Here is a 72,089-nt window from a genome sequence, read left to right on the forward strand (position 1 = left end):
GCTGCTGTTGTATATATTTTCTACCTATAAGTATTTTATTTGATTTTTAAGCATATCTTTTTTAACTTCATGCATGCCCTTATTTGTATTTGTATTTATTCAGTGTGTTTTATGTTTTATGTTGCACTTTATCACCAAAATAAGTTCCTAGTTTGTGAACTGTGTTCACAAACGATGGCAATAAAAGGATTCTGATTCTGATCTTTCTCTCTCTGTCTCCATTTCCCTCTCTCTCACCTCTCTTTTTTCTCACTCTCCTTCTCCTTCTCTCCCATCTCTCTTTTTTCTCTCTCCCTCCCTCTCTCATCTCTCTCTCTCCATCTCTTTCTCATTTCTCGCTCCCTCTGTCTCCCTCTCATCTCTCTTTTCTCTCCCTCCCTCTCTGCCATCTCTTTTCCCTTCTTCTCTCCCTCCCTCCTTCTCTCATCTCTCTTTTCTCTCCCTCCCTCTCTCATCTCTCTTTCAAGCTTTTATGTGTACAGACAGACTCTCTACTGGCCTCTAGTGGGTGGGAAAAGTACTTCAGTCATAACTCAGCTAGTGTCATTGAGTCATTACAGAGAAACAAACAGCAAGGTTGAGTTGTGAGGTGTGGAGAGTGTATGTGTTACAGGAGCCTGCACACTTAGGGCCACATTTGCTCAACTTTGTGCAAAACATGTGCAAAACAGACATGTGCAAAACAGATATGTGAAAAAAGTGGCATAACGGATATGTGCAAAACATGTACAAAACCCAGTAGCGAGCCGTGCATTTCACTCATGACCCTTCAGTGATGTCCCACTTACACATTACAGCATCACCTCAATATAGGCTAGTCATGCAACACTTAATTTCAGGAGCATTTAAAACCAATAAGTGTGCATTGCATTCACAAATAAGAGTAGGAACCTAAGTTCTCAGATACTGTCAAAAATAAAAAATAAAAATGTGATTTAAAGATGTTACACAAAATGCCACCATGCCATGTGAGCTGTGCATATGACTCAAAGGTTTTTATTATGCGCTCTTGTGTTTTAAAGTTAATTTTATGATTATTAGTTGTGATTATTTAAGTTTTGATTTGTGTGATTTTAATGTAACAGCAACAGGCACTGGGGGGGTTTGCAGGTGAGTGAGAATCAGCTCCTCCAAATCCGAGGTCATGTTTCTCGACCGGAAAAAGGTGGCTTGCCCTTTTTGAGAGGGTGGGGAGCCTTTGCCTCAAGTGGAGGAGTTGAAGTATCTCTGGGTCTTGTTCACAACTGAGGGAAGGATGGAGCGTGAGATTGACAGGCGGATTGGTGCAGCGTCCGCAGTGATGCAGGCACTGTATCAGACCTTTGTGGTAAAGAAGAAGCTGAGTCAAAAGGCAAAGCTCTCGATTAACCGGTCAATCTATGTTCCTACATTCACTATGGTCATGAGCTCTGGGTAATGACTGAAAGGACAAGATCGCTGATATGAACAGCTGAAATGGGCCTCCTCTGCAGGGTGGCTGGGCGCTCCCTTAGAGATAGGGTGAGGAGCTGAGTCACACGGGAGGAGCTCAGAGTAGAGCCACTGCTCCTACACGTCGAGAGGAGCTAGCTGAGGTGGCTCAGGCAACTGGTCAGGATGCCTCCTTCCAGGAATGTCCCACTGGGAGGAGGCCCCGTGGAAGACCCAGGACACACTGGAGGGACAATGTCAGGGTGTTGCATTGCAACACCCTGGGGCCCACCGGAGGAGCTGGAGGATGTGTCTGGGGTGAGGAGTGTCTGGGAGTCCCTGCTTAGACTGCTGCTCTCGCGACCTGATTCCGGATAAGCAGAAGAAAATGGATGGATGGACTTTGAATGACTTTGTGTATGATTTGTGCTATACAAGTAAACCTGCCTTGCCTTAAACAGTCCGTCCAATAAACTGCGCAATGTCGCCGTTTCATATAAGACACCAAACAGTCTACAACAAAACAAATTAAAACTGCACGCAGTGATAAAGGCCCTCGCCACCCATTGCGACCACGGGGTACATGCCACCACTAAATTCGCGCCTCTGTCATGATCCGCACTGTCCGCTCCTGGTTTTCCTCCCTGTGTGCTCTTCCCCCTCCCTCACCTGCCTGTACCTGGAGCTGGGCGGAGCTCTCGGCTCCTCCCGCGCGCACCTGCTCTCCATCTGGCTAATCACCACACCTGCCATGGATAAGAGGAGATGGGGGAAGACACTCGTCTGTTTGTACTCACCCTGTCTGTGCTGTGTTTGTCGGTTTCACTTGTTCCTGTCGTCCTCACTTGTTCCTGTCGTGCCTGCGTTCCTGTCATGCTCCAGCCCTGGATGTCTCCTGCCCGCTCTGCCCTACGCCCGTCTGGTCTGCCTGTCGTCCTGTGGTCCCTTCATGTCCTCGGTTCCTGTGTTCCTGTGTTCCTGCTCACCTGCTCACCTCAGGATCACCCTCTGTTTGTACTTGTCCCATTTCAACAATAAATCCTGTAAATATTCCCCGAGTCTGCATCCTTTGGTCCGCTACACTCACCCGTTACGTCAGCTTCTCGTCCCCGCTTACATTGCTCCTCCCCCCAAAATCAGCGTTTATCTAATACTACTCCATTCATTCCAATGAAACATTTATGACATTTTTTTCTCCTGCATGGTTGGAAATAGAGGTATGTCTTCATTGACTTTTTTGTTCAGTATGATGTGTGAAATATGTGGAATAAATTTCAATGGTCTGTGAGAAACAAATTTTTATTTATTTTTTATCCCAATTAACCAAAACCCATGTATTTCTACAACAAATGTTGGATGTTGCCACGGCAGATGTATGCTCTCATCAGCTTTTTGGTTCAGTATGGTAATACAGTACAGATATCCATCCCAAATTTGATATATTTTTGACAAAGTAATTTTTTGGGTCCCATTCAAAATTTCAAGGGGGTGCTGTAGAGCTGTTTTATATCATAGCTATACAACTTGTACATCGCTGCATTCAAGTTGTCAATGTACACAAATGTTTCATTGAAACCAATTAAATTCAACATCAACATTTCAAAATTCCCACTGATTTGGTTTGGTTGGTTTTCCCAATTTTCAAGCATCTTGAAATAAATTCCAAGGTGGAGATATGAAAAGTAAGTGCAATTTTGGCCAACTTCCTGTTGGTTTTAGGATGGTCCTAATAGAGTTTTTTATTTGACATGACATGGGATATTTTCAAGCTAAGTTTCATCTTTGTATGTTGATGAAGGTTTGGAGTACCCGGAGGAAACCCATCCAGACACGGGGAGAAACATGCAAAACTCCACACAGAAAGGCCTGGGCGACCCGGGGATCAAACCAAACCTTCTTGCTGTGAGGCATGAGTGTAGCCACCGTGCTGTCTACACACAAAAACAAACAACAAACAAACAACAGGAAAAATCTGACAAAACAAGAAAAATCGGCCAGGCGAGGAGGAGGGAGGGGGGCGGAGGAGGGCCAGGCGAGGAAGAGGAAGACCAGGCGAGGAGAAGGAGAGCCGGGCGAGAAGGAGGAGAGCCAGGCGAGGAGGAGGAGAGCCAGGCGAGGAGGAGGGAGGGGGGCGGAGGAGGGCCAGGCGAGGAGGAGGAAGACCAGGCGAGGAGAAGAAGAGCCGGGCGAGGAGGAGGAGAGCCGGGCGAGGAGGAGAGGGAGGCGGGTGGAGGAGGGCCAGGTGGGGAGGAGGAGAGGGTCTAGCTGTCATCGGGGCATCTGAAAGAGTTACACTCCACAGGGGGAGTGGGACAGGGGACAACATGTGAATAGCATTGCTGATGAGAAAATAGGACAAAGCAGAGGATAGTGCTCAGGTTGCCATACTTCCCCCAGCTAGTTTTCTCCTACTGCAGCCTGTCTTATCCTGGGTTTTAATGTCACTCCCTAACTCCCTCACTATGTAACCTGGTCATAAGCTATACCGAAGAGGAAGGTTTTAAGCCTGGTCTTAAATACAGAGACTGTGGGGGCCTGTTTAACATCAGCAGGGAGTTGATTCCATAGCACAGGAGCTTGGTAACTGAATGCTCTCCCTCCCACTGTACTTTTGGACACTCTAGGAACCATTAATAGTCCTGCATTCTGAGAGCGGAGTGCTCTGTTTGGCTGGTACGGGACAATAGCATCTTGCAGATAGGATGGGGCCATACCGTTTAGGGTTTTGTATGTCAGGAGGAGGACTTTGAATTTGATTCTAAGCTCGACAGGAAGCCAGTGCAGATATTTTAGTACAGGACTGATGTGGTCTCTTCTTTTAGTTCCTGTTAGGACTCTGGCTGCTGCATTTTGGACCAGCTGGAGGCTCTTTATAGTACTTTTGGGGCAGGCGGCGAGCAGAGAATTACAGTAATCAAGTCTGGAAGTAACAAATGCATGGATGAGTTTTTCAGCATCGTTTTTAGGTAAAATATTTCTAATTTTAGTTATATTTCGCAGGTGAAAGTATGCGGTTTTACAAGCTAGGTTTATATGGGCTGTGAATGAGAGATTTTGATCAAATAGGACTCCAAGATTTTTTACAGTAGGGCTAGAATCTATATTCACATTGTCGAGTGAGATTATCTGGTCCAACAGAGAATCTCTTTGACCTTTGGGACCAATGACAATGACCTCTGTTTTTTCAGGATTTAAGAGCAGATAATTCAAGGTCATCCGGGTTTTGATGTCCTTCACACAGACACTGAGTTTATCTATTTGATCAGTCTGATTTGGTTTCATTGATAAGTACAGCTGAGTGTCATCAGCATAGCAGTGAAAATTAATGCCATGTTTTCTGATAATGTTACCCAATGGCAACATATACAGAGTAAAAAGGATTGGACCAAGCACAGATCCTTGAGGAACACCACAGGCTACTTTAGAACAGGGAGAGGTGCTCTGGTTTATACTAACAAACTGGTACCTATCTGATAGATAGGATTTAAACCATTTGAGGGCGGTCCCTCTGATTCCAATGTCACATTCTAACCTCTGCAGTAAAATGTTGTGATCAATGGTGTCAAACGCTGCACTGAGGTCCAGTAGGACCAGGACTGAAGCCAGCCCGTTATCAGCAGCTAGTAGTAAATCAATTGTTACTTTAAGCAGTGCAGTCTCTGTGCTGTGGTGAGCACTGAATCCAGATTTAAATTTTTCAAATATATTATTGTCCTGCAGGTGGCGGCAGAGCTGTTTCACCACCACTCGTTCTAGAATTTTTGAGAGGAAGGAAAGATTAGAGATAGGTCTATAGTTGGCTAGTTCATCAGGATTTAGGTTAGGTTTGTTCAGGTTTAGTCCTGACTCTGGGCACCAGCAGGAGGCCTGTCTCTGAAGTCCTCAGAGTGGGAAATGGTTCATATAGCACTAACATGTAGGAGATGTACTTTGGTGCTAGGCCATGGAGAGACTTGTACACAAACAGAGCTGCTTTAAAGTCTATTCTTTGAGCCCTTTGAAGAGGGAGTGACTGGAAGTGACTTAGTGTGGAGAGCAAATTGAATAAATAGAGTGGAAAGAATCATGAAGAATCATTTTCTCTGAATGCACATGGCTGTTTAACATGACTCATATGAGGATGTTCTGAATAAGCTGTAAAATACATAAATGCAGAGCTCACGAGGGTCTGAGGTACAGATTTACAAAGCACTTAGGCCGCTCCTGGGAAGTTCTATTCTCTCAGATGATCACATTCCTACAGCATATACCCGGCTATGGAAAACTCTTCACTAATGTATTCCAGGGTTATTAAACTTCATGGCTCCACCAACAGCATATAAGATTCATTTTAAGAGAGGGTCTTCTGTAAAATCAACTCTTTGGAGCTTTCTCCCATGTTATAATGTTGTTCCTTCATCAAAAAGCTGTCTGAAGAGATGTCATCCAAGCATGTTTTAGTAATTTAGCGATTTTTCCTGGGCCCTATTCAAACCCTCCTCACGATTAGCAGTATGAGCCTGTACAAGGCTCCGTCCACAAGCCTATGTCACCCATGCTGCCACACAACAATTGTCCATAAATATATAAAAACAAGACACAAAACTGTACACAGCAACTTTATAAACCTGATGTGATGTGCAATAGTTTCATTTGTGGGACGCAGGCTTGTGGGCGGAGCCTTGGACAGAATCTTGCTGCTAACCGTAAGGAGGGTTAGCTGTAACATAAACAACATGGTAGAAAGCTCCAAAAAGTCAATTTTCCATAATATTCTCATCCATCCATCCATTTTCTTCCGCTTATCCGGGGCCGGGTCACGGGGGCAGCAGTCTAAGCAGGGACTCCCAGACTTCCCTCACCCCGGACACATCCTCCAGCTCCTCCGGTGGGACCCCAAGGCGTTCCCAGGCCAGCCGAGAGACATAGTCCCTCCAGCGTGTCCTGGGTCTTCCCCGGGGCCTCCTCCCGGTGGGACATGCCCAGAACACCTCCCTAGGGAAGCGTCCAGGAGGCATCCTGAGCAGATGCCCGAGCCACCTCAACTGGTTCCTCTCAATGTGTAGGAGCAGCGGCTCTACTCCGAGCTCCTCCCGTGTGACCGAGCTCCTCACCCTATCCCTAAAGATGCGCCCGGCCACCCTGCGGAGGAAACCCATTTCAGCCGCTTGTATCTGCGACCTTGTCCTTTTGGTCATTACCCAGAGCTCATGACCATAGGTGAGGGTAGGAACGTAGATTGACCGGTAAATCGAGAGCTTTGCCTTTGGGCTCAGCTCCTTCTTTACCACAACGGACCGATACAGCGACCGCATCACTGCAGACGCTGCACCAATCCACCTGTCAATCTCACACTCCATCCTTCCCTCACTCGTGAACAAGACCCCGAGATACTTGAACTCCTCCACTTGAGGCAGAGACTCACCACCCACCCAGAGAGGGCAAACCACCTTTTTCCGGTCGAGAACCATTGCCTCGGATTTGGAGGAGCTGATTCTCATCCCATCCGCTTCACACTCGGCTGCAAACCGCCCCAGTGCCTGCTGCAGGTCCTGGCTCGAAGAAGCCATCAGGACAACATAATCTGCAAACAGCAGAGATTAAATCCTGTGGTTCCCAAACCAGATCCCCTCCGGCCCCTGGCTGCGCCTAGAAATTCTGTCCATAAATATAATGAACAGAACCGGTGACAAAGGGCAGCCTTGGCGGAGTCCAACATGCACCGGGAACAGGTCTGACTTACTGCGGCAATGCGAACACAGCTCCTGCTCCGGTCATACAGGGACCGAACAGCCCTTAGCAAAGAGCCCCGGACCCCATACTCCCAGAGCACCCCCCAAAGGACACCGCGAGGGACACGGTCAAATGCTTTCTCCAGATCATAATATTAATAATATTAATCATAATATTCCCTTAATCATCATAAGTATAAATCAAATGTTATGTCCCGACAGTTACTCGTTATGTTAGTCTTACTTGAGTACTATTTTTCCTAAATACTTTTGCACTCTTAGTTGAGTTATTTCGTGGAGTAGTACTTTGTACTTCTACTTGAGAAATATTATTTGGAAGTAACGTTACTCTTACTTGAGAACAGTGTTTGGCTGCTCTACCTCCTCTGCACATTATCAGCTGGGCCTTGCAGTTTCAAATACTTTATGAGATGATTATATTACCATATCAAGTATTAAAATTAAATAAATAAATGGTTTCTAAAATCTACAGGCTACACAAAGGCATTAAGGCTGTAAAATTTGAGAAGGTGCACATCAATAAAACCCATTCAGTACATATGACCACAGAGCTGCTAGAGGAGAATGAGATCTTTACTGTTGGTTTGGGATACTTCACATTTCCAGCTGTAGCCTTTAGACCTGTGCTTTTCCAAACAGCTTTCCAGATCACACTTCTGACAGGAGCAAAGGTTCTACTCCTTAAAGGGCCCATATCAGGCTATTTTCTGATCTCTGTTCTAATGTTGTTTCCTCGTCGCAAACATACCTGGAGTTGTGTTTTGTTTCATTCACACATGTTTAACACACAAATCCTGCATATTTAGGCTGAGTTCTTCTCTCAAACTGAAAACACTCTGTTCCACGTTGTGATGTCATGTAGTAATACAGGAAGTGCTCCATTGTCTTGAAAACTTCCACTTCATGACATCACAAGCTGGAACAGAGCATTTTGAGCTTTGGAGATGTAGACAGACTAATAATAAAGGGTTACTCATGAACACATGAACACCCTTTTCTCTATGTATTTAAGCAAAATTGCCCCAGTACAGATATATTCTATAAACCGCTCTTGAGGTCAAAATAAGTCCACTGTATCCATTGTATGTAATAAAGCTTTTTATTGGCAGAAAATCAGGAAGTGTGTGTTAGCATTCTAGTTTTTGTTAGCTTTACCATGATGTCAAAACTCTACTCTGGTCTCTGAAAGTTGTGAAAAGTGCTTATAAACCCATTATGGCAAATACCGAATGCATCAGGTAAGTGAGGACGAACTTTGGACCCGTGCAAACGTGGTGTGAAATAGGTCCACATTGAACATGTGGACAAGGTGGTGATGTCCCTCTGTCCCTGCCTCTGTCTCTGTCCCTGTGTCCCTCCCTGTCTCCGGTTGGACGTCTCGACTGGCTAATTCAGAAATGTCACACACCACAGACACCAGAGTGTGCCTCTCCTCCCCGCACCCTGCACAGAAAGGGCTATTCTGGGCCGGCCCCAACGCTGTCCCGGGGTCAGACTGCTGTGATGTTACTCTCTGGAGGTCAGCATCAGATCTATTGATAACCTGTTAAACTGTTAAAGAAGACACATGCTATTTCAGATATTTAGTGTTAAACTGCAGGCATATTAAAAAAACAAACAAATAGCCATGGAAGAATTTTTATTGTTGAAAAATGGCTACATTACAATTACTGAAAGTACAGAGTAGAGGGCAGACATAGCAGATAGGTGAAAACTGAAATTTTCTAAGCACTCAAGCCTCAAATGTAGAATAAAATGGGTTTACTGAAACTGGCATTATTAAATAATAATAATAATAATAATAAAATATATATATATATATATATATATATATATATATATATATATATATATATATATATATATATATATAATATATATATATATATATATATATATATATATATATATATATATATATATATATATATATAAATAATAATAAGAAGAACACCATTAAAAGCTGTAATGTCTCTGTATGTTAGATGCCCTCCCTGTGTGTCAGATGCCTGTGTATCCTATGTATCCATGGGGTCTTATTCTGTGTAAGATCTGCTAACCCTCTAGTTTTGACCTCTACAATCATGTTCCAAAATGCATGAGATTCCTGGATTCATCATCTCCAGAGGTGGAAAGAACTTAATTACATTCTCAATATTATCATCATGATGACTTGTAATTGAGTAATTTTTAGCCATGTACCAATAGTACTTTTACTGGAGTAGGTTATGTATTTTCAGCACTATTTCCACCATTGGCCATCTAAGGCTAATTTTCCTGGATTTTGAGTGCATCAATAAAACCCATTCATTTCCATCTGAGCTCAGAGCTGTTGGGAGAGAATGAGCTCTTTACTGTTGGTCTGGGACACTTCACATTTCCAGCTGTAGGCAGCAGACCTGTGCTTTTCCAAACAGCTTTCCAGATTGGAGTTCGCCCCAACAAATATAACATGCACTATGGTCTTTTGATCCCTTTAAAGACTATTGTGAGGATATTATGTATGGTTGATTTCTACAATTATTTGTTGTAATCTTTCTTGTTCTTACGTATAAATGATGAGGGTGAATTCATAAAACGGTGTCAGGGCTCCCTCTTGTGGCAAATGTGTGCACAATCCCTTAGGTTCAGCGGTGGAAGGTAGCAAAGTAAAGTAGTAAAGTACTGTACTTGAGTAGATTTTTTTAAGTATCTGCACTTTACTCAAGTAAAATTTAAAGTGGGTACTTTAACTTTCGTATACTAATATATATATATGACCGGTGGACGTCTGCGTTGTGTTGTAAGGGTGCTATGGAGCCACAAGACTTTTGAATCGCCTTTAATCTGTTTCATAAAAAGTATAAAACTTTATCAACACGTGCCGCTACACATCGGTCCAGCACACACTATACAACAAAAGACAAAAGAGAATATCAACATCTTCCCGCACTTGCTCACATGAACAAACAAAAACAACGAAACAACACAGTAGATCAATATTAACTTAAATACAAATAAAATATAACCACAGATGTAAACAAAGATAAAGACAATTAAAAGAGGACACTTGGGATTACAATGAATGACTGACCTCTTCCCAATACCGGTTTGCAAAGGGAAGAGGCGGGAGTCAAACCCCGAATTTATACCAGGAGCAAGGCGAGGGACACATGAAGAAGAAAGAAAAACAAAGAAGAAGCGGCTGGAGGACCAAGGCTGCACATAAAATCAAAACACCAGGTATGGACAAAACTGTGACAAACAAAAGCAGCATTTTGTGTAATTATACATTAATTATACATATATATGAACTATATATATATATATATATATATATATATATATATATATATATATATATATATATATATATATATATATATATATATATATATATATATATATATATATATATATATATAGTATCACTGTTTAGGTTAACTCCTATAATCAAAAATATCAAACGTATTTTACAATTTAACACCCTACATTTATACATTTATAAACACATTGTTTGCCTTGTTAAATTATTGTTGTAGTTTTATAATCACATTTTATGTAAGAAGTAACATTTTTATAGGACATTTTTTAAAAACGCAGTAGTTCTTCTGAAAAGTCTGATTACGTTGTTGCTTCAGAGCGGCGACGTCATCTAAGCGCGACTGTAGTTGTTTTGCTTCTTTCGCGGCGCATGAGTTCCCAACGTGGCTGCAACAAAAAACGTCTTATTCTAAAAAAATAATTTCATATTTGTAAATAGTAAAGACAGAATTTGGTTTGTTGGTTAGAAATATTTGATTCACTGATCAAACCCTTGTTGACGCATTTGTGTAGTTTGCAGACACGGGTAAGACAACCTATTAACGCTAGATTTTCAGTAATTTATAAATATATTCTAATGGTAAGCTTCTGCAGAGATGTTTCTTGAAGATGAGGACTGGAATGATGGCAAAGCAGACGTCCTGAGTCCTGCTGTCCCCAAAGCAAACGAGCCCAGCAGCCCCAGTGTGAAGGTAACGCTTAAAGACTTAAGTAATGGTATCGTTATTTCGGGACGTAACTGAATACATCAAATGAACATACATATTCAGAATACACTTTTTGAGTAACTGCATTCAGGTACAGTTATTCTTTCATTTGATGTTTTTCAGAATACAGTGAATACCTGCATTAAAATGTATTTTGTAATGTATTCTGTTACTTGATCCATTAAGAGTAGGAAGTACAAAGTAGTGGTTCATAAAATTACTTAAGGGTAAAAAATAGTTTAATATTAAGTTAATGATGTATAGAAGGACATGAAATCATGATTTGATATCTTGAATCAAGAGATCAAGAACGTCAGAAATTACAACTCATAATTGAAGGAGCAGTTCCAGTCATTACATTTTGTCAACATAAAGATTATGTCTTGGCCTACTGACTGACTGGTAGGGAGTTTAAAGACTTGTGTTGTGTCTTTATAATTGTTTCTTGTCCTGTTGTGTTCCCCAATCTCATTATTTGACTCTCCTTTTAACAGAGGTTTAAAAAAAACAAAAAACATCCAGAATGTATTATAGCCAGTTTGAATGAATACATTTACATGAATACGTGAATACCTTTCAAATTTTCTGCTGTTAAAAACTTTTAGTATGATTTATATATGGCTGTCTATTCTAGTTGCACACATCCTTTTCGGCAGGGTCGAGTCTCGTGCCGATCAGGTAATTATGTTTTGATAAATCATCAGGTCAGCTCCCTCTTTCACTTCTCTTGTCTGCTGTTGTTCCATAGAAATCCTAAATGCATAAAATGCTTAGTTGACAAATTAGGTTTAGGTAGTGACCATTCAGATCAGAGACAGTCCCAAACCAACTGAACTTCAGCATTATGTGAGGCTCATTCTGCTTTCTGATTGGATAATCGTGTTAAACCAAAACACCAAATTTTAACATAAAGAACTTGTCCATCATGTTTTTGTCATTAAGAATAAATCAGCATTACAAAAGTTATTAGTAAAAGTTATATTTGATTTGAATATGCTTACCTCGTATCTGGGGTCGCAGAGAGGTCATGTTTATGGAATTTAAAATCCAAATTTTACATACATTTCCTTAAGTGTACCATACTGCAATATTTACAGTTTGCTTTGACCTTTTCGTATAATCCAGAATAAAGTGGTGGGAAAGAAAAGTCTGCTGCGCACTCTGCAGACACTGGGATCTGTGCCAGAGTGGAGGAGCCAGGATCCACAGGGGAGCAGTGACAGTGAGGATGAAACTCTAACAACAGAACACGCCAAGAAGAAGAGGAAGAAGAAGAGGAGGAGGAAGAGGAAGAATGGAGACACAGTGGAGAAGGGAGAGGAGAGGGAAGAGGGAGGTGGCACGGAGCTCAGTCAGGTCACCCCAGTCAAGAAGAAGAGGAAGAACGACTTAGAAGGTGAGTCATATGGCTGCCAGAGTAATCGTAATTGAGCTGAAAATGCAATTTAAACAGGCGCTTTTAGCAAATCAGAAAGACTGCAATTTTACTAGGTAGTGGGGGTGTCGGACAGGTGAGTCAGTGTATTGTAGGAATGTTTCAGTACTTTTATTATGAGCTGTTCTAATTCATGGTATTGATTCTGCTTTAAAAGAAACTGCAGCTATCTCTCTGTTACTCCATCTCTTCATCTTTCCATCTCCATCTCTCCATCTCTTGATTAACACCCCATCCCTCTCATGGTATGTCATGTCATGTTATGTTATGTTTTGTTTTTACAGTCATCTTGGGTTTGTTTTTAACCAAACACGGCTAAACTCTCAAAATGATTAATACAATAATTTTTTGTTACAATCTTTCTTATTAACCTTCATAATATATTTCACTTTTTTCAAGGAAAGAAACTGATCTCTTCAACCACAGACAAGCCAAAGGACCAAGACACATCTAAACCTGCCGACGGTTCTGATGTCAAGCTCAGCCGAAAGCAGTGGAGGAACCGAATGAAAAACAAGCGAAAGAGCAAAAATAAGTTTAAACCTCATGAAGCTTCAAAAGACGGGGAGAGGAAGGAGATTGATACGAACGCCAATATTACCACAAATATGGACACTCAGGCTGTGCAAGTCAAGAAAAAGGGTAAAATGCCAAAAGGCAAAATGAACGGAGGATCAACAGAAACGCAAAGTGAAAAAGTGGAGATTAAAAAGAAAAAGAAGGCCGACACAGATAATGCAGTTCTGAAACCAGCAAATTTTGAACTGAACAAAAAAGCCCAACTGAAGAAGGCGAAGCTACGCAGACTTCTCCAGAGCCAGGAGACCAAGGCGGAGGAGGCCCAACCCCTGGAGGTAGGCCTATAACCATTATATGTTTATTTAAAACACGTTTAGCAAGACTTCAAACAACATCTTCACAAGAACCTCTTACATACATTCTGTCAGTCCACATTTCAACAATAGCTCCGCCTCCTAAAAATTACAGCTCTTAAGTTCATCGCTATGAATTTAAAATACAGCCAGATCTGCTTGTCAAAGATCTCTTCGTACTTGGATGGGAGACTGCTGGGAATACAAGGGGAGCAATGGCAAAAATGTTATGTCCTTAGGCAAGACACTTCACCCACATTGCCTTGTATGATAGTGGTGTGTTCAGGGGCAGATGACACAGATTGGTACCCTCACTGTTGTCATTCTACCCCAGGGCAGCTGTGGCGACAGTAGTATGTTGTCACTGCAGAGTGTGGTATGAATGAATAATGCCCTGTAAAAACCTGTGGGTATATAAATCCAATTACTATTAAAATGGTCAAAATTCCATGAAGGGGGTTGTTTTGGGCACATATAACATTTTTAAAATGATAAAAGATAATATGGTAATCCAAATATGTTATGTGTTAGCAGTTAATACCCCATAGAAGAAAAATACCCCAGTAGTATACCCATATTTAATACCCCATAGAAGTGCCATGGCAAAGCCTGCACTTTTTGAAGAACCACTATTTCCTCCACAAACAACAAAATATCTCATCTTATTCTACAAAAACGATGTTATCAAAATTTGGTATTGTGACAGGCCTGTGTGGAGCAAGCAGAACCAGAGGCAGAGGGGCCCACAGCGGAGACCCTAGCCGAGCCCCTGGTAGAGCCCCTGGACCCCTCGGCCTCTCTCCGATCACGAATGGAGCAGCGGCTGGAGTCGGCCCGGTTCCGCTACATAAACGAGGTGCTGTACAGCTCCAGCAGCAGGGAGGCGCGCCGCATGTTCACCCAGGATAAGGAGGCTTTCTGGGTGTACCATCGAGGATACAGCGCCCAGGTGCAGAGGTGGCCTGATAACCCTGTGGATCAGATCATTCAGTTCATCAAGCAAAAGTAAGACTGTTCTTCAAGCAAAAGGATGTAAATTAGGACATTTCACAAAAACAGCTGATATTAAAGCCACAGCATGTAACTTTTTAGTAGAGATAGACTTAGTGTGTCAGCTATCGGGCTTAAATCTACAGCAGAAGCCGATGGTTTGTTTTGGTCAATCTGTTGCCTAAAGAATACACAAAACTAGCTCAAAATGTGACTACACAGCTCTCTTAAAGGTTTGTGGTAAAATGTAAATTAAAATGACAGAAATTGGAGACAAAATCAATCCTAAATATCAGTCCAAAATATCGGCAGATCTTATCAGCTATAGGTTTCTCTGGACTTTAAACAGTTGGTATTGGCATCGGCGATGAAAAACCCCATTTCTGTCGAGTTCTACTTTTTAGTAGGTTTCCATGGAAATGTTGTTCCTTAGCTTATGCCATACTGTGGTATATTATAGCCAGTCTATCTATGTATGTTTATAAGCACTGTCTGTTGAATGACACAGGTAATGTGCCACCTCCAAAAAGTTGCATACTGTGCCTTTTAATGGACACAAATCATTACATCACTTTAGAAATCCAGAGGTCTCCTGTGCAGCTTTAAATCCACAAATCATAGGCAGACTCACTGTGAGCATTTCTCAGATTGTGTTCATTTTTCCAACTGCATGCTTATATTTGCATGTCAGTAATGCTGTGTATGCACTGCCTGCCCCCCCAAAAAGTCACCACCAAAAATAAAATGTCACACACTCTTAATATTTCATTAAGTCACCTTTAGCTTTGATTACGACATGCATTCGCTGTGGCATTTTTTTCGATAAGCTTCTGCAATGTCACAACCAATGTTCCCTGTAATTTTTCGCGAGCCTGAGCAAACACACAAACTCCCTGAGCGGTCCCATGGACCACTGTGAGCAACATCAGACGTGCGCACTGTGGTCATGCTGCATCGCATCCATCCAAGTTAAATGTTTTTTTTTAAATAATCAAATTACCACATTTGCATTTCTGTTATAAGACTTTTAATTAAGTGCTTTAGCCCACTTATACAATGAAAATGACAAAAATCTTGCTCATGACCTGTGTCATATGTTAATGCTATTGGAAGTATAAATATTTAATTTTAACTATGGAAAAACATGAGCTTCCAACCAAACCAAGCCAACTGTAAACTCCAATGTTGAAAACACACTTAACATTTTTATCATAAAGCTCTGACTTGTATTATGAGTATAAGCCATTGTGTGAAGCTTTTGCTGTGCATTGAATGAGATTGTCCTACTGTGGTCTGGGAGACAGTCCGTTAACTCTTTTTCAGTATATGACACGATCATTTGATTTTTACAACTCATAAACTAGTGACAGTATTCAATGACCAATACACACTGAGAGGAATCTGTATCTGCACACCCAGCTGCTCTATTACTGTACATTTACATACCATATCAAAACACAATATATAATGTGTATTTGTATATAATATATATTCAAAACAAGTGGTATGGGTCAAAATAAATATATATTTACAAACCACACACTGCAAACAGTGAACAAACACACACTTCAAAATGTAAACAAACACACACTGGAAACTAAAAATACACTGTACATGTGACAGTGTGACACTCATTCTGTGACAGTGCCTTAGAGGTTGGAGGATCGTGTCCCGCTCGGACCAATTTCTGTCATTGTGTCCTTAGGCAAGACACTTCACCCAAGTGGTGTGTGCGTGATGCTTGGTGCTGGTCGGGGGGCTCAGATTGGCATTAGCTAATGCTACTAATTACACATAATACACATTTGACCCACAATTAAGGCAATAGCAGAATAAACCACGCTTACCGATCAGGAACTTCATCCAATCCATCAAATCATAAGGTCCTCTGCTCCTGAGTCCACCATGAGATCTTCACTCAGTTCCACGAACCGCTCCGGGTCCGAGATGCCTCTAGTTTAACTTGTACAAACATCCACAGTGTCCTCGGTCGCGTACTTCCTTTGTTTTGTCCGTTTCGTCATGTTTAAAACACAAAACTGCTGCAAAATAGTGCGTAACAGTGCGCCCGAGGGCGGGCCGTCGGAACGTTAAGGGGTTAAACAGCACTTAGCATCATTAGCAAGTCTTCAGTCCACATCGGCCACATCGGCTAAAACTCTGGTAGTGGCGCATGAGGACGCCTGTCAATGACGTTGATAAGCTGCGCAAATGCATATGTGAATCACACAGGCTGTGTCTCAATTCACCAAATGCACCTTTTGAAGGGTCCCTTTGAAGTACTCTTCAAAGTGTAGTTTGAAGGTTCAGGTCGAGAATCTGCCCTGCTCAGTGTAGCCACCATCTTGCTGAAGTGGGACAGGTCTACACCACGGACCGCACTTGTACCGCTGTCTTTGAGCGTACGATACGTACATTACGTACGTTATTTTTTAACGATGTATTATTTAATAGAGGAAAAGTCAAGATGTCGTCGTCACAGCCGTTTCTTTTTTTTTTTTAGATTGAATATCAATAGGCAATTATAACATTCAAGGTGATTTTTTTCTCATTTGTAGCTACTTCATAACTTTAAAGGGTTAACAAAATATACCTTGTGAAAACATAATAACAGAGACAGAGGTAAAAATATCATTTTCACATTCATAGTCTATAAACCAGAGAACACTGATCAGTTGTACATAAAGTGGGATATTGCAGTTTAACAATTCGGTATTTTGGCCAGTGTCTACACCACTTTAATAACAGTAGAGGGCGCTGTTTCCCTTCTATGCCGTGCCAGTTCTTTCCATATTATTATTGTGAGGGATTTTCTAGCAGTGCAGCGCTACATCAAACTAGTATCTTGATTTATTAACACAAAGGTAAATGACACATGCCCACCATGGGGTGCAGACCTATGGAATGTACTGGAACACATGAAGATTTTGTGCACGTCTCAGGACCATTGCTTTATTGTTCACATTACCTGTGTGGATCATTAAACTCTTCTGACTTTATGTTTCTCTTGGTCTTTGACGCTTACAATAGAAACGAACATTCTTACATTATTCTTATTGCAGTAATAATTTCTAATGATAATAATGTCTTCTTATTGTCTAGCAATAACTGCACATTCCTTTATTCCATATAACTCCCTTCCTTTTTAATCATCACACACACAGCCTGTACAGATCTTTATTCAGATTTAACAGTTTCATGTCGCTCTGTTGTAGATGAGGTAAACCAATACGAACATTTGAACGTATATTGCGCAGCGAACTCCATTTTATTCTGTTTCATGCGTTGTGGTGCATGATGGGATATAGAAGTGCGTGAAGTGTGCACGCATGCACGCTTCAGTTACGTCTGATCTCCATGGAAACGGTGGAAAGGGAAGGGCAGGTTTGTCGGGCGCATTCAGTAGGGTGCGTTGAAATGGGACAGCCCTTGTCACTCCGGAAATTACGTAACTACCCTTCGATGCACACTTCAAATGGTGATCCTAAGGCCAGTTTGGCGAATTGGGACACAGCCATAATTGGCTGGAGCAGCTAATCATCGGTCACACTCACTGACTCACATTGAAAATTAGCGCAGAATGACTTGTTGTGTGTTTATTTTCAATTCCGGCTCGATTTTTTTGTGCGCAGCACAGATTTTCTGTGTGCGGAGACCGTGTCAGCAGTGCGCAATTGCGCACGCGTGCAGCTTAGAGGGAACAGTGGTCACAACATTTATTTGCATCCAGTATTGCGTTAATTTCTCACCAAGATCTTGTGTTGATGATGGTAGACTCTGGGATGTCCTGGAGAAGGCTTTGCGCAGCGGTCAAACATTCTCAATGGGGTTACGGTCTGGACTCTGTAGTGGCCAATCCATGCGCGAAAATGATGTCTCATGCTCCCTGAACCACTCTTTTACATTTGAGCCCGCTGAATCCTGACATTGTTATCTTGGAATATGCCCATTCCATCAGGGAAGAAAATAATCCATTGATGGAATAATCGGGTCATTCAGTATATTCAGGTAGTCAGCTGATCTCATTCTTTGAGCTGTAAGAAATGTTCGTTTCTGATGCAAGCGTCAAAGAGGACTAAGAGACTAAAGTATAAGTCAGAAGGGTTTAATGAGTTCATCACAGGTAAAGTTAACAATGAAGCACCGGACTCTCAGGAAAGGATAGGAAGAGAGTCCTGAGATGTTTGTGTTTCCAGCTTTTATAGGCCTCCCAGTGCGTGTGTGTGAGGCGGGACTTCTTCTCGGCAACATGTGGTTACACATTAAAAACCTTTTGGCAAAATCCCACAATGTGTGTTTTTAAGTCAATCAATCTCATTGTTTTATGACCCTCTCAGCGTGGGGGTCACTCAGTCCTTGGTGAACAGGGCTACAGATAAGAAGTGGCCCTGATCATAGGTGTTATCTTCTTGGCCCCAGTGCTCGCAGATTGCTTTATGACCCTCTCAGGGTGGGGGTCTTTGGTGAGTAGGGCTACAGGCATCTGGGGTAGTATTACATTGTTAAAAAATACCTTACAGAGCACATACTGTTACTGAACCTAGACCTGACCAACTGCAAGAGGCTTGTACCTATTTGCTTAGTTAAATCCAGGTGGTGACTTTTTTGGCCAGGGAGTGTATGATTCTCAATGTTTTTATGTGTGTTATTTATGTTAGCTTTTAGTTAATTATTTTTTTCTTCCAAGTCTATTCATCACTATTAGACTTTTTCATTCAAATATTTCTGACATCCTTTACAGTCTCAAACTGGAATCTTGTATGTTAATGAGATTTGTAAACGTACTCAAACTATTACTCCTGCTCCTGTCCCCTGCAGACCGACCTCTCTGGTGGTGGCAGACTTCGGTTGTGGAGACTGTAAAATCGCCAAGAACGTCAAAAACAAAGTCCATAGCTTCGACCTGGTGGCCACGTGTGAGATGGTGACGGCCTGCGACATGGCCAACGTGTGTGCAGTTTCAAATCAGAGAGGCTTTATATATCAGGGCTGAACATCTGAAAAATAGCTATTTGAAAATTTTCTAACAAGCATTCCAATAAGATTAAATTTGAGATTTATATTTTAATAGAATTCTGTTCAAACTTTTAACATAACATTTTAAACACAAAAAGACTGAAAGATGAAGTGACAAAAAAATACAAGAATCAACACTTTTCAGGACATGTTAAAAAAGTGAAAACAGAACTAGTTAATTTTAAGCAGTTTGCAGTGGTCCAAAGTTATTCCTCAATTACCTTATGCATTCAGAATATCCTAATTATTCACCACGTTTATAAGCACTTTTCACTACTCTTAGAGACCAGAGCAGAGTTTTGCCATCATGGTAAAGCTAACAACAACTAGCATACTAACAGACACTTCTTGGCTAATCGGACAATAAAACACTTCATAATTAGATGCAGGCAGCATAGCGGACTTATTTGACCTCAACATCTGCGTACTGGGACAAGACACATTTTGCTTAAATACAATGGGGAAAATTAGGTAAGTGATGAATAATTTTGGACCACTGCGAGCATTTAAAATAAACTAGTTCTAAAAATTTGCTAAGTTTATTGTACCATGCTGCAGTGTAGGTATGACTAACATCAGTGGGTGTGATTACATGTGCTCTCAAAATCAGATTATCACCAGATTTTTGGAGTTAAAAGATTAATGAAATGAAACAGCAACGTCAAGTGATTTCTTTCTTTAAAGGGCCCAAATAACTCTGATCTCTCTTCTAATGCTGTTTCCTCATCACAAACATACCTGGAGTGGTCTTTTGTTTCATTCACACATTTAACACACAAACCCTGCATATGTAGAGTTTTTCTCTCAAACTGATGATCCGTTCTACCTTGTGATGTCATGTGGTAATACAGGAAGTGCTCCACTGTGTTTTTAAACTCCATACACTTTCACTATAATCATTTGGATGACAAAAGATAAAAGGAAAACTTTAAAACTACCACTTCATGACATCACAATGTGGAAAAGAGCATTTTGAGCTTTGAGATGTACACAGCCTAATATTGCAGGATTACTCAAACATGTATGAATGATACAAAACATAACTCCAGGTTTATTTTTGAGGAGGTAACAGCATTATAACTTGGACTCTCACAAGAGTTAATTTTGTGTAATATAGGACCTTTAAGAAATCAGATAATTACCAGATTTTGGTGTGCACTTGAACTTAGCCACTGTGTTTACTATCTTGTGCCTTTCCTGCAGGTCCCTTTAAAAGACAGCTCTGTGGACATCGTTGTCTTCTGTCTCTCTCTCATGGGAACTAACCTTGCTGATTTTTTAAAAGAAGCTAACCGTGTTCTAAAAAGGGGGTGAGTTATGTTTGTTTTGAATATAAAAAGTCATTCAGAAGACTCATAGTTTTGTGCTTGTTTGCAGGGGTTTTCTCAAGATAGCTGAGGTCTCGAGCAGATTTGAGAATGTGCGGAGCTTCATCACTGCACTGGCAAGTTTAGGATTCAAACTGGTGTCCAAGGTGAGAATGCGCTATCAGGCCAAGTTTAATCTGTATGTCACATCTCTTGTATGAATAGTTCTTTTCAGGCAAAGCCAGTCTGATCAACATTGGATGATCCACAAGGGACCAAGAGACCTGTCACCATTTTAAAACAATATATTTAATATTAGTTTCTGTTATTGTAGCATGCTTTTTGTAACTACAGCTTCTCAAAACATGTAACTTCACAAAATGACATTACATTTGGACTTTCTTTGTCCAAATGTAAAAACATGGGGGGGAAAAATCTCACAAGGTAATTTTCTTCATATCTTGTGCCAATTTTCACAAGATCATCACAAGATCCTGTGGCACGAGGTCATATCTCATACCTAACCATTACATTTGAGAGTCGTGTTTTAGAAAATTAAACTATAAATATCCATTACGTTAGCTATGAGCTCCAAAGAAGACACTTGATACAGGTAAACATAGGGTCTGTTGAAGACAGGATGGAGACCATGTGGTTTTGGCATGAAATACATTTACACAGAGACAGAAATCCTTTTATGGCCATATGTTTGTATCACAGGCCATACATAAAGTTTAGAATGAACTTTGTCTTTTGTCAAGTTATCGTTTTTTTTTAGATAAAGTGATCAAAAAGACTTATCTCAACATTTATACGCTTTATTGTCTTTGAGCAGAATTTAAACCATTCTTTTTAACCTACTAAGCCTATAATTAGCAATTTGCACTTGTCTAAAGTTATTCTTATGCCTATTCTTAGTTTTCTGTTTTTCATTCTTTTACTGTAAAAATCAGGTACAGTTCCTTAAATGGCACAAACATATTTCTCTTCTTGTCTAATACTTTTGTCCTTGTGTCTTTTTCCTTCAGGACACAGAGAACAGTCACTTTTATTCCTTCGACTTTGTGAAGACTGGACCAGCACCTGAAAATGTGAAGAAGTTTGGACTGCAGCTAAAGCCTTGTGTTTATAAGAAGAGATGAGAGACTTCATTTAAAGCCATTTACTGATCTGGTTCAAATATCAAGACTCGTTTTGCAACTGTTCATATGTTGAAGTGCTATAAATCTTTACTTTATACCTAACTATTGTCAAATGTATTCTTTAACTTTGTCTATATGTAGCTCCACAGTGACTGCCCATCACCTGGTCATGGAATTACATTTCCCATTGTTTTTTCCCATAGAATTTTTTTTTTAAAGTATTATATTTATCTTCATTCAGTCATTCATTCATTCGCCCAACCATATTTATATCATAAACACCTATTTTCACCATAGAATACTGACCTGTCCTCCAACTTAGTTGAAACTATTGGCACTTTGCTGCTGATGTCATCAACATTCCCTGGGGTTGTGATGCTACAATCAATCACATTAAAAATGTACTTTTTACACCAATTTTGGATTTCTCGAGTTTTCAGACAATTTAAAAAGTTTTTGGCAGTGTTTGCTATTGTGTACATTATGTCATCATGGCAACTGCTGAACATTCTGACATAGACATACATGTAAGACACCTCCAGCATGGTGTCACCTCTCAAAAGAAATTATTTCTAGAACGTAGTGATGTCACCTGAAGCCAAGCTATTTTGAATACTTTTCACCATTCAGAAGACAGGATATTATATATTGTTTTAAATTGTTAATTACTATGGCAATGTACCTTTCTAATGAACTTTTCGTCATTTTGAAGCCCATAACTTTTACATGATTGGTTACTCTTGAGTTTTTTGTTTTTGTTGTTCTTGTTTTTGTAGGGTTTTGTTTTTTGTTAATTTGTTTTTTTCGTCAGTGCCGTTGAAAAATGAATTAGCCAGCACTCATTATATCAAATAATTTACACTATAAAAACATTTGAGATATTGTTTGGTTTTTTTTTTTTTTCTATTTTTTTCTCACATTGTTCCATCTTATTTGTGTCAGCTGTTGTGAAGGTGAATTGGTTTAAAGGCTGTAAAAGCACACATTATCTAAATAAGTGTAATATTAAAAATCATAGCCGGGGGCAATGTTTTTTTTAACATTCACTGCGCCGTTCCTGCTCTAGGTGGAGTCCGCACGCCGCCGCGCCTGTCTCTCAGCGTCCACCGATTCCCTCCCCGGTCCTCCCCCTGGTCCCTCCCCGGCCCGTGTGCGCTCTGCTACGCACTGTTCTCCTCTGGACAGCGACCAGCGAGGGTGTGGACAGAGCTCAGACCCCCAATACCACCCAGAAACATCCGGGCTCCGGGTTACCTCTATGACTGACCTTTTGCAGCGTTTATGAGGAATATGCGCGGTATGTTTGCAGTCAGTTTGCATGATTTGTATTCTTTTGCAGCGGAATAGAAACGACACCACTGTCCGGGCGCCGCGTCACTAAAGTTAGCTGTTAGCTTGTTAGCCACAGATACCCCAGAGATCGCTAACAAGCTCAAGCGTTTTCCTAATGGTTTATGCGGAATAAATGTAGTTCAGACGTGGCTGAATGTTAAACAAGTTGAAGATATTTTAAGCGGGACTAACTTAATTTTGTTTGTAATTTGTGAAAGTAAAAGGAGGAAAAAAAGATGTAAGACGCTAAGTGCTAACTGGAGCCTGTTGCAGTCATTGCAGAGTTGCCTGCAAACTGCTATAGACAGATATTGTAGTTTGAGGAAGTATTGCATCTAAACTCCTATTATTTCAATGCTACAGTTATTTATTACTATATTACAAGAGCGTAATTACTAGTTGCAATAAAGGTATTTGCAATTCTTTGCCGTATCGAACTGGACCTCTCAAAATGTAGATGTTGCAATGTATTTTCCAATCATTTTTGAGTTGTGGCACACTTTTTGTTTAAAAACCCTTCACCAGAACGTTATCAAATTATACCCCATCTCTTTTTGACTGGGATTTTATAGTGGTCAGGGCACTTCTAAATATCTAAATATTACATTAAAGGTACTATGCCATGTCAGAATGTTTTTATTTCAAAAACATACCTGGAGCTATGTTTTGTTTTATTCGCATATTTGAGTAATTGTTTATTATTAGTTTGTCCACATCTCCAAAGCTCAAAATGTTCAGTTCCATCTTGTGATGTCACGAAGTGGTAGTTTTCAAGATAACAGCTCCTTTTACTTTTAGTTCAGTAGAGATGGGCAATTCCAGGGCTGAAATCCAAATGATTCTAATGAAGGTGTATGGAGTTTCAAAACACAATAGAGCACTTCCTGTATTACCACATGACATCACAACGTAGAACAGAGTGTTTTCTGTTTGAGAGAACCCAGACTAAATATGTAGACTTTGTGTGTTAAACATGTGTGCATGAAACAAAGCACAATTCCTGGTATTTTTCTGATGAGGAAACATAACAGAGATCAGTAAATAGTGTAATATGGGCCTTTTAATTAGCTTAGTGAATTGGTTCATTCAAATGTGTTACATGATGTTTTATAATGAGTGAAAATGTTGAAGTATATGTATGACAACGTTCAGTGCTCCTAGTGCTTGTTTACTGGGGTTAAAAGTCTATTGTTGTGCAGTAGTGTTTCTGTGTATGTTAATGATTTAATTTTGATTGCAGTACTGTTGGTGTAGAAAGCCTACTTTACCAAAGGGTTGGTATCAGATACTAATCCATACTAAAACTAGTATCAAAACTAAATACTCATGTGAGCAGGTATTGATGCTAAAAATGTCCCAGTCACAGGACAGAAATTAACCTTTCCTGAATAGCATTTAATGTGGAAAATAACATTCTATTGTTCATAGAATGAGTGTTTTTATTATCATTGTGTTATCGGAATCAGTATTGAGTATCGAGTCTATTCCCTAGTATTGATATCAATACTTTGAAATTTTAGTATCGTGAAAACATTACTTTACCACATCAAATTAATAAAGAAAAGACATCTTTTGACCTGATATATTTGCATTGCCTGGGTTGTTGCGGTCCTCCTAAAAGGTCATTTTCTATTCATTAAAATATTGTAAACACAGCTGTCACAAAGGAAGTAGATTCTTGTTACTCACTGTGAGTCACTGTTCCCTCCCTTTACTGATTATTCTGTTGACACGATTACTCAATTCTGCACTTCCCATTTCTAGTGAAACAAAGATGAAAACATCTCTCTAGAATAAATGTAAGCCATGTTTTTTTGATGATATCCACAGTTGTATAGAAAATAAACCCAAGAGCAGATTTAAACCACAAAATCTATTCTAAATCTACAGTATTGTTAAAATGAAAGTTTAGTATTAGCATCTGTAGTGAGTCATAGAAGTTATTAATTCAACTTTTTTGGTTTGAATCTTATCATTTAACCAAAAAATGTCCAAGAAAAAGTACATTGATCCCAAAAACACTGATCCCAAAAAATATACCGGTAGTTCCAGGTTTTCATATATTGAACGATAAGTGGATATAGTGATCATCATGACAAGCCTAATTTATGGTTCATTCATCTTTAGTTTGATACTTGCACCCCAACAGGCACACTCTGAAATAAAGGCATTGTAGGCTTACCTGATTTTTACTGTCTTAAAATGTAAAAAACAGAACTATTTCATTTTAAACAGCTTACAGAAGTTAGTCCTCCCTTACCTTATGCATTCAGAGCATCCAAATTATTCACCACAATGAGTTTGTAAGTGCTTTTCACTGCTCTTAGTTTTTAATGACAACTAACAAGCTAACATGCACACCCTGATTATCACACAATAAAATGCTTTATAATTGGATGCAGAAAGTATGTACCTGACTTATTTTGACCTCAAGAGCTGCTTACACAGTATATCTGTACTGGGATAATTTTGCTCAAACATATGAGAAAACATTGGTTTCAGGGCCTTTAATTGTAAAAAATATTTTTTTTTGTTATTATTGCCCACTAATTTTCCACTTTTCTTTTCTGTTTCACAGTGGGCCTGAGTGATGACCAGATGAGGGGCTGATGTGTGATTATTAGTTCTGCCCTCACACCCAAAACTACTCAAACCTGTTAGAGGGGGGACAGAGGGGACAGAGGAGGAGATATGGACGACATCTTTACCCAGTGTCGGGAGGGGAACGCTGTGGCTGTGCGTCTGTGGCTGGACAACACAGAGAACGACCTCAACCAGGGGTAAGCTCCTGCTCTTCTTCTATAGTTTGGTCAAATGAATGTGGTTTGTGGTTTGCATCAGATTATTAGGGCTGTTTTCAAATGAAGAAATTTCCAGATGATCGATTAGTCAACTAAAAGGGGGTGTGACAAAAGCTCTCAAAACTATACGCATCTCTATGTATCTTACCCAAACTGCACTCACAAGACTACACCTGCATGAGGAGTTTATGCAAAAACTACAATTTATGCAGAAAAAAGTATTATAGAAAACAAATGATTTATAAAAGGACAGATTAAACTTGTGGATAAATACCAAAATATACCAAATCTTCAGCAAACTCATTCAATCACTAACTTCTCATGTCTTCTGTTGTCCCATATAAATCCTTATAACCTAAAAAAAATAAGTCTACTAATGCAGACATTGGTTGACTAAGACACAACTGACCATTTGAATGACTAAAGGCGTACAACATTCTTACTAATGCAATTCACTTTTTAAAATCAAGGGTTGAGTTCTCAGTGCTAATTTGAACCATGTGTAGAAACGTTAACATTTGTGACTGGAAAATTAACTGCTAAATCGGTAGAAGAATCCCATGTGTTTTTAGAGGTCAAAACTACACGAGTGGCAATTCCTTCTCCACAAAAAGACAGTATTTTTGTTATCTTAATAATTGTGGTCAGTTGATTAGACAAATGCAATTCATTCAAATTGCGATAAATTACTGTCCTATTTTAAATACATTTTTGAAATCTAAAACTAAGTGATGCACAAAGTGGTTACATAAGTGGCCACAGGAATGCAATATGAAAATGAATTCGCTAGTGTAACTCCCATCACTGGTTCATATACCAGATAGATAGATAGATAGATAGATAGATAGATAGATAGATAGATAAAAAAAAAAAAAAAAAAATGAGGCCAGCTGCACACTAGAGGATCTTAAAATCTCATATTCGCGTGAACAACGGCAACACAACCAACACAGCACTCCAAGCAGAAGCCAGACACAGTAATTACTGAACTTATTGTTCAATATATGATAGAACTATAGTCTGTCTAATAGGTAGTACCTGTATTTTTGGGGTTCAATATCTATTGTGTGTGCATTTTCTTTGCAGTTTTAGGTGCTTTACTTTAGACTGTAAATATATAATTGCATAATTTGTTTTGAGTTATTTTGAATGTGAGTTATTGTTTGATTTTATTCACTGTTCTTTTGTCATGTTTAAATGACAGGTGTTGGTCCATACTTAAAAATACTTAAAAAAATTGGACGACTATGTTTTTTTTTTTTTTCCAAACTTGCATACATCTGTGTCTGTGTCCATGCCAGGCTTTTGAGAAAAACAAACTAACTGACTTGAAAATATTTAAGTGATTTTAGTAGCTAGTTTGTTACCTCTGAAATAGCAGATGGCAGGTCCTGTACAGCTTGGTGTTTGTTTTTGAAGTAAAGATGCAAAACAGCATTGTCTTTGTACATCCTACAGACTACATTAGACGGAAAAATTTGGGGCAAGTCGTTAATGTACATGTGCTGCATTGGGCCCAGGATTGAGCCCTGGGGCACACCAGACGTTGGAGATTTATATTATTATAACTTGAGACATATGAGCATGGGGCAGTGGGGCACGGAGGGTTAGATGGTAAGCAGACCTTCTGACCGGGGGTTAGCCAGTTCAGATCTCACCCACAAGATTTCATCGGCTCCCTGTGTAGAGCACTTCACTCCCATTTCCTACACTCAATTAGTGACATGCTTCACTGACTGTGGCATGTGTGGGATGGACATGTGTCAAACCATCATGTAATTGATTTGGTGAGTTTTTGCAAAGAAGTGAGCTGTTGAATCAAAGTCTCTGCATGTACTGATGATATTTTTTGTACATATGAGAAAATGAAAATTTCAGCCATTACATACCGTATTTTCCGCACTATAAGGCGCACCTAAAAGCCTTTAATTTTCTCAAAAACCCACAGTGCGCTTTATAATCCAATGCGCCTTATATATGGATCAATAATGGTCAATTATGACACCCGTAGTCAGGAGGCGTCGCCTAAGTAATAGCGGTAATAACCCTTTAAAGACTGAGCACACTATGGGCCAGTATAGCTCACCTAGACCTAGACTTTTATTCTTTTTTAGCCATAAAAATCATGTTTAACGAAGTATCAGAATTTACTGCATTTTTTCACACGACTACTTCTATTTTACACATCCATCCGTATTTTTTTCTTTTACACATCGAATAAATGACTGGGAAAATCCCCGCAGCCTTGCGCTCTCATTCGTCACCTTCGAGGGACAACAGAAGCAGATTACCGTAATGATGGTAAAATATTTAGATAGCCCCATGTCTCCGCTTTGAGACGCCGTTTGAATTTACATAAGAGCACGACTGGGCGCGGAGTTACGCTGCTGGAAAGTCCGCAACCCGCTTTATCGGCGAAGATAGGATCCGACGCTATAGGGATAACGGGGAGACAGCGCCGGGCGACATACGCCACAATCTGCCAATGGATTGTGGATGCCTGGGCTGATACATCAGTCTGAACTGTGGTCCGAGCTTTCACGAAGGAGCAACACAACAGCAGCGACACGGATAATGGCGATTTTGACGAGACGGAATCGGGCACTTTGAATGAGCTCGCCCAACTGTTCAAGTCAGACACTGAAGAGGAAGAATTCGAGGGATTCGAGAATGAGGAATGAACTGAAAAAGTGAGCTTTACGTGTTTCTTTCACTAAACAAGGCTGGGAGATATTGTTAATATGGACATTAACGTTTGAACAACGTTGAGTTATTGTTATTGCTTTGCACTATTTCGAGAGTTACTATATTGTGAATGCATTAACTTGTTTTGTGAGTGAACAAAGTTTTTTTTTTTATTCTATTAATAAAGTTTGACTGACTGACTTATCTGTTTTGTTGACATTCCCTTTAGCGCAGCTCCATCTCGTGGATGCGTAACACAACCCCAGCTACTACAGTAGTTTATATTCTGTGCACCTTATAATGCCCTATATATGAAATTTGTTTTAAAATAGGCCATTCATTGAAGGTGCGCCTTATATTCCAGTGCGCCTTATAGTGCGGAAAATACGGTACTCAAACCTGTGTTGATTGACAAATATAATGTAAAAATGCAAACATAATATGCAGCCTTTTCTTCTTGGCACACTGGCATATTTTTAACTATTTCAAATGTAGTTCTAAAATTGCTCCTCTGGTCCCATGAGATCGTAGTAGCCCTATGGTGAACCCACTTCCTTGTGTATGTTTCCGTTCACAAAGCCCAACAGAACACATTACCCTGCGCAGGAAGGTAGTAAACTACAGCCACAGTCATTCACAGGCACACAGCAGACATTAAGGGCCTAAATCCACACATCTCTGTATCTTAAAATGACTTTGTCCGGAGATGAGGCTGCTCTGTGGAGCTTCTCCTAAACCTGTGGGTCTTATTTAAGCTCAGTATTTTTAGAAAAAGCTAAAAGGGAATTATTCACTCACTGTCAATATTTAGCCAGGCCAGGTCAACATGAGCAGAATGGAGTCCATGAGGCGAGATGATCATTCACATTCTCACGTTTGTACTTAATACGTTTTCGTGCACTTTTCGTTTCTTATTCTTACATATTTTTATCGTAATGAATTCACCATTAGTTTTGGGCAGTTTCAGTAAAAGCACTGAATCTAAAATCCTGATTGTTTCACCTGTCTCATGAATTATCAGAACATTAGCTGCACAATGATGGCTAATAAAATGAATTCTTTTACAAGTTAATAGTAGTGAATTGTTCAAATGCAAGGTATTTTCTGTCTAGTTTTAAAACTTAAATTCCCAACTTTTTTCTCATAGATGCGTAAATTTGGTTTTCTGCCAGAAAATGTAAGGTAAAAGCAGAATTTTGTGACAAAAATCAGACACGTACAGAGAACATTTTATTTCATATGAGCCATGAATTATGGTGAGTCACCTCACCATATGACATTTTGGGATGATAGGTGATTGGCCAAGGATGGTCCACCTTGCTTCACTTTTCTGTCTGAAAAAGCTGTTCTAAATCTGCTAGTGGCCAAATAATTCTTGCGTGTGAATGTCAATGATATGCCAAGTGGTTTGTGAGAGCAAGATAGATTGAAATACATCCTTAAATTATTCACAGTTTGAATATCGGGTACCCTGGCTCTAAAAATCTTTTTTTTTTTTTTTTTTGGTAACTAGTGTACGATGTCTGTATAATACGTCAGCCATCTAGGTATGAGCCATAATAAAAGAACATTTGAATTCCTTCAACTGTACAAAAGGTTTTAGAGTGAAGACGTTTTGCTGCTCATCCAAATGTCTTCTTCAGTTCTGGTCAGAGTGCTTCTGGACACTGCCTTATATATATTATATAAGGCAGTATATATATATTTGAAGGGAGTAGCTAACTACACTGAAACTAAAACACCAACAACACAGGAACAAAGCTGCTTGGACGAGCACCAAAACATCTTCACTCTAAAACTTTAGTCCAGTTGACAGAATAGAATTTTTTTAGTTATATAGTAAGTCTATTATGGCTCTAGTAGCTTAAATTGAACTTAAATGTATTCATGCAAGATATTCTAAAGCTTCTCCTTCATGTGTAAATTCAGCTAAACTTAGAGGATATTTAGAAGAAAAGCAGTTTTTACAATAAATGGTGTTCCATATGTAGACCAGCGCTGTCTTCATCCCACATGTGACTGGCCCATTAGCTAATTGCACATCACACTCCCCTTCGCTCTTGATATATTCTCCCCAGTTGCGTAACTCATTTACTCCCACCCTTTAAGCCCCTTTCAGTAAGATCTTCAGACAATAGCGTATGAAGTTCCTCAACTGTATTAATGAATCAGCGAAATAAATAATAAAAGCCATCACCACACTATATGTGTACTCCTCTGACTCTGTTTACATGATCTAACCCCAGACAAACAATGTTAAATGTCCTTCGAAGGAATAGCACCTCCAAAATAAGTGTGGGGGATAAGTAGAAGTGGGGGAGGCCAATGATTATCCCACTAGCAGCCAGGAGGAAGCAGACAGACTATCTTTGTGTGTGTGCTACTTTTAAAGGTGGAATGAAAAGCGCTAATTCTGCACATCACTTCCCGGATGCTTTTCCCAGAGCGCTTAGGTACTCCTGTTTGGGTAATGCTTTTAAAGAGATAATGGCAAAGTTCACTCAAGTTTATAGACCCTTCAAGACAAGCGGTGTATAAAAAGGTTGTGCACGAAATCCCACACCAATGCAGTGGATTTTCTGGTCCACAAATACAATACTATTATGGTAATTTGACATTTGAGTTGACCAAAAAATAAATAAATAATTAAAATTTTAAAATCTACTAAAATGCATTAAATTCACGTCTGTGTAATCCCTCAGTCGTCCAGGTTTGATCCATAGCTAAAGCCACAGTTAAATCTGTCAACTGGACAAAACGTTGTAGGAGCAAAGACGTTTCGCTGTTCATCCAAGCCACTTCGTCAGTCCTGGTCAGATTGCTTTGTTTGCTTTGGGTCTGAGGATGGAATTATAGGTTGGTGAGAGAATATGTCTCAGGCCCCCATTCCTGTTTAAGGAAGGATTATCTTTCCTAACAAAAATAGCATCTTTAACTCCCCTCTCAAACCATCTACCAACACTGTTGCAAGAGCTGCGCTGGACCCCAGTCCGCCGTAGATCTCCATCTCAAAGCCACTAACCACTCCTTTGAAGATAGTGAGGTACAGATCTTAGCCAGAGAAAAGAAATGGTTTGAGTGGACACCAGGACCTTGTAGAGAAAAAAAATTGTATTGTGGCCTAGACCACCCAAAATGTATTGTCCACATATGTGGACACCAGGTCCAAGGAAGTTATAGGTATTCATATTAATTAAGGATTGGTGTAAAACCATGCTAACCTAGTGATAGCAAAGTTGATACAAACACGGATTCATACAAATCCAAAAAAAGACAAACTACATTCAATTTCACATGGTATGTTACTTACGATGGATATTTTCGGCTCAAGTTTGTCAAACAGTGCAGGATGGTTGTCTCGTAAATGTGCATTTAAGTTGCAATTTTGTTTTTTCTCAAAAAAATAACTAAAACATGGATCCCTGCTTACATTTAAAAAAAATTACAGTATACTTCCTTATTTTATTTATTTTATTGACCTCACAGTAATACTAATCCTTGTGACAACTTACTGAACAAAACATTCAGTCATTCACTTATAATCAGCTCCACAGGGATTTGTTCTTGGACCCATAATCTTTACGTTTATAATATATTTAAATTCTAACAGCTGAGTTTAGCAATTTAGCCTTCATACAATTGCCTGTTGTTTCACATTTCAAGAATACTGACAAATGATAATATGTTTCCCTTCTTCCCGTATTTGTCTTCTGTCTTGTTTAACTAGATAACCATATTACCGATTTTGACTCATTGTTTGAGTCAGGGCGTTAGCTTACAGCGTTGGCGTATGGCTGCTGGTAACTTGGAGCAGTTCACACACAGTAGCCTCGCTCCCTGTTGTCTTTGGGCTGTCAGCGTGTGATTGTGGCTTCATGGTTATATGGATATAGCCTTCTCAAAACACCAGAATTCTTCAGACATGTGTGAATGATTTTCTCACCACTAAAACATGTTCTTAAATTCTTCTCAGGTCAAGGGTTTTGTTGGGACCTTATATGATCTCTATTTGATTGTTTGTGGTTAATGTGGTTTGAGGTTACCACTGTCAGCTCACAATAAGAGATTTATTTTTATGTTCAAACTGGACAGGTTCTTGGACAGGGAGGTTGATTTTACATAATGGGTCCAGTTTAACGTCTTCGTAAGTACTCATTCGCAGGAATTATAATGTAATGGCACTAAATAACATTGGATATTGGATTGGATAATGCATATAGCCTACTGTCTTTCACTGTTCAGTAACTCTGAATAATCAGATATACTATCCTTCATGCTTAAAGGGCCGGTAGCAGATTTTCTTTTAATTTGCACAAAATATGTCTTGCCCAAGTAGATGTTTTGTATAAGCAGCTCTTAAGTTAAAAAAAAAGTCAATAATGTACTGTCTGCATCTAATTATAAAGTGTTTTAGTCTCTAGAGGAATCAGGAAGTGCGTGATTAGCATGCTAGTTGTTGTTAACATTACTGAGATGCCTTTGAAAGTTTGTAAGCCGCTATAAACTTATAAACTTACCCCTCACTAACTTAAGGTAAGTGAGGGGTAACTTTGGACCACTGCAAACTTGAAAATGAACTATTTCTGTTTTTCACATTTTCAAGACAGTAAAAATCAGGTACAGAGATTTTAATTAGTGTTTGGTGGCGTCCTATGCATAGCAGAGCGCAGAGACGAAGAAGGTGTAGACAGGGCTCTGGAGGGGGCTCTCCCTGAGTGCTGTTAGCAGGTGGGACATGGGAGTCGGCCTGAAATAAATCACCCCATGTGGAGGCTGCAGTGGAGTGGGCTGGAGGGATACTGCCCTGTGCTCAGAATACTCCCAGAGACAGACTCAGTTAGTCTGTCTGAAGTGTCTGCGTGCTAGGCATAGCTGGGGGCATGACAATGTGCTTTAACTAGAGTCTATGTATGTAGTTGGGCAACCAAAATATGGATACAGCAATATATTGTGACAGACTGCTTGTCAAAATATGTATCTACACAGAGATAATAAGATGTATAACCGATCATTCAGATTGGTGCATTTTACACAGTTTTGACAGATCCATCGTATTGTATGTGTATCACAATGCAATGTGATGTTTTGATGTTATAGTGGTATACACTGTTCCCTCTAAGCTGCGCGTGTGCGCAATTGCGCACTGCTGACACGGTCTCCGCGCACAGAAAATCTGTGCTGTGCACAAAAAAATCGAACCGGAATTGAAAATAACATAAACACACAGCAATTAATTCTGCGCTGTTTTTCAATGTGAGTCAATGAGTGTGACCGGCGACGAGCTGCTCCAGCCAATTATGTGATTCACATACGTATTTGCGCAGCTTATCCACGTCATTGACAGGCGTCCTCATGCGCCGCTACCAGAGGTTTAGCCGATGTGGCCGATGTGGACTGAAGACTCGCTAATGATGCTAATGATGCTAAGTGTTTATCCCCTTAACGTTCCGACGGCCCGCCCTCGGGCGCACTGTTACGCACTGTTTTGTAGCAGTTTTGCGTTTTAAACATGACGAAACGGACAAAACAAAGGAAGTACGTGACCGAGGACACTGTAGATGTTTGTACAAGTTAAACTAGAGGCATCTCGGACCCGGAGCGGTTCGTGGAACCGAGTGAAGATCTCATGATGGACTCAGGAGCAGAGGACCTAATGATTTGATGGACTGGATGCTGTTCCTGATCGGTAAGCGTGGTTTATTCTGCTATTGACTTAATTGTGGGTCAAATATGTATAATGCGTAATCTGTACAATCGTGTTTTCAGTCGCCAGTGTGTGTTTGTTTAAATTTTGAAGTGTGTGTATGTGCGTGTGTGTTTGTTCAGTGTTTGCAGTGTGTGGTTTGTAAATATATATTTATTTTGACTATATTTTATGTACAAATATACATTTTATATTGTGTTTTGATATGTAATGTACAGTAATAGAGCAGCTGTGCAGATAGAGATTCCTCTCAGTGTGTGTTGGTAATTGATACTGTCACTAGTTTATGAGTTGTAGAAATCAAATGATCGTGTCATGTACTGAAAAAGAGTTAACGGACTGTCTCCCAGACCACAGTAGGACAATCTCACTCAGTGCACAGCAAAAGCTTCACACAATGGCTTATACTCATAATACAATCAGTGCTTTATAATAAAAATGTTAAGTGTGTTTTCAACATTGGAGTTTACAGTTGTCTTGGTTTGTTTGGAAGCTCATGTTTTGCCCTAGTTAAAATTAAATATTTATACTTTCAATAGCATTAACATACTACACAGGTCATGAGCAAGATTTTTGCCATTTTCATTGTATAAGTGGCTAAAGCACTTAATTAAAAGTATTATAACAGAAATGTAAATGCGGTAATTTGATTCTTTTAATAAACCATTTAACTTGGATGGATGCGATGCAGCATGACCACAGTGCGCACGTCTGATGTTGCTCACAGTGGTCCATGGGACCGCTCAGGGAGTTAGTGTGTTTGCTCAGACTCGTGAAAAATTACAGGGAACATTGGTGGTATAGTACATTAAATTTGTGGTTAGAATTGATGCTTATGATCAATTGTGGCATTTCAGCAGAAGACTTGAGGGCCAATACAAATTGATCTGATAGCCACATTTGGTCCCCGGACAGTAGTTTGGACCCCCCCCCCGTTCTACATAATCAAAACTTTCAACTCTGTTTTAAGGACTATGTTATATTAGAGTCTATTTTTAGTTTATTTTTAAGTATATTTTTTAAATTATTTTAAACTATTTATCTATTATCTTGTTTTATTGCATGTACCATTTTCCTTCTGTTCTTTAACTGTGCGGTGCAATACTGGAATTTCCTCACTGTGGAACTAATAAAGGTCTTATCTTATCTTATCCATGTATCAGGACACACATGATATCAAGCTCCGAGTATCCTGATGTATCTTATTGTGGACCCTATCTATGTATAGTATTGTGAAGCGCTTGACAATACATAGCCTTATTATTAAACTTGATGTACCATTGGGGCATTTTGGGGGCACATTTAAAGCTTTTTAGTATGTGAATAAATGTTGCATTTTCCCCAAAAGGGTATATAGTAAAAGCAGCACTTTGTGACAAAATTAGACCACAGCACACTATCTGCAGCTGCTAATAAATGTTTTTTTTTTTTTTTTAATTTCTTGTCAACCCATAATTAAGAGGCAAATGTAGCACTCTGACTGGCTGCACTTGGGCGGTCAACCACATTTTCATTTCTCAGTCTGAAAAAAGCTGTTCCAAAGATGGATGAGATATACAGATTTAAATATGTACTTCCTCCTTCCTCCAGCCTTTTAAAGCCAGCATATTGGTATGCTTTTACGCAAATTCAGCCTTCACTTATGGGATGAAGATATTGCACAAAACTGTTCATTTTCCATATAAACTTTTAACAGTTTCTTCAACATCTGAAGTTGTATTTGGAGTAATTTGTGTTTGAGTAATCTTTAATTGCTTATTTTCAGTACACCATTTTGCCGACCAACCCTCGTTTTCACTTCCACTGGCATGCACACACTGCTCTCTACTTACTTCCTTCTCCAGTTTTATTTTCTTACTCAGTGATACTTGTATTTTGGTACAAATGCCCAAAGCATGTGGCGCTTTGTTGTGTTGACTTTTATGATGACGTCAGCTCCCATTTGGCATCACAATTTTGTAACTTGCTTCTTTTATTACTGACTTGCTTCTTTTATTGTGTAATTTTAGATGAATATAGTGATTTAAAATGTCCAGATAATAACATAATGATGCACGAGTGTCAGAGATTATAACTATAGAGCACACACAAGCACAAGCAGAGGTGAAGATGGTCAGACTATCAAAAATCTGAGGAAAAAAATAACATTGTAATATAAAAGTATTGTAATGTCATCAATATGACACCAAGATTGTGACTAGCACCATGCCAGATGTCACGCACTCTCGTTTTCCATTAAAGCGGAAACCAGAAGTGGTGCGGTAAACCGGAAGTGGAAACGTCCCGCAATATTTTTTAATCTAAACTACAATCAATAATGAAATAATCATGTAAAACATTTATAAATTATAATAGAACCCTTATTTTAGCTTTTTAATACTTTTTACATTTATGAGCTTATTTATTTAACTTATTTATTAAACCAAGTGCCTTAAAGGCAAAACACAATGACGATGACTGCTCCTGTTTCTACACTGCCCATTTCTTTCACCATTTGAAATGAATAACTTGTCCCAGTATCCAAATATCTAATAAAAGCCCACAGGTTAACTATCCTTCAGTTAAGCCGCCAATCTAAATGGTGCGAGACTAAGCACATTAGTTCTAAGTGAGTCCGTTGGGAGCTCTGGTCTCGTAAACATATTCTTAATCATTAAGAAACTTTTGAAGCCAGAGAAAATTGCATTTAAGTGGCTGTAGTGTGCCGGGGGACTGAGGGCCTCTGTGGAGGACCCAGGGGGGGTCCAGGGGGCAGGATGTGTGGTTACAGACCAGCCAATTGATGGTGGGGGGCACCAAGGTCAGATTCCACAGCATTCATAATACGCCCTCAGTTCTCACATCGCTGCACTGCCCTGGCGGAGCGCTCATAACTGTAGAGAATCACTCTTTTCCACCAGGGTATTGTGCAATGGAAATGCTGTATTAAAAATGTGTATGAGAGGAATGATCAGCAGATGTTTAGAAGAGCATGAGGGAATGGGAGATGGAGTGGAAGCAGTAATGACAGTAATGATGATAACATATGGCTTCTACAAGAAATCTACCCAAACAACACCATTGTTACATTATAGTCACGGTTGGTTAGGGTAGTGGTGGGACCACTCTGTGTAGAGTTTGCATGTCCTTGTTCATGTTCATGCATTGTTTTTGGCTTTCTAATTGAGAGGTCCACAGCCAATACTCTGTAAATATCTGTATTTCTTCTTCATCTGTCTGGTCACCATTCCCTCCGCCGTGTCTCGAGCCAGAATCAAACACAACGGTCCAATCAGATTAGTTTATTTCAGTGACACATGTGAAATGAAGGAGCTCATTAGTCACCTATAATTTCTTTTTTTTTTTTTTTTTTTTTTCACCTATAATTTCAATGAAAGGAAACTTCTCTCATCTCAGATTAACAGTTTATTGTTTCTTCCAGTGATTCTGCAGAAATCCATGTTTTTCAGTTCCCTGCGATTTTTTTTTTTTTGCCTTCCTTTATTCCATTTCAACTCTGGGAGATTTATCGGTGACCAGACTCATCTTTTTAAAGTATTGGAGAGGATCCCAGGCATAGACTTCAGACTTTGGAAGAAATTAGGCTCTTTTATAGTAAATGGCTCTGATTAAATCTCTTATGTTCAGACAATGAGTATGGAAAGTCATTTTTAGTCGTTATTTTGATTTTAAAATGTTCGTCTAAACCCACTCTACATGATCCTTGTGTTTTTATTTCATGATTGTGTCCGTAAATCAAGATATGAACATTTATAAGACAAATCAGGCACTTTCTTTCCCTGAGGTCACTCCTGTTAGCGTTAGCAACAGGTTTGATTGACAGCGTCGCTAAGCACCTGCGGGCCGAGAAGGGCGTTACCTTCAACAGCCTTGTTTCTGATTGGCTCTGTGGTAGCTATGATACTCACGGATGAAATTCCAAATATTGAACTCAGTTCTAAATTCACCCCTATAACTGCCTCAATGAGCTTCATTTGATTCGAGTTGAACGCTATGGGTGACATCACACTCACTTAGTCCACTTCTTTATACAGTTTATGGTCCTGACCAAGAAACGAAAAGGAATATCTTGTGAGGGGGTAGCAGATTGGTTGATGACGACAGGAAGAAGAAATACAGGCTTTTGGTTCAATTTTAAAGCCACAATCATGCAGATATTTTATTTTCTTCTGTGGTATTTGTGTTGACTCTAATGGATGGGCCCATTTCTTCAATATTTAATGATGTGTTTTCAAGAAATTGTCATTTTAGTGCTTAGTTCACTTAGTTTGGTGAGTTCATCTTAGTCATCGCTGACATTTTGCAGACTTGTATGAGACACTGGTATCTGTGGCCCTTTGTTCATTGAGACATGCAGAGGCTCTGTCAGGCTGCAGCTGCTGTACACAAAGTCCCACGGCTCTGCCTATGGTATACTAGTCTATCTTATACTTCTTCTGATATAGCTAAATCCTAAAGCTATTCAGGAAAGGTTCATTTCTGTGCCGCGAATGGGACCTACTCAAATGAGTATCTAGTTTCAGTACTGGTTTTAGTATCGATTAGTATCTGATTTTTGATACTTTTGACAACCCTCATTATTATTCTTGTCACCTACTATAGCATATTAATAATTATCATGTGCATTTTAGTTACTGTTTAGTTTACTCTAGTGATGCTCGCTTTGTCAGAAAAAGGACAAAAAATCTGAATTGATATTTGAATGGTCACAATTAGCAAATCGTGAAGACTGCAGTTATTTAATTTGTTTGTCTTATTATTCTGTTATAATCTAAAAACTGCGCACTCTGTTGTTTAGAAGTCTGCAAACATGTTCTGAAATGCATGGGAATTCTTGTATTAGTTTATCAGTTCAGATTTCAATCCTCTCTCACAAGTTAATTTCTCTGGACAACAGTTTAAAATGTGAACTTACAACTGAATCTTAAAAACATATATTCAAATCATAATTGTAATGTTTGTCAGGAAAAATCACAGATCATTTAGCCCCAATATCTGCCCTGAGTATCTATAGTCCCACCAGCACATCCAGGAGTTGGCTCGGTGGGTGGAGGATCTTGGCCTGGGACTCTGTATGCAACACTGCAGTGCTTTATACACTGGGTTTGCTACTCAGTATTAGGGATGGGACGATATACGATAATATCGTTAATCGCGATAAATAAGGTCCGCAATTAATCGTTCGTGGCATTTTTTAATAATCACGATCATCGCGCACGATTATAATCGCCTTTACGGCACCACACTGCCTCATGTTTCCAGTTCCAATACAACGTTTAGATGTTAGTTTGTGGTGTTTGCCCACTCTGACATAGCAATGGCACTTGTAGCTTCTGTGCTTATCTCTGTCTGAACTATATTCTGTCAGATATCAACAATAAACAAAGTCTGATGAGATGCTAATGTGCGCACATCTTAGATTTTTACCTACAACAATGCAAACTGCAGAATAAAACAACACATTTTAAACAATAGACAAATTAAGTCTAATTCATACAGCTGAACACAATTGTGCCAGAGCGCATGGTCCGAATGTGCACTTTATGCACAGAAGCAAAGCTAACGATTATACACGGTATATTTTACGTACAATTAAGTCAATAGCAGAATAAACGCTTACCGATCGAGAACAGCATCCAATCCATCAAAAAATAAGGTCCTTTACTCCTGAGTCCACTGTGGGATCTTTAATCTTTGCCATGAACCGCTCCGGGTCAGAGATGCCTCTAGTTTAACTTGTACAAACATCCACAGTGTCCTCGATCACGTACTCCCTTTGGTTTGTCCGTTTCGTCATGTTTAAAACGCAAAACAACAGTGCGTAAAATGCGCCATTATGCACACATTTCTGCATCCACTCGTTTCCCAATTCACCAAAGTGCCTTAATTAAAAAAATTAAATGTTCCTCGACGGGCACTTGCATCACTTCCGGCGCAACAAGGACCGGTCCATTTCACCAGCATGGCATTGAGGAGTACACATTTTCTTCCGGGTATGTCTGTTTACGGAAAACCATGGCATGTGATACATCATCCTGTCCCGCTGCTCATTGGCTGTAAGGGGAAAACGTCACTAAATGTGTGTGATGTAATTGGTTGATTCTACAAGGGGAAGAGTGGGGTGTAAACTTTCAGTCATCTGTAGCACTGATTCGTTGTCTGCGGGCTCAGTAATCCACAACCCCCACCTTATTGGCCAACACTGGTGTCAATCACAGGCTAACACGTATGTTTAGCACTGGGGAACAAAGTTGGTGCTGTCAGAAGTTTATTATGCCTGAAAACGACAAAAGAAAGACAAAGAAGTGACATATTTGGAGTACTTTCCTGCAGCAGATTGGACATGGAGGATCTTATTTTGTGGACATAATTTCTTGACTGGATTATATTCTCTGGACCTTTACGGAACAAATGAGACCAACTTTGTGTGAATATGTTGATGTTTGACAGAACCAGAGCGCTCAATGGTAAGTGAAGTTCAGATTCACACTTTGGGACTTTTCTATAAAAACGTCTTTCCTGTCAGCACTGTGGTGATTGCAGGTGAAAATGGTTTGCATATCCAGAAAGACGAGCGCCGCAGCTTTCATTTGATGTGTAGATTGTTTGTGCGGGTGACGCAGAAGTGTATGTACATTGCTGTAAAAGTTGTAAAGTAGGCCCGGGCCATCAGAACGTTAACAGGTTAATAATTATCGCGATAATATCATTAATCGCGATTATTTTGGCCACGATAATCGTGAGTCTAAAATTTTATATGGTCCCATCCCTACTCAGTATAGAGCTGTGGGCGTTAGGACGTTTAGTCTATTAATCTTAGTCTACTAATTGTTTTATTTAGAACTAACACAAAGGAGAGGGTCTAGTTGTTTGTGTGTGCGTGCGCGTGCACGTGCGTGTGTGTGTCAGCTGAAGATTTGGGAGTGAATCATGAGTTTGACCTGCCTTTATGTAAATACAGTTTCATGGACCTTTTCTTAAGGATGGACTGATCTAATACAATTGAATATTGGCACCAATACTGAAAATTGCTGGATCGGACATTGACTTCCAAATATCAGTTCTCCTGGTTGGACATACAAATCAATGTAATAAGACTATTACCTGGTTGTTTTTGGGTCAGAAAGTTCCATAATGTTTGAAACTTTATTTATACAACTTTTATTGATACATTTGGATCTTTTTTCTTTCTTCTTCTTTTTTTTTTTTTTTTACCAAATAACATTCTGTAACTGCTCGTCATTGTGATCTTAAAATGTTTGTATTAACCCGCTCTACATGATCCTGGTATTTTTATTTTGCTATTGTAACTGTAAATCAAGATATGAACATTAATAACAAACCAATGAGACGCCGCCTTTCCCTGAGGTCGTGCCCGCTATCGTCAGCAACTGATTTGATTGACAGTGTTGCTAAGAGCCGACTTTGTGCTAAACCAGCGGTGTCACACTCACGTTGTCCACTTCTTTATAGAGGCTATGATTTAGTGAACCAATAACGTCTTTATTTGACCACAGCCCAAACTCATAAATAAAATATGTTACAAAAGCTTCATTCATGTTATTCTCACTAACAACAATTAAGTCTTTCTTCTACAGATGCTGAATACAGATACTGTAGAGGCAATAGTAACAAATTAAATATTTTAATAAACTGTTGGTATTTGGGTTGTCCAACCTGTGGTGAGCTTAACGTTCTGTGGTTGTGTCCCCAGAGATGACCATGGCTTCAGCCCCTTGCACTGGGCGTGCAGAGAGGGCCGCTCCAGTGTGGTGGACATGCTCATTATGAGAGGAGCCCGTATCAACGTCATGAACCGAGGAGATGATACACCGCTGCACCTGGCTGCTAGCCATGGGCACAGGGACATTGTGGGCAAGGTATGGCGCGCGCACACACACACCCCACGGGCAATGGTCAAAATGAGCATGAGCAACTGTCTTAAAGAGCTAGCATGTTTGTGCTATGTCTTATGACTTTGTTTTCTTGAGGTTATTTGGCTATTTAGTGTTAAATGAGACATATTATGAAACAACTAATCAGGTGAATTGAATAATTTGATTACTAAAAAGCATACATTCTTATTTTATTGCCTCAATTTGTTTAATTATTACAATTAGTTAGTACTATGTGAAACTGAAGAGCACGGAGCTCACGGAAAGTGCTTGTTTCCGAACGGAGCCTACACAGCACCGACTGGCCATGCTTTGGCCCACCTCCTCCAACTGGGCTGTGCTTTGGCCCAACTTCTTCAACCTGGGCATGGTCTGATTGGGCTAGTGTGAGGACACCCCAAGATGCTTTTAAGGGTATTTTATCGATGGATTACTTGATTACTAAAATAATCAATAGCTGCAGCCCTACAATTATAATCTCTGACACCCATTATGTTGTTTTTGGTCATTTTAAATCACAATATTCATGTAAAATGACTTTAATAAAAGAAACAAGTTTGCAGACCATGTTAGAAAACTGCAGTCCTGAGTCCAGGTGGCAGCCGACATTGTTCTGATCCCTCCTAACAATAGCTGCACGTCATGCTGCGGGCAACTTTTTTTTTTTTTTCATTTGTGCCAAAGTGGCTACGTGACACGTCCATAAAACTGGAGAAGAAAGTGTGTAGTGGAGTTGAAAACATTTGACGTTTTGAATACAGGAGAATAAAGATTACTCAAGCATGAATCACTCCAAATACAACTTCAAGGCTCAATGAAAAGACAAATTTTAACATTGTTAAAAGGTCTGATAAGTCCAGTTTGCGGAATACGTTTGGTTTTGAACCACATATGTCAAACTCAAGGCCCGGGGGCCAAATGTGGCCCTCCACATCATTTCATGTGGCCCTTGACAGGGTAAACTAAAAGATATGATGGTCTTAAAATGTAATTTTATCAGGAGATAAGCAGTTATACAGCCACATTTTTACATCTAGTAAATGCATGTGCAATATTTGTAACTTGAACAAGTAATAAATACAGAAACAGTTAATTAACAAGTTAAAAAAGTAGTTAGATTTATTTTACATCTGGCTCTTTGAAGGCAGCTATTTTGCTAATGTGGCCCCCGGTGAAAATATGTTTGACACCCCTTGTTTAAACTATAACATATGTACATCATTATTTAAAATTTAGTTCACTATATGCACCTTGGCAACCGGCACATTTTCATTTACATGTTTTTGTTTAAAGAGCTGATTTGAGACACTTTCAGATCCAGATCCTGTTTTTGTTAATCAGATAAGTCTGTGTAGAGCAAGAGGATTCACTCTGCACATGCACACCCTTCTCTCCATCATGACAGAGGAGCCCTGTGTATTCTATCGATTCAGCGATAACAGCTCCAGGTAGTGGGGCTAAAAATACTCGAGACAAAGGAAGGCTATTGTATTTATTGCTTTAAAGATTTACACAGCAGAGTAAATTTGTCAAAACCAAACTAGAAATTATATCTTTGTGTTGGTGAAGGGATAGACTAAGTAGGGCTTGGTGGAGGGATAGAGTGCACTGTTGAAACCACAGCTCTCAATACTTGAAATGTTAAACACAGAAAAGCAACAGAGATGTGTACTCAAATAAGAATACTGTTACTTCACAATAATATTACTCAAGCTTTTACCCAGAATAAGACTCCATGGAGACAGGCAGGGCATCTGACACACAGGGATGGCATCTGACACATAGGGAGGGCACCTGACACACGGGGAGAGCACCTGACACACAGGAAGAGCACCTGACACACAGGGAGAGCACCTGACACACAGGGAGGGCATCTGACACACAGGGAGGGCATCTGACACACACGGAGGGCATCTGACACACGGAGAGCATCTCACACAAGGAGGTCATCTGACACACCGGGACATTTAATTTTCTACAGTGGACATTATACTGTATCATCCAAGTCATTTCAGCCATAGTGGTTTTGAAATTGAGACTATTCAGTAAGAGCTCTCACAATACCAAAATTTAAACTCGATTTCGATATTAAGGAATAGGCTCGATACCGATTGTGTCTTGTACTTGTTCTGATACAGCTCAAGATCATTCTAAAGCTACTCAGGAAAGGTTCATTAATGTTCTATGAATGGGGCTTTTTTAGTATTGAGACCTGCTCAAATGAGTATCTAGTTTCGATTCTGGTTTTAGTATTGATTAGTGTGTGATGTTTGATACTTTTGACAGCCCTCAAATAGTGATTGTGATGAGATCCGTGTTGGACCTGCTGGTGTATTGGGTGTATTGTGTGTATCCCTGGGCTGTTGCTGGTGCCTTCTCAGCTGCTCTTTAATATTAGACATGTTTGAATGCCTCTGGTATGTGCCCACAGAAAACCCTTGACACTTGTTATGGCTGTGAAATTAGTCTTTAAATTGGAACTAAACACTAAATCCACTTTTATCTGCTACTAAACTGTGTACATGGTGCTTTAAATGCATTATCTACTCTTCCTAGTCCCTTTTCGACAGCTTTAGTGTAAACTGGGTACATTTTTAGCTCTCTGGTCAAAAACAGTCAGTAGTTTGTGCTGCCTATTGTGATCTCTGCAATTTCAAGTTGTTGGTGACATCACACAGGACTGCCCTGATTACAGACACCTGGCTGCAGGGGCAGAGTTTGAAGTGTTAATACCTGTTAGACCAGTCAAACTGTTCCTCAAATGTTTTGACTAGGCCTGTCTCAGTAACAAATTTTAAGTATGCCACTGACACAATAACCCTAAAGCAGGATTATCCCCAGAGAACTATTCTAAATGTTCACTATAGTTTAAAATAAAACATGAGCTGCAATAAATACACAGCCGAATGAAACACATAGTTTGTATCTATAATGTCAGAGAAGTGATTTATTCATCCCTCTACAACTCAAATCTTATGGTAGAACAAAAAAATAACAAAAGGGCCCTATGGTACAAAGAAAAAGTAGAAAGATAAATAATGACCCCCAAAAATAATGGTTCCATCTGTCACTGAATGAGAGCTTTGACGAGCTCCTGTGCCTTCTGTACATACTGTAACTCTCTTCTGTCCCTCTTCTGCTCAGCTGATCCAATGCAAAGCAGACACCAACGCAGCCAACGAGCACGGCAATACTCCACTGCACTACGCCTGCTTCTGGGGACAGGACCTGGTGGCCGAGGTGAGGGCTCCCCCTGCTGGACAGCACAACACTATCTATCTGTCTGTCTATCTATCTATCCGTCCATCTATCTATCTATCTATCTATCTATCTATCTATCTATCTATCTATAATGTTTGATTAGTTTTGTTTTTAAGCTAATAAAAAACAGATGCAGAGCAAAACACAAATAAATTATACACAAATAAATGCAGTTATATTCGGTCAACAATAATGATTTACACTGTCCGCTCTTTGATGTGCACACACACTCACACAGCCACAGACATGTTCAATATAAACACACACCTCAAACAAAGTATTAGGTGCTTACAGAATCATGAGTCATCTTATAAAATACATATTAACCTCCTATTTGTACATTACGCAATTACATCATATTACATCAGTCCATAACTTTATAAACATACAATATACCAGTGTTACGCACATGTTGTTATCAGTGCTATTTCACTCTCTCTATATTTATATATACAGTATACAGTACAGTATATAGATACACATACACACATACATACACAGATACGTACACATACATATATACCGGTATATATGTGTATATATACACTTCCTGGTAAAAAAAAAAAAAAAGTCGCCACCTGGATTTAACTAAGCAAATAGGTAAGAGTTAGGTCTAGGTTCAGCAACAGTACGTGCTCAAAGAAAGGTCAGCTGACTACCTGAATATGCTGAATGACCAGGTTATTTGATCAATGGATTTTTTCTTCCCTAACGGCACGGGCATATTCCAAGATGACAATGCCAGGATTCATTGGGCTTAAATTGTGAAAGAGTAGTTCAAGGAGAATGAGACATAATTTTCACAGTCCAGACCATAACCCCATTGAGAATCTTTGGGATATACTGGAGAAGACTTTACGCAGCGGTCAGACTCTATAATCATCAATACAAGGTCTTGGTGAAAAATTAATGCAACACTGGATGGAAATAAACCTTATGACATTGCAGAAGCTTATCGAAACGAATGCACAGTGAATGCGTGGGAGTATATATATATATATATATATATATATATATATATATATATATATATATATATATATATATATATATATAAAAAAAATAATCGTCTCATGTTGAATCCCTTTTGTTTTCGCAGGACCTTGTGACAAATGGAGCACAGGTGAGCATCTGTAACAAATATGGGGAGACTCCAGTGGACAAGGCCAAGCCCCACCTGCGCCAGCTTCTCACAGGTATCAAACACTCTTTGTCCTGTCTCATCATACTGGGTTTTACTCACACCTGTCCCCTTCTCTCCCCCAGACAAGGCAGAGAAGTTGGGCCAGAGCATGGCGAAGGTCCCCTTCAAAGACACATTCTGGAAGGGCACAACTAGGACCAGGCCGCGTAAGTCTGCAGTGCTGCGTTACTCTTACCGTGAACTCAAATGGACTATCTAATCTCTATTCTGGTGTTTTTCCAGGCAACGGCACGATAAACAAACACGCCGGTGTGGACTACAAACAGCTCTCACTTCTGGCCAAAATCAATGAAAACCAGTCAGGAGAGGTAATTCACATTTTACCTTTTATGGTACATTAAGGACACAAGAATCACAAGGGTGCTTTTCATTCATTGAGAATAACTTTGTAATAAATGTCACTCTACATAATGAAAGAAGTAGCAAGAATTGATACTTAAAAATAATATTCAAATACTTGGGGAGGGTGCGTTTGCAGTTTGTTCTTAAGTTCTTAAGATAAGTAAAAAGGTTGTTGCAGTGCAGTGGCTCTCAAACAACCAAAGAAAAGATTTATTTTTTCAGGTGCCACCAGATCTAAATCAGATCTATAACTGGACTATTGTAGGTCTTACCGAGGGCTAAATCAGGTCTAAAATAGACTGCATTACTTCCACTATAGTTCTAAACAAGAAATGACCCAAAGGAGGACAGAAAAGTTGGTAAAATGAACTGTAAATGAGGCAAACTGACAACCTGAAGATTTTTGAGTCTCACAATTTTTTCCACAACCAAAATCTGTTGTATTCTGCATTAAAAACTACTAACCCTGTAGTTTAGGTCTATACAGACATTTTCTGAAATATCCCTGTGTGTCAGATGCCCTCCCTGTGTCTCTATGGGGTCTTTTTCTCCATAAAAACTACTAACCCTGTAGTTTAGATCAGTACAAGCATGTTCCGAAATGTGATTCTTCGTTCGATTAGTTTGTCAGTTCATCTGGGCGTATTTAAAATGTGAACTTTGAACAGAATCTGATTATCCATCCATCCATTTTCTTCCGCTTATCCGGGGCCGGGTCGCGGGGCAGCAGTCAAAGCAGGGACTCCCAGACTTCCCTCACCCCAGACACGTCTGCCAGCTCCTCCGGTGGGACCCCAAGGCGCTCCCAGGCCAGCCGAGAGACATAGTCCCTCCAGCATGTCCTGGGTCTTCCCCGGGGCCTCCTCCCGGTGGGACATGCCCAAAACACCTCCCTAGGGAGGCGACCAGGAGACATCCTGAACAGATGCCCGAGCCACCTCAGCTGACTCCTCTCGAGTCTGATTATTAAAACATAAATCTCAAATTAGTAAAAGCCAAAGGTAAATTTGTCAGCTGGACAAAAAGGAGGGGTTAGTGGCTTTGAGATGGAGATGTACGGCAGACTGGGGTCCAGAGGAGCTCTCGCGATAGTATTGGTACATTCTCTTATGGAGTGGGAGGTTAGTTTCTCCAATATACTGCTCACTGCACTCTTCACTACACTGAATGGAGTGTAATGAAGAGTGCGATGAGCCCTGTGGGGGGTTCACTGCACTCACTGAAGTGAGTTCAGTGAGTTCAGTGAACCCTGAGCCATAAACATTACTTTGTTTATGGCTCAGGGTTTTGTCCTTTTTTGTCCTTTTGTTAGGAAAGACAATCCTTCCTTGAACAGGAGACGTCACCTGTCCCCAATATATAACTTTGGCTTTTGCTATGGACCAGACCTGGACGACTGAGGGATCACTCAAACATAAATCTCAAATCTAATCGATCACAATGTTTGTCAGAAAAATCTCATATTATTCCCAAAACGGTTCAGCCCTTTTGTATTTTCCATGTTCCACCTCATCCTCATAAATACATTTATAATAGAAGCAAGTACATCCTTCTAAGTTTTGACCCCTAATAGTTGCTGGGTCTTCTCCTCTTTCCAGCTGTGGCAGGGACGCTGGCAGGGGAATGAAATCGTAGTCAAAGTTTTTAAAGTTCGAGACTGGACAACGCGGAAGAGCCGAGACTTTAACGAAGAATATCCCAAACTCAGGTAAGTCTTTAGTCTCATGCATGCATCTCAAACTGAGTGTTATGTTTTCATGTCCATTCATTTTCCTATTGGCCTTATTTTGTTGAACCAAACCATTGTATTTGTATGCTACAGTCAGGACAGCTGCAATGCAAAGCTATAAATATCTATACGCAAAAGTGTTGTGAAGTAGGTATAAGGTAGAATAAGCCAACAGTTCACTCCCGAGTCCATACAGCCCTGATAAAAGAATACTTCATCTAATACAAAACAAACTGATAAATTAACTAAGTCCTAAAGCCCCAGTACTGCCTTCCCAGCACTGAAACAGGCATTGAAGGTCAAACATTATAATATATATGAGGTTAACAATGTGAACAACTAATCATTCTACATTATACATTATCACCAAATAAAAGTGAAAAAATTGAGACTGAAGGCTTTTAAACTGAATATTTAAAGCAACAAGTATTATAGATGAAACTAAGGCCACTGTGTGTGTTTAGAGTCTCTGTAGTCACTCTTTCAGCACCGCCCTCTGGTGGTCATCCAGGATTCATAGAACTGTAGTTACATATGTGACTCTCTATTATGATTATCAAAATACAACTTTTATTTAGATTATTTTTTATAGTGAATACTCAAGATTACTCGAATAATCATTGCAGCCCCAAAAAGAGACAGATACAGGAAAACAACAGGACAGACATTTTCAAAAAGGAAAATAAATCAAAAATTGGGGCACATCTTGATTCAGTGTTGGATACCAACCCTTGTTTTTGTCCTCTGTGTCTGTGTCTGCCCTATGTCTGCTCCCCCCCACCCCACACCAGGATATTCTCCCACCCGAACGTGCTGCCCATGCTGGGGGCGTGCCAGTCTCCCCCCGCCCCTCACCCCATCATCATCACTCACTGGATGCCCTACGGCTCCCTGTACAATGTGCTACATGAGGGCACTAGTGAGTACCTCCACACACACTGCCCAATACTGCACACAGGACTATCTCCACTGTACTAGTGCCCCCATTGTCAGCCTCACATCTGTGCTGCTCTTTCAGACTTTGTGGTGGACCAGACACAAGCGGTGAAGTTTGCTTTGGACATCGCCTGTGGAATGGCCTTCTTACACACACTCGAGCCCATGATCCCACGCCACTATTTGAACAGCAAAAGTGTCATGGTGAGATTTTTATTTTTATATATATGTATTTTTTTACGGTGTACTAATACTACATAACTTTTCTGGTTGGGAGGCCTCCACCTCCTTGCTTCCACGAAGAAAAACTGCTGCACTAGGCCACCTTTTCACAGATGTAGACAGTTCAGAAATCTCAGCCGAAATTTGCTGTTTATCTGTCTGCAGATGTGTTAACCTGGTTTATGGTTAATATCTCTGTAATTACTGGGTCTAGCCACATGAAACAAAAACTGGCACAAAGTTCAGCGTTGTTTCTGGCAGCATAAATAAACAAAAGGGAACCATTTTTCCACAGTAGTTTCAAAAAAGTGGTGCCTTATTAAATATATTATTCTACTGATTTTGTGGCCCTCATGGAGATGGTTATGGCCCTACTTTGGGCCCCAACCCTATGGTTAAGAATCGCATAGGGCACAATACATTTTAATAGGCCACTCAGACCATTAAAACATGTGGAGATAAAATATGTTGCTGTAATAGCTGTAAATGCAGTTTTTCATGCACCTTACATACATTTACAGTAACATACACTTAACAAAGATTGGCTGAGATGTGCGATATAGCCATAGACTGTATATAAAAATGGACATAACTAACCTGCTAACCCTGCTAGCCTCGATGAGCTTCATTTGACGCTGTGGGTGACGTCACACTCACTTAGTCTATTTTGTTATACAGGCTATGGATATAGCTGAATGTGGCCTGGTTTCCTTCACACAGTTACTTTAACATGTGCTCCTGTGGTGTTCCTCACAGATCGATGAGGACATGACAGCCAGGATCAGTATGGCAGATGTCAAGTTCTCCTTCCAGTGCCCAGGCCGCATGTACTCTCCCGCCTGGGTGGCCCCTGAGGGTGAGCAGCACTCAGTGAAAGCTCCAAACACAGCGCGGATGATGCAGTCTGCTCCCTTTCAAATTCAATTCAATTCATTTTATTTTATTTTATTTTATTTATTTAATATAAATTCATGATACCACATTAGTTCACATTATCCTACTAAACAGACAAAGGAGACTTCAAAACAATACATTATTAAGGGCACCTGATGAACCATGAGTCAGGAACATGTTTTAGTTTGAAATTTTAGCCCTGCCCACTTAGTTGTTTCTATCGCTGTGATATTGCACCATGACACAGAAACAAGATTCTGGGATAAGGACAGGGAAGTGTCTGTTACCTTATAGTTCTCACATATTTGACACTATCTGCTTTTTTGTCACACTTGAAAATGCATCATGACAGAGAATTAGGCATCTGGGATAGTGTCAAGCAGCTGGTTACCCATGATTCTTAGCAACAATGTGTCTGATTGCACAAATGTGACCCTGTCAGGAGCTTATGTTATGCCTGAGAACAGGCTGTAAAATACATAGATTATATTTTACTGTGTAAATGTTTTCTTTTTTGCAGCTTTTACCAAACTATGCATTATGTAAACAGCTTTTAACTTGACAAGATTAAATTTAAATCAGATACAGGCCCTTTAATTATGACCATAGTTATTTCATGTGTTGTATTGTAATTTGGCTTCCATTCAATGCCATTCAGCAATTATACCAACACAATATATACAGCTCATGAAACATGTGTTACTGCTACAGCTACTCCTACTACTACTACTATAATAATTATAATAATGTTGATGTGACTGTATTTGCATGTTGTCATAGCCCTGCAGAAGAAATCGGAGGAGATAAACCGTCGGTCTGCAGACATGTGGAGCTTTGCCATCCTGCTGTGGGAGCTGGTGACCCGAGAAGTACCCTTCGCTGACCTGTCCAACATGGAGATAGGCATGAAGGTCTGCACCACACTCACGCAGTCTGCTTCTAGTGTACACATTGTGGGTGTGGCTACACTTTTTGGCCCTCTGCACTCTACATAGGGCTCATCTTAGAATGTCATTGACACTTGTGGTCATTCTCCATCTGTAGTATTGTTAGCCTCATGGCATAACTGTCCGAGTCATTTCTTAAGGTTTTCAGTAAAATACAAAAATAACAATAAGATGACTGGGGCGGTTTAAGACTGTTTGGGTTTTTTGGCTGTAAAAATCTCTGATTGGCTGAGGACATAGCCAATGATATCTACAGCTGCAGCAGGGTCTTGGGTGTAGAATTACCGTAAATTTCGGACTATTGAGCGCACCTGAATATAGGCTGCACCAGCTAAATTTTAAAAGAAAATACATTTTGTACAACTATAAGCTGCACTTGAATATAAGCCACATGTAATGTGAGATATTTACACAGAAAGACCGTACACAGAGGTTATTTGAGTTTTAATTTAAGACACATCTGCTTTTATTTCCTCTGCAAGCTTTTGTCATCTTTTTACATTGACTAAGTTCTTCCCGTTGCCACCTTCAATGTTGTACCATCGATGCATTGATGCCAAGCTTACGTGCAGTGGCTCTATTTCCTTTTTTAAGGGTCAGATCGATTTCCTTTAACTTAAAAGCTGTATCATACGCATTTCTTTGTGTGTTTTCCATGTTTAGGGTATGTGCATGATGCACAAAATGACAGTTCAATATCAAAATTAGTGTATTCTTTAGCGCATAATCTTTCCCCACGTCTGTCGCACTTTTGAATGTACTGCTAGAGAGTGCCCCCCCGGTGACCGTTAGCCAGTAAAAATCTATAAATTAGTCACACTGTTGTATAAGCCTCAGAGTTCAAAGCGTGGGAAAAATGTAGCGACTTATAGTCCAAAACTTACGGCATACAAATAACTCAACTTGGCCAAAAAATGACTTGGGCAGTTGATGATTGGCTACAAGGCAGTTGATGACTGGCTACAAGGTAGTAACCATACAGAACAAAGAAAGCCTTTTAGGTTTAAATCAAGCGCTGGTGCTTGTCAATGCTCTCAACAGTTGCCAAAGCTTGAGCAACGATGTCAATCAAACCTGTTGCTAACTCTAGTGGGAGCGACCTCAAGGCACCTGATTTGTCACACAAAATAAAAACACAGGATCATGTACAATGTGTTAATACGAACATTTAAGATTTAATTTAACATTTAATATGAAATAAATGATGAGCCTGATAGCATTAGTTACAGAGAGTAGGGTGACACTTTTTCAATGCAAAGTGAAATGGAGCCAGAGTCGATGGAGCCAGAACCGTGCCCATGATCACTTCCTTTTTGGACCATGGCAGCTAGCAGGTTAGCTAGGTCCTTTTATATATACAGTCTATGGAGTCATGTGAGGCTCATTCTCCTTTTTGATTGGTCATCATGTACAATGTTTCTAATAACTAACAATAAATTGGCATTACAATTGTCACAGCTCTATTTGATTTGAACACGTTTACCTTGTATATGTTGACACAATTAGGTCATATTTGTTGAATTTAAAATCTAAATCTTCCATACAGTGGCTTTAACATTCCCGTTCCCATTTGCTTTTCCAGATTGCCCTGGAAGGCTTGAGGCCCACCATTCCGCCCGGCATCTCCCCACACATTTGCAAACTCATGAAGATCTGCATGAATGAGGACCCAGCCAAGCGGCCCAAGTTTGACATGATTGTGCCCATCCTGGAGAAGATGCAGGACAAGTGACCCCTCCCTATCCCCCTGAACACTCACTGGAACAGCCCACCCTTGCCCCGCTCCCTCTGGACTCACTGTGATGGTGCTGTGATGCCTTAAACTGTAGCTTCAACCCCCGAGTCAATCCAGCAGAACTTTTCTATACCTTTGGGTGTTCCTTTCAATGTTATGTCTCAAAATATCTTCAAAAACACAAGAATGTATTGATACTTTGCGCTGACATCTCGCTGGGGGGAACTGCATATATGTTTATAAAGTTGTTGAGTCACTTCCAGGTCCATCAGTTGGTTGGAAACAATGTGTACGGTTTTGCAACAACACATCTCAGGTTAAAGGTGCACTATGCAACTTTTCTGTTAGGTGTCCAGCCAGTCCATAGGTGTTTTTTACGATAAAATGATACCTTGAAAAATATGCATTCTACTGTAAGCGAGCCCACCACTCCACAGATCTGACCTGTGACATGGCTTGGTGCTTGTCTCCGTGGAAATAAATACGTTTAATACCATACTGCAACAACATCTCTATGGTGACGGACCTTCCACCCAGAAAGTTACAGTGTGCACATTTAAAAAGAGATTGCAGTTGTTAAAATCTAACAAGGTTATAAGTGTGAGTGTATAGTTACAACTGACAGGAGGTGTATGGGAGAGGTTGAGATAAGGAGCTAGACTAGGCTTAGCTAACATTAGCGGTGACAGGCAGTTGGTGAGATATATGCTTTTATATATACACTGTTATATATTTTATACAGTTTGTGGTTAAACATAGACTTTTGAAAGGGAAGTGTCTCTTGTTTAATGAATAAGGAACAAAAAGAACAAGAAAAAAAAATACAAAATGGATTTAAAGATGCACTATATAACTTGCAGTGGACAGTCCGCAAGCTGCATGTCTCCATGGTGATGTTATTAGCCAATCCGGATCGAGGCTGTTGAAGGTAACATCCCATCTCGCCCGCACCACTGGTTTGGCAGGGAGCGGGCATTTAGCAACGCTGTCAGTCATACCTGTTGCTAACGCCAATGGGAGCAACCTTGGGGGAAAAAGGCAACTGATTGGTCTCTTATCAATGTTCATTGTATCTTGATTTTTGGACTAAATAGTGAGGCAAAAATACCAGGATCATGTAGAGCAGGTTAATACAAAAATTTTAAGACCAAAATCTTGTCCTAGCCTGACAGAAGAAAGCGGAGGAGCCTGACACCCCACCCCCAGGGAATATTGATAACATCAGCTGCAAAGTATCAATTAAAATCATCTGGACTGAAAGGCAGTGAAGCATGTTGGCTTGCTGTAGTCCTCATTTGTCTGCAAGTGTTGTATGTTGAATGACTTAAGATACTGTACGCTACTACTCCAGCCTGAGAAATGTATAACGTTCAGCTTAAAGCATTATGTAACTTTTCTTGTGAGGGTCTACCATCTGCTTGTCTCCACTGAGCAATTATTCCTTTGCCTCGAATTTTCTACTGTACTTAAAGGGCCTATATTACACTTAAAAAAAAAATATGTTGTTTTCTCATCACAAACATACCTGGAGTTGTGTTTTGTTTCATTCACACGTGTTTAACAAACAAACCCTTCATATTTAGGCTTCATGTTCTTAGTTCTTCTCTCAAACAACAAACTGTACCACCTTGTGATGTCATGCTGGAATACTGGAAGTGCTACACTGTGTACATACACCTTCAATAGGATCATTTCAGCCCTGGAATTGCTGATCTCTACTGAACTAAAGGTAAAAGGAGCTGTTAACTTGAAAACTACCACTTCATGGCATCACAAAGTGGAACAGAGTTTTTTCTATTTTGAGTTTTGGAGATGTAGATAATAAAGGGTTACTCAAACGTGTGAATGCAACAAAACACAAGTGTATGTTTTTGATCAGGTCACATTAGAACATGGCTTAAAGCTCAAAGTCCATTTTGTGTAATATAGGACCTGTCTATCTTCATTTAATTAGTTGCTGAAAAGCATGTATTCTTATTGTGAGCAGGCTCTCTTCTCCACACATCTGACCAGCAGAAAAGTTACGTAGAGTGCTTTTAAATTTTAAGTAAAAATGTAATCCGTTTCTTCATATATACACAACCATAGACTCCATTCAATGTATATGACTCCAACTCAGATGTTTTGTTGTCTTTGTCTTCATCTGGACCTCCACCAGCTTTGTGCAAAATCAAGAATGTGGAAAAAGATCATAAATGTAAGTATTTATAAGGCTATATTAAAGTGAAAACTACTAAAGTCTATTACTCTTCTTTCCAGCACAAAGCAAGTTAAAGGTCATATATTACACAAAAATGACTTGTGAGCTTCAAGCCATGTTATAATCCTGTTCCCTCCTCAAAAACATACCTGGAATTGTTTTGTGTTTTGTTTCATTCATACGGTTGAGTAACCTGCTATTTTTAGCCTGTCTATATCTCCAAAGATCAAAATGCTCTGTTCCACCATGTGATCTCATGATGTGGTAGTTTTCAAGTTAACAGCTACATTTTACCGTTTGCCATCTAAATGGTTCTAGTGAAGGTGTTTGGAATTCAAAAACACAGTGGAACACTTCCTGTATTACCACATGACATGGCAAGGTGGAACAGTGTGTTTTCAGTTCGAGAGACGAGCTCAGCCTAAATACGCAGGGTTTGTGTGTTAAACATGTGAATGAAACAAAACACAACTCCAGGTATGTTTGTGATGAGGAAACTACATTATAACATGGATCAGAAAATAGTTTAATATGGGCCCTTTAAATCCAAACAGCATATTTCCAAAGTCTGCACTGGTCTACACGCACAGCTATGGAACACGCAACGAATGCACGTCTGAATGCAAGGTGAATGTGTGTGAACGTGACAGCTGAAGACATCTTTGCGCTGTTTGAAAGAACCATAGCAGAGTATGAAGAGGAAGTGTGCCGCTCAGGAGAACCAGAGGAACCAGTGGCTTCTGGACTCAGCTGTGAGTGCGCTAAGCCCCGAGAGTCGTGCTCGTCACTGTGGGTTACCATAAGTTTTCTGGATCCTGGTGTTTAAGCTGATGTTGCTGAGAAGTGGGTAGAGACGAGGCACATTTCTGTTCCCAGAGGAGTCCATTATGTTTTATCTGTTTGCTAATCACAAATCCTTAACGCTGCAACGAAGCCACATTGGCATTGTATCATGCAGTCTGAGAGTTCTAGGCTACTTAATACAATGTGATCTGTCAGCTGACAGTATTAGCGACCAGATCCAATATGGCTGCAGGTGTAAGTCACGTGACAGGCATATGTCAAATCTAAATGTTGGACATTTGATCACACCATGAAGGAAAAGGGGCTGTGTCAAACTGAGGAAATGCTGACATTTTTTAATAAATTCCTTCCCTTTTACAATACTACTCTAAAGAATTGACAAACCCTCTCATTCAATGTCTTTTTTACTTTACTACTTTTCAGATGCATACAGAAGACATCAGTGTAGAGTATCCACCCTTTGCTTTGTGAACAGCTCAACCCTTGTCCTCTCAGTGAGCTTCATGATGAAGTCTCCTGAAATGGTTTTTACTTCACAGCTGTGCCTCCTCAGGGTCAAGAAATGTCATAAGTGAAAACCAGGATTCCAAGCAAAGAATATATATTTTTCCATCTCAAACAAGGTTTGATTTTTATTTTTATTATTCTACCACCACACCACCACATGTTTTGCAGTGTAGTTCACAGGAAGCAGACATGACTGTGTTTAAGGAGATTAGCCCTTTGGGCCTCTGGACAAGTGCAGGAGACAAAGGGGGAATCCCTTTGTCTCCTGCACTTGTCCAGAGGCCCTCCCTGAGTCCTGGTCCTGGTCTGAACTGGGAAGCCCAGAGACTCCCCAGATAAAAGAGGAGATAGAGGAGGGAGAGCAGCTGCAAGTGTGGGTATCAAACACTTAAACAAAGCTAATTGTTATTCATTATTTTTCAGTTTTTTTTATTATTATTATTATTATTAGGCCCGAGCCTGGGACTCCGTCCCGGCGAGGGACTCATTAAAACCGCGTCCGGAGCATGGAAAATGGCAAAAATCAAGTAGTAAACACGCCCCGACATGGCAGTGAGTGGTGTCAAAAATTAGAACTCGACGAGCTCTAATTGTCACAAAAGACCCCGAGAAAAAATAACGAAAGATGACTCGGTAGTGCCACCTCAAACTTTGATTTTCATGGGGCCAATGGGAGCCCGACTCGGAAAAAAGTCGACGTAAAAATCCGAAACTCACATCAAAAAATAGAACATGTCGGGACATGACAAAAATGATATTATGGCCCCGCCCTAAAATGTACAGGAAGTCGGCCATATTGGATCAAACCCAGGAACGACAAAAGTGCACACGCTCACATTCAGGACATTTTCTCGCCCAGTTTTCATCATAAACACTTCAAATTTGGCCAAATCCCACTAAACCCATGTGTGATTAAAGATTATCAATTACATTTTGATTATGACTTTGGGTGTGGTCAGGGTGAATTTTCCACAAAATCGCAATTTTTGGAATATTTCAATAAAATATTTGTCTTTCACACATTTTTTGTTGGGAAAACGCTAATACAGCAATTATGCACATTTGTGAGCTGAACGCAATGATATGCAAATCAAGGCACTCTCTCACAAAATGGCTCTCTAGCACCCTCTTCAAATTTCATTTTCAAAAATTCGTAGAAGACAAGCGATTTGTCGTGGACGTGTGAAAAAATTCACAGGGGTCTTATTTGTGATGGGGCACAATGTGAGAAAGTCACATGACTGTAGCTGTTATGGTTTAGGAGAAAAATAATGGGTGGAAAATGCGTTTCCATTATTCTTCTTCTTATTATTATTTTGGTCGCGACTTTGAATCCACTTTTGACCCCCTGAACATTAACGAAAAGTCAATTTTATTGGACCCAAAATTCAAGATTGGTGAAAAATTTATTATTTTGATGTTCAAAAAAAATTATGAATCAAAATGACTCAATAGCGCCACCTCAAAATTTGAAATACATTACGGCAATGAGAGACCTTTTTCATCGTAGACAAATGAAATGGGTACAAACATAGAACATGTCAAGACAAGTAAAAAAATATAATATGACCCCACCCTAAACCCTACAGGAAGTCGGCCATTGTGGGCGGAACCTCATTTTTTCAAAATTTTACCTCTCACATTTGGATTTTTTGCGCCTTGGATTTTCATTAAACAAACTTGCAAATTGGTCAAAATGAACTAGACCCATGTGGGATTATAAGCAACTCTTTTGGAATTTTCTAAGTAATAAAATGTGGGTGTGGCCAGCCTGCAAAGAAAAAAGCCATTTTTAAAAGTTTTTAATTGCATGTAACTCACACAGTTAGTGTCCTACGTCCCGGCATGAATATACTTTTTTATTCAAAATGTTGATCTGAACACATAGATATACAATTTACACAGGTCAGACTTTATATTGCTCCACAGCGCCCCCTCAAACTTTCATTTTATGGGGCCAATGGGAGCCCGACTCGGAAAAAAGTCAACTTAAAAATCTGAAACTCACATCAAAAAATAGAACATACTGGGACATGACAAAAATGATATTATGGCCCCGCCCTAAAATGTACAGGAATTCGGCCATATTGGATCAAACCCGGGAATGACAAAAGTGCGCACCCTCACATTCAGGACATTTTCTCGCACAGTTTTCATCACAAACACTTCAAATTTGGCCAAATCCCACTAAACCCATGTGTGATTAAAGATTATCAATTACACTTTGATTATGACTTTGGGTGTGGTCAGGGTGAATTTTCAACAAAATCGCAAATTTATGAATATTTCAAAAAAATATTTCTCTTTCACACATTTTTTGTTGGGAAAACGCTAATACAGCGTTTATGCACATTTGTAAGCTGAACGCAATGATATGCAAATCAAGACACTCTCTGACAAAATGGCTCTCTAGCGCCCTCTTCAAATTTTATATTCAAAAATTCGTCAAAGACAATCGCTTTGTTGTGGACTTGTGGAAAAATTCACAGAGGCCTTATTTGTGATGGGGCACAATGTGAGAAAGTCACATGACTGTAGCTGTTATGGTTTAGGAGAAAAATAATGGGTGGAAAATGCGTTTCCATTATTAGGCCCGAGCCTGGGACTCCGTCCCGGCGAGGGACTCATTAAAACCGCGTCCGAAACCCGGAAAATGGCAAAAATCAAGTAGTAAACACGCCCCGACATGGCAGTGAGTGGTGTCAAAAATTAGAACTCGACGAGCTCTAATTGTCACAAAAGACCCCGAGAAAAAATAACGAAAGATGACTCGGTAGCGCCACCTCAAACTTTGATTTTCATGGGGCCAATGGGAGCCCGACTCGGAAAAAAGTCGACGTAAAAATCCGAAACTCACATCAAAAAATAGTACATGTCGGGACATGACAAAAATGATATTATGGCCCCGCCCTAAAATGTACAGGACGTCGGCCATATTGGATCAAACCCGAGAACGACAAAAGTGCACACTCTCACATTCAGGACATTTTCTCACACAGTTTTCATCACAAACACGTCAAATTTGGCCAAATCCCTCTAAACCCATGTGTGATTAAAGATTAACAATTACATTTTGATTATGACTTTGGGTGTGGTCAGGGTGAATTTTCAACAAAATCGCAATTTTTGCAATATTTCAATAAAATATTTCTCTTTCACACATTTTTTGTTGGGAAAACGCTAATACAGCGTTTATGCACATTTGTAAGCTGAACGCAATGGTATGCAAATCAAGGCACTCTCTCACAAAATGGCTCTCTAGCGCCCTCTTCAAATTTCATTTTCAAAAATTCGTAGAAGACAAGCAATTTGTCGTGGACGTGTGAAAAAATTCACAGGGGCCTTATTTGTGATGGGGCACAATGTGAAAAAGTCACATGACTGTAGCTGTTATGGTTTAGGAGAAAAATAATGGGTGGAAAATGCGTTTCCATTATTATTATTAGGCCCGAGCCTGGGACTCCGTCCCGGCGAGGGACTCATTAAAACCGCGTCCGGAGCGTGGAAAATGGCAAAAATCAAGTAGTAAACACGCCCCGACATGGCAGTGAGTGGTGTCAAAAATTAGAACTCGACGAGCTCTAATTGTCACAAAAGACCCCGAGAAAAAATAACGAAAGACGACTCGGTAGCGCCACCTCAAACTTTGATTTTCATGGGGCCAATGGGAGCCCGACTCGGAAAAAAGTCGACGTAAAAATCCGAAACTCACATCAAAAAATAGAACATGTCGGGACATGACAAAAATGATATTATGGCCCCGCCCTAAAATGTACAGGACATCGGCCATATTGGATCAAACCCGGGAACGACAAAAGTGCACACCCTCGCATTCAGGACATTTTCTCGCCCAGTTTTCATCACAAACACTTCAAATTTGGCCAAATCCCATTAAACCCATGTGTGATTAAAGATTATCAATTACATTTTGATTATGACTTTGGGTGTGGTCAGGGTGAATTTTCAACAAAATCGCATAATTTTAGGAATATTTCAAAAAAATATTTCTCTTTCACACATTTTTTGTTGGGAAAACGCTAATACAGCGTTTATGCACATTTGTGAGCTGAACGCAATGATATGCAAATCAAGGCACTCTCTCACAAAATGGCTCTCTAGCGCCCTCTTCAAATTTCATTTTCAAAAATTCGTAGAAGACAATCGATTTGTCGTGGACGTGTGAAAAAAATCACAGGGGCCTTATTTGTGATGGGGCACAATGTGACAAAGTCACATGACTGTAGCTGTTATGGTTTAGGAGAAAAATAATGGGTGGAAAAAAAATTTCCATTATTAGGCCCGAGCCTGGGACTCCGTCCCGGCGAGGGACTCATTAAAACCGCGTCCGGAGCGTGGAAAATGGCAAAAATCAAGTAGTAAACACGCCCCGACATGGCAGTGAGTGGTGTCAAAAATTAGAACTCGACGAGCTCTAATTGTCACAAAAGACCCCGAGAAAAAATAACGAAAGACGACTCGGTAGCGCCACCTCAAACTTTGATTTTCATGGGGCCTATGGGAGCCCGACTCGGAAAAAAGTCGACGTAAAAATCCGAAACTCACATCAAAAAATAGAACATGTCGGGACATGACAAAAATTATATTATGGCCCCGCCCTAAAATGTACAGGACGTCGGCCATATTGGATCAAACCCGGGAACGACAAAAGTGCACACCCTCGCATTCAGGACATTTTCTCGCACAGTTTTCATCACAAACACTTCAAATTTGGCCAAATCCCACTAAACCCATGTGTGATTAAAGATTAACAATTACATTTTGATTATGACTTTGGGTGTGGTCAGGGTGAATTTTCAACAAAATCGCAAATTTTGGAATATTTCAAAAAAATATTTCTCTTTCACACATTTTTTGTTGGGAAAACGCTAATACAGCGTTTATGCACATTTGTGAGCTGAACGCAATGATATGCAAATCAAGGCACTCTCTCACAAAATGGCTCTCTAGCGCCCTCTTCAAATTTCATTTTCAAAAATTCGTAGAAGACAATCGATTTGTCGTGGACGTGTGAAAAAAATCACAGGGGCCTTATTTGTGATGGGGCACAATGTGAGAAAGTCACATGACTGTAGCTGTTATGGTTTAGGAGAAAAATAATGGGTGGAAAAAAAATTTCCATTATTATTATTAGGCCCGAGCCTGGGACTCCGTCCCGGCGAGGGACTCATTAAAACCGCGTCCGGAGCGTGGAAAATGGCAAAAATCAAGTAGTAAACACGCCCCGACATGGCAGTGAGTGGTGTCAAAAATTAGAACTCGACGAGCTCTAATTGTCACAAAAGACCCCGAGAAAAAATAACGAAAGACGACTCGGTAGCGCCACCTCAAACTTTGATTTTCATGGGGCCAATGGGAGCCCGACTCGGACAAAAGTCAACGTAAAAATCTGAAACTCACATCAAAAAATAGAACATGTCAGGACATGACAAAAATGATATTATGGCCCCGCCCTAAAATGTACAGGACGTCGGCCATATTGGATCAAACCCGGGAACGACAAAAGTGCACACCCTCGCATTCAGGACATTTTCTCACACAGTTTTAATCACAAACACTTCAAATTTGGCCAAATCCCTCTAAACACATGTGTGATTAAAGATTAACAATTACATTTTGATTATGACTTCGGGTGTGGTCAGGGTGAATTTTCAACAAAATCGCAAATTTTGGAATATTTCAAAAAAATATTTGTCTTTCACACATTTTTTGTTGGGAAAACGCTAATACAGCGTTTATGCACATTTGTGAGCTGAACGCAATGATATGCAAATCAAGGCACTCTCTCACAAAATGGCTCTCTAGCGCCCTCTTCAAATTTCATTTTCAAAAATTCGTAGAAGGACAATCGATTTGATCGTGGACGTGTGAAAAAAATCACAGGGGCCTTATTTGTGATGGGGCACAATGTGAGAAAGTCACATGACTGTAGCTGTTATGGTTTAGGAGAAAAATAATGGGTGGAAAAAAAATTTCCATTATTATTATTATTATTAGGCCCGAGCCTGGGACTCCGTCCCGGCGAGGGACTCATTAAAACCGCGTCCGGAGCGTGGAAAATGGCAAAAATCAAGTAGTAAACACGCCCCGACATGGCAGTGAGTGGTGTCAAAAATTAGAACTCGACGAGCTCTAATTGTCACAAAAGACCCCGAGAAAAAATATCGCAAGACGACTCGGTAGCGCCACCTCAAACTTTGATTTTCATGGGGCCAATGGGAGCCCGACTCGGAAAAAAGTCGACGTAAAAATCCGAAACTCACATCAAAAAATAGTACATGTCGGGACATGACAAAAATGATATTATGGCCCCGCCCTAAAATGTACAGGACGCCGGCCATATTGGATCAAACCCGGGAACGACAAAAGTGCACACCCTCACATTCAGGACATTTTCTCGCACAGTTTTCATCAGAAACACATCAAATTTAGCCAAATCCCACTAAACCCATGTGTGATTAAAGATTATCAATTACATTTTGATTATGACTTTGGGTGTGGTCAGGGTGAATTTTCAACAAAATCGCAAATTTATGAATATTTTAAAAAAATATTTCTCTTTCACACATTTTTTGTTGGGAAAACGCTAATACAGCGTTTATGCACATTTGTGAGCTGAACGCAATGATATGCAAATCAAGGCACTCTCTCACAAAATGGCTCTCTAGCGCCCTCTTCAAATTTCATTTTCAAAAATTCGTAGAGGACAATCGATTTGTCGTGGACGTGTGAAAAAAATCACAGGGGCCTTATTTGTGATGGGGCACAATGTGAGAAAGTCACATGACTGTAGCTGTTATGGTTTAGGAGAAAAATAATGGGTGGAAAATTTTTTTCCATTATTATTATTATTATTATTATTATTTTGGTGGCCGAATTGAAGCCACTTTTGACCCCCTGAACGTTAACGAAAAGTCAATTTTATTGGACCCAAAATTCAAGGTTGGTGAAAAATTTATTATTTTGATCTTTAAAAAAATTTATGTTTAAAAATGACTCAATAGCACCACCTCAAAATTTGAAATACATTGCGGCAATGAGAGACCTTTTTCATCGTAGACAAATAAAATTTGGTACAAACATAGAACATGTCAAGACAAGTAAAAAATTATACTATGACCCCACCCTAAACCCTACAGGAAGTCGGCCATTGTGGGCGGAACCCCATTTTTCCAAAATTTTACCTCTCACATTTGGATTTTTTGCGCCTTGGATTTTCATTCAAGAAACTTGCAAATTGGTCAAAATGAACTAGACTCATGTGGGATTATAGGGAACTGTCTTGGATTTTTCTACATCATAAAATGTAGGTGTGGCCACCAATCAAAGAAAAAAACAATATTTTGAAGTGTTAAAGTGTGCATAACTCACACATGCAGTGTCCTATTTCCCGGCATTAATATACATTTTGTTTAAAATCTTAATCTGCACGACATGATATACAATTTGCATATGTCACAATTTTTTTTGCTCCACAGCGCCCCCTTGAACTTTTGAATTGTATCAAAAAAATTACTTTGACGTAAACATTTGAAAATCGACATGGACATTTAGCTTGGCAAACTGAACAAAAAAGCCAATGACAACATACCTCTATTTGAAACTATGTTACCGTGGTAACAAAATAAATGTGTCATTGAAATGAATGGGGTTCAGAGTACTGGACTTTGTTGTAGACTAAACAGATGCTCTACACTCATCAAACTATGGCCTAAAATTCAAGATTGGCAAAACAAGTTGTATTTTCATGTGGAAAAAAATTAACGTATCAAAATGACTCACCTCAAAATTTGAAATACATTACGGCAATGAGAGACCTTTTTCATCGTAGACAAATGAAATTTGGGACAAACATAGAACATGTCAAGACAAGAAAAAATTATATTATGACCCCACCCTAAACCCTACAGGAAGACGGCCATTGTGGGCGGAACCCCATTTTTTCAAAATTTTACCTCTCACATTTGGATTTTTTGCGCCGTGGATTTTCATTCAAGAAACTTGCAAAATGGTCATAATTTACTAGACCCATGTGGGATTATAGGGAACTCTTTTGGAATTTTCTAAATTATAAAATGTGGGTGTGGCCAGCCTGCAAAGATAAAATACATTTTTTGAAGGTTTTAAATGCGTGTAACTCACACCGTTAGTGTCCTATGTCCCGGCAGGAATATACTTTTTTATTCAAACTGTTGATCTGAACACATAGATATACAATTTACACAGGTCAGACAATAAATTGCTCCATGAAATTTGGTACAAACATAGAACATGTCAAGACAAGTAAAAAATTATTTTAACACCCCACCCTAAACCCTACAGGAAGTCAGCCATTGTGGGCAGAACTCAATTCTTTCAAAATTTGACCACTCACATTTGAATTTTTTGTGCCTCGGATTTTCTTTCAAGAAACTTGCGAATTGGTCAAAATACACTAGACTCAGTTGGGATTATAGGCTACTCTCCTGAATTTTGTTAAATTATAAAATATGGGTGTGGCCAGCCTGCAAAGAAAAAAGATGTTTTTTGAAGTTTTAAATGGCCCGTAACTCAAACATGCAGTGTCCTAATTCCCGGCATTAATATACGTTTTTTTTTTCAAAATCTTGATCTGAGTGAATAGACATGTAATTTACATATGTCAAACTTTACATTGCTCCACAGCGCCCCCTTGAACTTATTAATAGTACTCAAAAAATTACTTTCTCACAAACATTTGAAATTTGGCATGGACACTTCTGTTGCCATACTGCATAAAAGAGTCACAAACACCATATCTCTATTTTTAAAGGTGTTGCCATGGCAACGTCTGACATTTATCATTGAAATACATGGGTTTTGGTTAACTGGAATGGAAAATATTTACTGTGTCATAGACCATTGAAATTTGGTACACATATTCCTCTCATCATACTGAACAAAAAAGCCAACGAAGACATATCTCTATTTCCAACCGTGCAGGCGTGACAATGTCATAAATAGTGGCTTTGGAATGAATGGAGTAGTATTGCTCAGTCGCTGATTTTGGGGGGAGGAGCGATGTAAGCGGGAACGAAAGGCAGGATCTCTGCGGTGGCGTGTACCCCGCGGTCGCAAGGGGTGGCGAGGGCCTTTATCACTGCTTGCAGTTTTAATTATTATTATTATTATTATTTTGGTGGCCGAATTGAAGCCACTTTTGACCCCCTGAACGTTAACGAAAAGTCAATTTTATTGGACCCAAAATTCAAGGTTGGTGAAAAATTTATTATTTTGATCTTTAAAAAAATTAATGTTTAAAAATGACTCAATAGCGCCACCTCAAAAATCAAAATGCATTACGTCAATGACAGACCTTTTTCATCGTAGACAAATGAAAATTGGTACAAACATAGAACATGTCAAGATAAGTAAAAAATTATATTATGACCCCACCCTAAAACCTACAGGAAGTCGGCCATTGTGGGCGGAACCCCAATTTTTCAAAATTTTACCTCTCACATTTGGATTTTTTGCGCCTTGGATTTTCATTCAAGAAACTTGCAAATTGGTGAAAATGAACTAGACCCATGTGGGATTATAGGGAACTGTCTTGGATTTTTCTACATCATAAAATGTGGGTGTGGCCAGCCTGCAAAGAAAAAAGCAATATTTTGAAGTGTTAAAGTGTGCATAACTCACACATGCAGTGTCCTATTTCCCGGCATTAATATACATTTTGTTTAAAATCTTGGTCTACACGAAATGATACACAATTTACATATGTCAGAATTTTTTTTGCTCCACAGCGCCCCCTTGAACTTTTGAATTGGGCCAAAAAAATTACTTTGACGTAAACATTTGAAATTGGGCATGGACATTTGGCTTGGCAAACTGAACAAAAAAGTCAATAAGAACATATCTCTAATTTCAAAGGTGTTGCCATGGCAACGTCTGACTTTTCTCATTGAAATACATGGGTTTTGGTTAACTGGGATGAAAAATAATTACTTTGTCATAGACCATTGAAATTTGCTACACATATTCCTCTCATCATACTGAACAAAAAAGCCAATGACAACATACCTCTATCGGCAACTATTATTAGGCCCGAGCCTGGGACTCCGTCCCGGCGACGGACTCATTAAAACCGCGTCCGGAGCGTGGAAAATGGCAAAAATCAAGTAGTAAACACGCCCCGACATGGCAGTGAGTGGTGTCAAAAATTAGAACTCGACGAGCTCTAATTGTCACAAAAGACCCCGAGAAAAAATAACGAAAGACGACTCGGTAGCGCCACCTCAAACTTTGATTTTCATGGGGCCAATGGGAGCCCGACTCGGACAAAAGTCAACGTAAAAATCTGAAACTCACAGCAAAAAATAGAACATGTCAGGACATGACAAAAATGATATTATGGCCCCGCCCTAAAATGTACAGGACGTCGGCCATATTGGATCAAACCCGGGAACGACAAAAGTGCACACCCTCGCATTCAGGAAATTTTCTCACACAGTTTTAATCACAAACACTTCAAATTTGGCCAAATCCCTCTAAACACATGTGTGATTAAAGATTAACAATTACATTTTGATTATGACTTCGGGTGTGGTCAGGGTGAATTTTCAACAAAATCGCAAATTTTGGAATATTTCAAAAAAATATTTGTCTTTCACACATTTTTTGTTGGGAAAACGCTAATACAGCGTTTATGCACATTTGTGAGCTGAACGCAATGATATGCAAATCAAGGCACTCTCTCACAAAATGGCTCTCTAGCGCCCTCTTCAAATTTCATTTTCAAAAATTCGTAGAAGACAATCGATTTGTCGTGGACGTGTGAAAAAAATCACAGGGGCCTTATTTGTGATGGGGCACAATGTGAGAAAGTCACATGACTGTAGCTGTTATGGTTTAGGAGAAAAATAATGGGTGGAAAAAAAATTTCCATTATTAGGCCCGAGCCTGTGACTCCGTCCCGGCGAGGGACTCATTAAAACCGCGTCCGGAGCGTGGAAAATGGCAAAAATCAAGTAGTAAACACGCCCCGACATGGCAGTGAGTGGTGTCAAAAATTAGAACTCGACGAGCTCTAATTGTCACAAAAGACCCCGAGAAAAAATAACGAAAGACGACTCGGTAGCGCCACCTCAAACTTTGATTTTCATGGGGCCAATGGGAGCCCGACTCGGAAAAAAGTCGACGTAAAAATCCGAAACTCACATAAAAAAATAGAACATGTGGGGACATGACAACAATGATATTATGGCCTCTCCCTAAAATGTACAGGAAGTCGGCCATATTGGATCAAACCCGGGAAGGACAAAAGTGCACACCCTCGCATTCAGGACATTTTCTCGCACAGTTTTCATCACAAACATTTCAAATTTGGTCAAATCCCTCTAATCCCATGTGTGATTAAAAATTATCAATTACATTTTGATTATGACTTTGGGTGTGGTCAGGGTGAATTTTCAACAAAATCGCAAATTTTGGAATATTTCAAAAAAATATTTCTCTTTCACACATTTTTTGTTGGGAAAACTCTAATACAGCGTTTATGCACATTGCTGAGCTGAACGCAATGATATGCACATCAAGGCACTCTCTCACAAAATGGCTCTCTAGCGCCCTCTTCAAATTTCATTTTCAAAAATTTGTAGAGGACAAACGCTTTGACGTGGACGTGTGAAAAAAATCACAGGGGCCTTATTTGTGATGAGCCACAAAGTGAGAAAGTCACATGACTGTAGCTGTTATGGTTTAGGAGAAAAATAATGGGTGGAAAAAAAATTTCCATTATCATTATTATTAGGCCCGAGCCTGGGACTCCGTCCCGGCGAGGGACTCATTAAAACCGCGTCCGAAACCCGGAAAATGGCAAAAATCAAGTAGTAAACACGCCCCGACATGGCAGTGAGTGGTGTCAAAAATTAGAACTCGACGAGCTCTAATTGTCACAAAAGACCCCGAGAAAAAATAACGAAAGACGACTCGATAGCGCCACCTCAAACTTTGATTTTCATGGGGCCTATGGGAGCCCGACTCGGAAAAAAGTCGACGTAAAAATCCGAAACTCACATCAAAAAATAGTACATGTCGGGACACGACAAAAATGATATTATGGCCCCACCCTAAAATGTACAGGACGTCGGCCATATTGGATCAAACCCGGGAACGACAAAAGTGCACACCCTCGCATTCAGGACATTTTCTCGCACAGTTTTCATCAGAAACACGTCAAATTTGGCCAAATCCCACTAAACCCATGTGTGATTAAAGATTATCAACTATATTTTGATTATGACTTTGGGTGTGGTCAGGGTGAATTTTCAACAAAATCGCAATTTTTGGAATATTTCAAAAAAATATTTCTCTTTCACACATTTTTTGTTGGGAAATCGCTAATACAGCGTTTATGCACATTTGTGAGCTGAACGCAATGTTATGCAAATCAAGGCACTCTCTCACAAAATGACTCTCTAGCGCCCTCTTCAAATTTCATTTTCAAAAATTCATAGAAGACAATCGATTTATTGTAGACTTTTGAAAAAATTCACAGGGGCCTTATTTGTGATGGGGCACAATGTGAGAAAGTCACATGACTGTAGCTGTTATGGTTTAGGAGAAAAATAATGGGTGGAAAAAAAATTTCCATTATTATTAGGCCCGAGCCTGGGACTCCGTCCCGGCGAGGGACTCATTAAAACCGCGTCCGGAGCGTGGAAAATGGCAAAAATCAAGTAGTAAACACGCCCCGACATGGCAGTGAGTGGTGTCAAAAATTAGAACTCAACAAGCTCTAATTGTCACAAAAGACCCCGAGAAAAAATAACGAAAGACGACTCGATAGCGCCACCTCAAACTTTGATTTTCATGGGGCCTATGGGAGCCCGACTCGGAAAAAAGTCGACGTAAAAATCCGAAACTCACATAAAAAATAGTACATGTCGGGACACGACAAAAATGATATTATGGCCCCACCCTAAAATGTACAGGACGTCGGCCATATTGCATCAAACCCGGGAACGACAAAAGTGCACACCCTCGCATTCAGGACATTTTCTCGCACAGTTTTCATCACAAACACGTCAAATTTGGTCAAATCCCTCTTAACCCATGTGTGATTAAAGATTATAAATTACATTTTGATTATGACTTCGGGTGTGGTCAGGGTGAATTTTCAACAAAATCGCAATTTTTGGAATATTTCAAAAAAATATTTCTCTTTCACACATTTTTTGTTGGGAAATCGCTAATACAGCGTTTATGCACATTTGTGAGCTGAACGCAATGTTATGCAAATCAAGGCACTCTCTCACAAAATGACTCTCTAGCGCCCTCTTCAAATTTCATTTTCAAAAATTCATAGAAGACAATCGATTTATTGTAGACTTTTGAAAAAATTCACAGAGGCCTTATTTGTGATGGGGCACAATGTGAGAAAGTCACATGACTGTAGCTGTTATGGTTTAGGAGAAAAATAATGGGTGGAAAAAAAATTTCCATTATTATTATTATTATTATTATTATTATTATACGTGCCGGATTGAAGTCATTTTTGACCCCCTTAACGTTAACGAAAAGTCAATTTTATTGGGCCCAAAATTCAAGGTTGGTGAAAAATTTATTATTTTGATATTCAAAAAAATTAATGTTTCAAAATGACTCAATAGCGCCACCACAAAATTTGAAATACATTGCGGCAATGAGAGACCTTTTTCATCGTAGGCAAATGAAATTTGGTACAAACATAGAACATGTCAAGACAAGTAAAAAATTATATTATGACCCCACCCTAAACCCTACAGGAAGTCGGCCATTGTGGGCGGAACCCAATTTTTTCAAAATTTTACCTCTCACATTTGGATTTTTTGCGCCTTGGATTTTCATTCAAGAAACTTGCAAATTGCTCAAAATGAACTAGACCCATGTGGGATTATAGGGAACTGTCTTGGATTTTTTTACATCATAAAATGTGGGTGTGGCCAGCCTGCAAATAAAAAAGCAATATTTTGAAGTGTTAAAGTGCACATAACTCACACATGCAGTGTCCTATTTCCCGGCATTAATATACATTTTTTTCAAAATGTAGATCTGAACACATACATATACAATTTGCATAGGTCAGACATTATATTGCTCCACAGCGCCCCCTTGAACTTTTGAATTGGACCAAAAAAATTACTTTGACGTAAACATTTGAAATTCGGCATGGACATTTGGCTTGGCACACTGAACAAAAAAGCCAATGAGAACATACCTCTATTTTCAACTATGTTGCCGTGGTAACATAATAAATATGTCATTGAAATGAATGGGGTTCAGAGTACTGCACTTTGTTGTAGACTAAATAGATGCTCTACACTCATCAAACTATGGCCTAAAATTCAAGATTAGCAAAAAATGTTGTGTTTTGATGTTCAAAAAAATTAACGTATCAAAATGACTCAATAGCGCCACCACAAAATTTGAAATACATTACGACAATGAGAGACCTTTTTCATCATAGACAAATGAAATTTGGTACAAACATAGAACATGTCAAGACAAGTAAAAAATTATATTATGACCCCACCCTAAACCCTACAGGAAGTCGACCATTGTGGGCGGGACTCCATTTTTTCAAAATTTTACCTCTCACATTTGGATTTTTTGCGCCTCAGATTTTCTTTCAAAAAATTTGCTAATTGGTCAAAATGAACTAGACCCATGTGGGATTATAAGCAACTCTTTAGGAACTTTCTAAGTAATAAAATGTGGGTGTGGCCAGCCTGCAAAGAAAAAAGCCATTTTTTAAAGTTTTTAATTGCATGTAACTCACACAGTTAGTGTCCTACGTCCCGGCATGAATATACTTTTTTATTCAAAATGTTGATCTGAACACATAGATATACAATTTACACAGGTCAGACTTTATATTGCTCCACAGCGCCCCCTCAATTTTTGATTTTCATGGGGCCAATGGGAGCCCGACTCGGAAAAAAGTCAACTTAAAAAT

At 39.7% G+C, this 72,089-nt stretch overlaps 2 protein-coding genes across 2 annotated transcripts; both read left to right on the top strand.

Annotated features, from left to right (window-relative positions):
- The first annotated feature begins 10,763 nt into the window (after positions 1-10,763).
- rrp8 (ribosomal RNA processing 8) lies at positions 10,764-22,329 on the top strand. The gene is made up of 9 exons (XM_033976955.2): positions 10,764-10,971; positions 11,040-11,137; positions 12,278-12,548; positions 12,987-13,441; positions 14,166-14,464; positions 19,268-19,397; positions 20,669-20,775; positions 20,843-20,939; positions 21,801-22,329. The coding sequence occupies exons 2-9, from the start codon at positions 11,042-11,044 to the stop codon at positions 21,912-21,914; spliced, it is 1,569 nt and encodes a 522-aa protein (XP_033832846.1). The 5' UTR covers positions 10,764-10,971; positions 11,040-11,041; the 3' UTR covers positions 21,915-22,329.
- Positions 22,330-23,071: 742 nt separating this feature from the next.
- On the top strand, positions 23,072-55,844 carry LOC117380456 (integrin-linked protein kinase). Its single transcript, XM_033977267.2, has 13 exons — positions 23,072-23,211; positions 25,825-26,026; positions 42,151-42,316; positions 45,476-45,571; positions 46,692-46,788; positions 46,859-46,942; positions 47,019-47,104; positions 48,737-48,846; positions 49,659-49,786; positions 49,886-50,007; positions 50,782-50,881; positions 51,700-51,830; positions 53,449-55,844. The coding sequence occupies exons 2-13, from the start codon at positions 25,938-25,940 to the stop codon at positions 53,596-53,598; spliced, it is 1,359 nt and encodes a 452-aa protein (XP_033833158.1). The 5' UTR covers positions 23,072-23,211; positions 25,825-25,937; the 3' UTR covers positions 53,599-55,844.
- Positions 55,845-72,089: the final 16,245 nt, after the last annotated feature.

The sequence above is a fragment of the Periophthalmus magnuspinnatus genome, chromosome 13 (assembly GCF_009829125.3).
Source record: "Periophthalmus magnuspinnatus isolate fPerMag1 chromosome 13, fPerMag1.2.pri, whole genome shotgun sequence".
NCBI lineage: Eukaryota > Metazoa > Chordata > Actinopteri > Gobiiformes > Gobiidae > Periophthalmus > Periophthalmus magnuspinnatus.

Coding starts and splice junctions, on each gene's coding strand:
- rrp8 (XM_033976955.2), top strand. CDS start 11,042: ATGTTTCTTGAAGATGAGGACTGGAATGATGGCAAAGCAGACGTCCTG. Junction 11,138..12,277: donor CCAGCAGCCCCAGTGTGAAG/GTAACGCTTAAA, acceptor CGTATAATCCAG/AATAAAGTGGTGGGAAAGAA. Junction 20,940..21,800: donor GATTCAAACTGGTGTCCAAG/GTGAGAATGCGC, acceptor TTTTTCCTTCAG/GACACAGAGAACAGTCACTT.
- LOC117380456 (XM_033977267.2), top strand. CDS start 25,938: ATGGACGACATCTTTACCCAGTGTCGGGAGGGGAACGCTGTGGCTGTG. Junction 50,008..50,781: donor TGAACAGCAAAAGTGTCATG/GTGAGATTTTTA, acceptor TGTTCCTCACAG/ATCGATGAGGACATGACAGC. Junction 51,831..53,448: donor ACATGGAGATAGGCATGAAG/GTCTGCACCACA, acceptor TTGCTTTTCCAG/ATTGCCCTGGAAGGCTTGAG.